Here is a 72,089-nt window from a genome sequence, read left to right as displayed (position 1 = left end):
GGGCCGAGGGATGTGCTGGCTGTGGCTTCCCACTGCCCCCATTGGCCTGGAGTGGCGAACCGTGGCCAGTAGGAGCCGCGATCAGCCAAACCTGCAGACACAGCAGGTAAACAAACTGGCCCGGCTCACCAGAGTGCTTACCTGGCAAGCTGTGTGCCAGAGATTGCCGACCTCTGTGATAGTGAATTAGCTCATTGTTCCCTATTCTTATGGCTTGTGTCATCTGGGATTAACAGTTTGCATAGTTTCAACCATTGATGTTGGTGCATTAGTAGGGATGCGATCCAACTCTCTCGCTCCCTCTCTTTCAGCTGTGTTCTCTGCAGTTTTAACAGTTTTCATTTGACAGTAAAGTGAGCATATAAAGACTGAATAGACTCAGGGAGCAGATCTATTGAGTAAGCAGGTGTCCATTTTCACATATTTTCCCAAACCTAAACTATAAGGAATTATTTAGATGCTTTTTGTAAGCATCTTAGTCTGGCCCAGAAATGTATGAAGTCATTCTAGAGCACTGATGGGTAACCTGCGGCCTGCAGGCCGCACGTGGCCCGTCAGGGTAATCTGCTGTTGGGCTGCAAGACAGTTTGTTTACATTGACTGTCTGCAGCTCCCAGTGGCCACGGTTCACCGTTCACGGCCAATGGGAGTTGCGGGAAGTGGCGGCCAGCGTGACCCTGCAGCCCATGCCGCTTCCCGCAGCTCCCATTTGCCATTCATGGGCAACCGTGGTTACTGGGAGCTGTGGGCAGCCAAGCCTGCAGACAGTCAATGTAAACAAATTGTCTCAGGACCTGCCAGCGGATTACCCTGATGGGCCTCAGGTTGCCCACCTCTGTTCTAGAGAGTGCACAGTAACTTACTGTACATGTGATACGTGTCCAGGCATAGATGTTACCTTATTCATGCATCCAGACATTCAGGTCTCAACTTCCCTGAAATGTGTGTCCTGCATTCAAGGTTCTGCATGAATCTATCTCTGATTTTAATACTACAAAGTTGTCTATCTTTAGGGTGACCGTACATCCTGTTTTTGGCTGTGACCGTCCCCTTTTTAAGCCTTGTCCTGTCCATCCTGACTTTTTTTTTTGGCAAAAATGAGTAGTTGTCCCATTTGCTCTTGCAAACTTGATCAGGGCAACAAGACAAATGCCCATTTTTTTGACAAAAAAGTGGGGTGCAGTGAGGAGGAATGTGCGGGGCAGGGGGGACGAGTGGTGATGCCAGCCCCTTGCAAGGGGGGGAGTCAGGTTTCAAGAGACCAGTGACAGTCTCGCATGGGGGAGCAAGCCGAGGTCAGACCAGCTCCCTAGTCAGGGCGTGGCGGGAGGTAGAGGAAGTCTTGGACGAGCCCCAAGAGTTGTCCCATTTTCTCTTTGGGAAATATGGTCACCCTACCTATCTTGTTTGCTCTATGACAGCTGTATGTACCCTAATCCTGAATATGTTGCATTCTATGTCTTTGAAAATGCAATTATCTGGTTGCCTTTCAATTCTATTCTGCTGGTGTTAGGCCTGGATTCAAAGAAAGAGGTGGGGATGTCTTGGCATTTGTTTCATACTTTGTAATGCCACCTGGTGTCCAGAGAGGGAATAGCAGCAGCCTTCTTTTGTTTTCTGTTGTGGAATGTAGGTACTTGCAGTCTTTTTCCATTAAGGAAAACCAAAGAAAAACAAAACTTCATATGAGAAAACAGTCTACATTTTTAAAAATTCTCTCTTCAAAGCAATGCATCCTAGCACATAGTGGACTTCTTTAGTTCTAAAGATGAAGTGCATATATAAGAATCATAGCTTCACACCATACATGGACTCTTGTTCTTCAGTGAATGCTGATGAAAGAGGATTGCTGGTCCCATTTGGTACCAGTGTGGGGTGGTACAATGCTCTGGTGGTTTGGAAGAAATTGAGCTCTAATTGTCGTTCTGCCAATGACATACTATGTGGTGCTAAGCACCTTGCTGCTTTTTTCTTGCCATCCTCAAAATAAGAGAGCTTCTGACCATAATGGAACATTATGAAAGTTATTGTTTCTAAAGGACTAATTAAAGTTTTTATTATGTTAATAAAATCTCAATATAAGCAGCATTGACATCCAAACGCCCTATAAGATAGAATTATTCTTGGCTGATCACACTGTATATGCTACCAGCTACTGTTTTGTTGGGCAAGGGTTTGAGTGCTGTGGCATAAGTTAGAGTAATTCTTATTGCTGCAAGTATCTAAATAGGCAGTTGGCTCATTATTGATGCAATTTGTTGTGCAGATTATAAACAAAAGTCTTTGTAGCTGCATATCTAATGTTACCAGACTTTTCCCTTGGATACGTACACAGGTCTCTCTTAATTTTGATGGGAGTCCAGTGTGCACATTCCAGGGTTATGCAGGCTGTTGTCACAAATTGGTTGATTATCCTCTCCACTTTGTGAGGCACTTAATAAATGTTTTCAGCCATGAAACTAAGAGGCAGATTGGGTTACTATTGCTCACCTTGGGTAGTACTTTAAGTCCTAGTCCTCGAAACACAAGTGCCTAAATTTAAGCATGTGACAAATCCTATTAATTAATAGGATAGTCATGTGTTTAAAATTCATCATGGGCTTAAATGTTTTTAAAATGAGGCCTTAATTTGCCAATACTCTTCCCTCCCATCCCCCATATACACTACTACCATTGGGGTTATTTATGCAGAAATTTACTAATCAAGATGAACAATGATTGCAGAACCTGGCACTAATTCTTTTAGCCCCATGTGATAGTAAATTTATCACAAGCATGAGCTTCCATGAGAGGGAATTACTTTGGTCTCTTAGAAATTTTTTCTTAGATGCTAACTTGGGACTAAATCAAAAGGGAGGGTGATGATATATTTGTCTGGTGAAATTGGTTCCATAAAAGATTAAATTTTGATACAAAGCAGACATAAATGTATTCCTTTCTAGCCATTTTTCCTGTTTTGTGTGGTTGGAGTATGGGAAACAATTGACTGATAATTTTGTATTGAAATTCATCCCAACTTGGACCAGCTATGTATTTATGAACCTCAATACAAATCTCATTTGTGATTTCCACCTGGAGCTCCTGTTCCTGTTTTCTTGTTATCTCAGAGGAATTTGTCCTCTTGAATTTAATAAAAACTAAACCAAAATATGCAGTTTCTTAACTCCCCCTCTCCCCTTCAAGTCTAGTAGATTGTTTTCTAGGGGACAAAGGTGATTGCTACCTATGCAAAGGCTTGATCTCAGTATTAGTGTATTTTCAGCTTATTGTCTTGGTTGCTTAGTCTATCTATAAGTAGCCCAGAGATGGAGACTAACTGACCTGCACTGGTAAAATAAGCCCCTTTCCCCACTCCCATCCCTCTCTCCACTGACCCTTAACATAGCCATGAGGGGGAGGGGGAGGGGGCGGGGAACCAATGCTTTCCCTACCCCTTCCCTGCCATTGTATTCCTTCATCCAAACTCACCTTCGCTAATTGTTTTAGATCTTTGGGACACTTTCATCTCCCTCCAAGTGAACCAGTGACCTCATTAAAATAAGTCAGCCTTCCTTATCCCTAGTCAGCAAACCTGCTCCCAACACAGCACATCCTCTTTGCCCACACAGCAATCCCCATGGCAATCCAGGCTCCATTTTGCAGCACTGTGAACTGGAAAAGCTCTAGTGGGTCCTGCAGCAGCTGAAGTGTGAGCCTCAGATGTCAGCCTTGTTCAGTGAAGGAATTACCTTGGTTCCTGACAATTTTAGGATATTGATGTTGATCACCGAAAATACTGTCAAACTATAGAAAATGCTGTGAGAACTCAACACAAAAAGCAGCCAAGTTGGACTGAAAATTAACTGCTCCAAAATTAAATTTATGCAAGTCTGATACCTTGCCAAAAGCCCAAATAACAATCAATGGAGAACAAATAGAAGAAGTTGAGCAATATGTCTATTTGGGCCAAGAAATTAACATGTGCCACAATCAGGAAAGTGATCTCTTGCAAACAAATAAAGCAGGTTGGTGTGCATTCAATTCTATCAAGGATGTCCTCCAAGGGAAAATCAACAAGGCAACATGTGCCAACCTCTTCATCTCAACAGTACTGCCGCCAATGTTGTATGGCAGTGCAACATGAGCGCTGATGAAGACAGAAGAGCAGTAATTGTCTGTCATGGAGAGGGCGATGGACAGAAGAATTCTGGGAATTTCAATCTGCGACCAAGTCCCCAATGAAGCAACCAGACAGCAGAGTGGAGTGAAGGACGTCCTTGTTGAGAGCAGGCATAGTAAAATTCGATGGGCCGGGCATATAGCGAGGCTCACTGACAATCGATGGACTGCATCTGTCCCACGGGAACTGAAACGACCACTCGGCTGACCTCCAAAGAGATGGTTACATTTTATTATGAAAAGACATGGTCGCACATGGAGAAGGAAGGCCAGGATTCGAGAAAAATGGAAGACATGTTGTGATTGGTGCAATCTATACGAGGGCTGAAAGACCGATCGTTCAAAGTCATCAAGGTTTGTTTGAATGTTGTCACTCCCTTTGATAGGGAAGGAAGTGTCTTACTATTTGGTAGAATGAAAAATGTGAGTAAGGGGAAAGTCAGTTTTCCAACTGAGAAGCACTGAGTCACTGCATTAGCTGTTTCAGCAAGCTCTTTGTTGCAGCTCTGAGTTCATCTCCAGACTTCATGATTCCTGAATGACTAATGGGAGCACTGTCAACTTCAAGAAATCAGAAATCAAAAGAACAAACTGAAACAAAGCCAGCGGCTTATTTCCAGCCTGACATATGCACCTAATGTGTTTTACCCCATTGCTAGTTATTTCATGTGCTGAAAGAACTGGGAAATAATTGGCGCGAGGGTGACTTACCCAATGAAACCAGCTTTCTGTTCAGTATGAGCTACTTTAGATTCACTTGCATCACTCCCTCTGTTAGCAACTGACTCCTCTTTCGAGGCATCTTAGAATATTTTTTTCTTATAGGCACGGTCTGCAACTGTGTAGTTCAATCTGTTTTAAGCTTTGGTACTAGGGCCTGTACATTTAGGGCTGGCACAGAGCTCAGGAATCATGATTCTTAGTTTCAATCCCTTGCAAGTGAGGTATGGGATATTGAAATCACCTTTGTGTTACTCTCAAGCCTAGCACACAAAAAGACCCTGCCATTACCCTTTATTTACCAACAGATGGCAGCAAAAGATTATGAACTAAATTTGGCTTACTCTGAACAAATAATTATCCACCCAGAAGCAATTAAATATCACTGTAGGCATGTTCTTTTCATCTTGGCAGTATGAGATGAATTTTTAAAGACACTTTTTTAGTGATCAGACAAAAATAAGATATTGTTTTCCAAGGCTTTTAAGCTCATCTTTCTGTTCACACTTACACTTAAGTTAGTGTTTATGATAGCACGATCAGACTGAGATTCTGCCATGCAGTACATTAAGGAACACTAAAATTGTATCGCCAGTGTGTACGAGTGAATCATGTTCATGTATTTCCACAGAGTTAAGTATGTCGAATAACCGTATGGTAGTATGAGTTACTGTGGTATTTCCTAACACTAAGACATAATAGCTACAAAGCAGAATAATATACAAAGCAGAATATTAAAATATATCAATAACTCTGTGAGCTCATAGCCAGAAGCCCCTATACCATGGGTGAAGTTTCAGAAGTTAATTTTGTCTGACATACATGATCTAGTTCAGGCCTGGAATGCAGGAACTTCTGAGTTCTAATCCCAGCTTTGACACTGACATACAGCTGTTTTGGGGAAGTCAGCTGGTCCCAAAGTTTCAGTAATAGTCTCTGATTTTAGGAACCTCGTTTTTTCGAGCCTTACTTTCAGCATGCTGAACATCAACTGCTCCCATTCCCTTCAGCTGCAGTTGTGAGTTTTCACCACTTCTGTAACTTGGGCCAAGGGTGTCTCAAACTGGGCACTCAAAACTGATGGCAACTATTGAAAATTTCACCCTAAGCTTATCTATTTTTCTCCATCTGTCCAACTTCGGTTTGGATGAGGTTCAGAGCGATAGATTAAGCCATTCTATTTAGTGATAAAAGTATCATGGAGTGTGACCAAAGATCCATTCTATCACAAGAATTCCTTGTTTATTACCATCCAGGGCCCAACAAAAGGATAACACAATTGGAGGTAGGAGACAATAACTGGAAAATTGATAAAGTGACTTAAGCCATGTTTAATTTGCTTGTTGGATTTTCAGATTCTGTTCTTATGTCACCAGTCTTTCACAGAGTGCAAAATAATTCTACATAGTTCCACTTCAGTAGGTGGTCAACTTGCTGGAACTCTGTATGCCCTTTTCATCTTCAGGGATCATACAGGATATTAATTAGCAAGAATAGAGGTAGACATTGTCACTATTCTCATGGAAAGCCTGGTATGTTTCTATAGCATGAGAATTCATTATTGAATTGCATTATGCAGTTGGACACATTAAGCTAGCAGAAAGCTTACACGAGATCTTATCTCTTTATTTTGCTTTTTCCCCTACTGCAGAAAATGGAGAAGCCTTGAAGACCATGTTGGGCTTTTTTTGTGTGTGTGTTTATTCACAAGTGTGATCTTCATTTGACCCAAACTACTGCCAGTAGAGAAAACAACAAACTATACTGTACCTGTTCTGAAACCTATGCTCAGCGGTGGCTCCAGGCACCAGCGCTCCAAGCGCATGCCTGGGGCGGCAAGCCGCAGGTGGCGCCCTGCCGGTCCCTGTGAGGGCGGCAGTCAGGCCACCTTTAGTGGCATGCCTGCGGGAGGTCCACTGGTCCCATGATTTCGGCGGCAATTCGGTGGCGAGTACGCCGAAGCCGCAGGACCGGCGGACCTCCCGCAAGCATGCAGCTGAATCCACGGGACTGGGGACCTCCCGTACTTGGGGCGGCAAAAAAGCTAGAGCCACCCCTGCCTATGCTGTTGTTTTTTTGTTCAAGGCCTCCCATAACAATCTTAAAGAATGTTTTTCTTTTCAGCTGTGCTGCAGTGAGCAGAGTCTGTCTGGAGCTGATCTGTCTCTAACATAATTCACAGGTACTAATTAGTATCAGAGTGCCTGGTAGTATTAAACAAGTGACATGGCCTATTCAAGTAAATCTTGAATACAATAGACTAAATAATCTTTTTGATCCCGGTGTGTGTAAAGGGCTTTTTGTGGGAATGGAAAATCCAATTTGCTTTTGCATTTAGATTTGAAGGTGCTGTTAATGGCTAGGCTTCTCATTCTTGTCTCCCTAACTTTGCTGGGCTGGAAGAGGCATGTAAAGGCATGCTCTTTAGGAATTATACATCTGGAATTGGTCTGTAGGACATTAGGATGTCTAGAGAGAAAGAGATCTAAAATGCATCACTCAGCTCTTTTACCACAATAGTTGTGATATACTTTTTTGGAAGCTAACAGTGCTATGATAATTTTCTAATGAGAGATAAAAATTATCATAGGCAGTGACTTCCATATGCAAAGTGCTCTACAAAACACTAACTAATCACACATACCATGAGGCAGGAAGGGGTTAAAGTAAATGGAAAGAGGAGGATGAGCTCTTTCAGCAGAAGCAGGGTGAGCTATACTTCCCCACAATTTCCCTTCCCCTAACCTTTGACACATGTAAGTATTATCCCCATTTTACAGGTAGGGAAACAGAACCAAGGTAAAAAGCAACAGAGAGTCCTGTGGCACCTTTAAGACTAACAGATGTATTGGAGCATAAGCTTTTGTGCATGCATCCGACGAAGTGGGCATTCACCCACGAAAGCTTATGCTCCAATACATCTGGTAGTCTTAAAGGTGCCACAGGACTCCGTTGCTTTTTACAGATCCAGACTAACATGGCTACCCCTCTGATACTTGAGAACCAAGATAGTTGCTTTGTTGCTTTTTAAGAACCAAGATAGTTAACTGACTTGTCTGAGGCCCTAATGCAAATCAAAGATAAAAATTAAAATGGTTAACTGCTGGTCCCATGCTCAGTCCATCAGACAATGCTGTCTCTCAGATTATTTTCTTTTTAATTGCTATTTGTTCAGTTCTCTGAATGCAATAAGGAATGGAGATGCCTCTTTAGCTAAAATAATCAGCTTGAAACATCAGCCAAACCCCAAAGTGATAAGACCTTTTTTGATGTATAAAAACTTTGCTGAATACTCTCCCTTATTCATATCCCCTCCTGCTTACTTCATATAGAGCATGGTTTAGAAATATCAAATACTGCCTGAGGTCTGTTCTGGCTTTCGTGTAGTTGAGTCCAAGATGCACATTGTCACACCAAAGTTGTGAGTTTCAGAGACAGAGGTTCGTCTAGAATTAATATCTTTACCTCTGAGGTTTGCCTATCACTTGTGAAAGCTCCTTTGTCATCTTCTTGAGAATTCATTTTGCTTTGTATTGTCCAATTGTTTGCTACAACAAACAATAACCTAGTGTTGGCTTAACACTTGGGGAAGGGCAGGTCTGAGATGTTACTTGCCTGGATGTAGCAATTATAATAATATTGTAATTCTCTAACAGATAGCAGATAAGCTGGAAGGAGCTCCACATTTTAAGGACAAAGAAGAAGGATGCTACAGACAAAGCTGAGGCGTATGAATGCTATGAGAAGGTAAGTTGAAATGCCATGGAGAAGTGCTTGTTCCAAGGTCCCTCTCAAATGAACTTTGAAAAAACCTCAATTTATTTGAAATGCCACAAGTTTGGAAAAGCCTGTGCTTATTTGGTCATCCATATAGGGAACAGACTAACCAAAGGAGGGAAATAATCAGCAGTATTGTGTTAACCTTCACAAGAGAGTTTATATTATTGTCATTAAGGTCCCAATCAAGAGCCCACTGAAGTCAAGCGGAGCCTTTCCAATGACTTCAATGGTTCTAATATTGTATCATAGTATTAAAATCAACAATAAAATAACAATTCTGTGACTAATAAATCTCTCTATTAGAATACTACAACAAATAGTGAAAGTGCCTGAACCGCTTCGATGCTTAACTATGGCAAAGCAGAGTGATCGTACCTGAATTATGCCATTCATGTGCACTTAAAATCCTGCTACACTGAACCTTTCACACAGTGGGCATGCCACACAAAGCTTGAAAATTCACTACCATTAACTTGCTAGGATTCTAATGGAAACACAAGCATGAGTGCTGCAAATAGTTCTATATTTAAATATGGAGATTATGATAGTGTGTGTGTGTGGGAACTAGTTAGTAAGACTTTTCCGAACCAGACCCAAAATAGCACATTTAAAAGCTCTTTTCTTCCTGGTAGATTACTTAAGGGTTAAATTATTCTCCCCCTTACCCCACAAGCTTGGAGAAATTTGTAAAGAAAGAGGTTTTTTGTCAAGGGATTTTTTTTTTCTTCCAAGATTTCAAATATCATTTTACTTAGGACAAAATGTCAGACGATTTGTTACAAGTTCATTAGTAAAAATGCAGCTAGTAAAGATTTGTATGGGCAAGTTTTTGTTATACACAATATAGTAGCATTTCTATTTTCAAAGTATCTTCCTTTTGCTGACAGTCAAAAAAAAAATGACAAAGACTACATCAGATTAAAAATAGAGTCTGAATACAAGGTAGCGGCATCTGGGCAAATGCAATTGAAAGATTGGGGCCTAAATATAAGATACAGTTCTAAGTACATTGTAGACTTTTTACTAGGCTCTAGGCTTTTGTTAATTTTTCATTTAAATCACATTGTGTGTTAAGCTCACTGAGGTCAATGACAGTCTATTTCAGTGGGATTTGGATCTGGCCTTCCGTGACTGAGAAATGTGTTCTTTTTCACACTGAAGAAATGATAAGAAGATTCTCTAAACAAATGCACCCTAACAGTAACCGCTAGCCTTAAATCGTAGTTCCATATGTTAGATATTCTTTTTCATCCTTCATGGCTTTAACAAAGGAGTACATGCTTTTAAAGCTAAATAGACTTTCTCTTTAACACTACTTTTATTCATTATTTCATTATTTTTGTTCAAGGCTCATACAGCTTCCTTTTTCTAGTACAAAGGATCTTGATTAGGGAAGGTGTTATATAATTCTGTTACCCCTTTTTGATCCAAGCGGTTGCCAAAGTTGGGGGTCCTGTGGAGGAGTCAGGTGTCTTTGATGCATTCCTGTTTGTTTACAGTGAATGTACAAAGTCCTGTTTCCTTGAATTCAGGAGGAATCAAACAGGAGACAGTTTCTTTGTTCATAGCTCCTAAGCTCCTTTCAGCCAGCATTGTGCCCCCAAAATGTTATCTCCCCACTTCTCTCATACCCACATTCAAAGAGCTTGTTCGGATTGTGTCTGGTGCTTCCTTGCTGCCTTCTTTCTTATCTCCTCTAGTCTTTCACCTCTTCCACAGTCACACAAACCTTCACAAAATAATAGCCAATGTAACCCTCCACCCACATGTGCTTTGCATGTGCGTTCAGGTATGTCTACACAGCAGTTAGGACATGTGATTCCCAGCACAGGTAGACATACATGCAGTATCTCTGCTCAAGCTAGCATGCTAAAAATAGCAGTCTGGTTGTTGCAGTTTGGCTCCTCTCCAAGTACGTACCCTGGATGTTGGGAGCCCAAGCTGCCACCTCTACCACCGTGGCCACACTGCTATTTTTAGGCACTAGGTCAAGCAGAGCTACCACGTGCTGGTACACCCGCACTGGAAATCACACCATCCGACTGCAGTACAGACATACTCCTTGCCTTAGACAGTGACATGTGCCAGTGTTTGGGGTGGAGGCCACTATGGTTTCAGCTACCTGGTTACATAAAAAAGCTTAATGGCTTCTTACAGCTCTCTTAAAGGAAGGGCAGCCTCGGAGATGTGTAACCTAACACGTAACAGTGTTATTCCAATATAGCCATCAGAAAGTTAGTTATGAACTTTTCACTAAGCTCCTGAATTTGGTATTATCGTACAGGTGTACAGTTTGGAATTATCTGATTCCCACACGTTGTATTTCAGTTATGTTGCTTGCTTTAGTTTTTTTTGGTCCCTGTTTCGGACCAGCTGTCTGACCTGAAAATGATTCATGTTTAAAATGAAGGAAACTTGGAAAATAGTTTTCTGGTGCATCTTAAATTTGAGGTTGGAGTTAATTTTCCAGTAAGCCAGTTAGGAACTTCCCATTGAATATAGCATGAGAATGAAGAACTGAGGGTTCATATAATCTGATACAAGGCAATCATTAAAATATTCCGTCCAATATGCAGGGATTTTTATGGCTCTCTTGTTTTTGAAAGACAAATATGCAGTAATTTACTGTTATGGCACTGAATTGCCTGAGCTAAGGAAAATGCTGTGCTCCACCACTGAGATCCTGATGTTACCAGCCAATTGAAAATAAGTTAAACTGACTTAATTGTCATTGTAAATCATATGCAGAGCTGGTTAGTATGCTCACAAAAACAGGACTACCATATTTTCTCCACTTAATGCATTTCTCCTATCAATAAAACATAGTTTTTCCACATGAGATTGTATAACATCTCTCTCTTTTCATAGAGAGGGTGGCACACACCTATGTAAGAAGTAGATTCTGATTGTGCTACACTAATGCTAATAAATGTTACTGTGCAATTTCAAAGACACTTGTAAGTATTTTTCCAAATCAGATAATGTAGCTTCACTACACAGGTGACTCCACGAAGTCAGAGATTTCCCGTCTTCCCTACTTCTATTATAGCATATGAAAAAGCTTTTGGGTTGACATCTTGAAATGAATTGTCATTATCTTTTTGGATCTGTCAGACTTTTAAGTCACAAGGTTTTTTTTTCTAATTTGTGCCTGAAATTAAAAGTCTTCACTGAAGTTAAAATTAGATGAAGTGACTAGGCAGAAAATCTTTTATATAAGACTCCACAGGTTAATAGTGTGTTATCTTAAATGAACACTTGAGCCTCAATCATTTTCACCTGAGAATAGTATGTCAAGCAAGAATGTGAGCAGAGATCAGGTCTGATGGAACACCAGTTTTTTTGCAGCTATGTGTATGTAGGACCAGTTAGTGCAGATAATAGTGAGGTATATGTTGTTTTATGTGTGTTTTTTGTTTTTGTTTTTCTTAAGGCTGTAATATGTTGAAAAGCTAAACCAAATGTACAGGAAGACAGAACCATGTAAGGTGGGAGTGTGGGGGAGCAGGTGGCAAGAAGAACTTTAGTCTACTTACATAATTTTACATGGATGCGTGATGCAGGTCATGGGGTAAGACACATTTGAATGTCAAACACTTCTACTCATCAGACATGATCTCCATTCCTTCAGTGTATGCAATGGCTCAGCAGAACTTGGAACAAATCCCTGATCTGCTGCTGACTTGAGTATTTAACAGAAAATGAGTTGCTACATTAGAGATTTGATTAGTTGGGCAGGATCTTCTCTTGGGAGTCAAAATAAGTACTGTAGAGGCATGACAGTTGTGCTGTCAAGTTTAGGTAAATTACCTTCCCACACACCTGCTTACAAGCTTGCCAACAAACACCTGGGGATCTCTCCTCATGCAGCTCTTAATCCAATTATGTGGAGGGCAGCAAAGAGCCCAGTCTGCTGCTTGTTAAGGAGTGAAAAAGGAAGGCTAGGATAAAGCACACCTTTTTAAAACAATACCTGGGGAGGAACGAACCTGGGAAGGATTGGAAGTAGAATATTAAAACATTTGTAACTGTCTTTATTAAGTAATGAAGAGGTCGAGGGGACTTATGGTAAGAATTTATTCTCTCATACTTCCTAAGGACCCAGAAAACCTGACCTTGAACCTTGAAAGTCAATAAGAGCTTTGCCATTGATTTAAGTGGTGTAAAATCAAGCCCTCTAAGAAAAAAGAAGGCCCACCAAAAACCAACAAGTCTCTGTTCCCCTCCTGTCTCCCTTCCCCATAACCTGTCACAACCTGAGCAGCCTTCACTCAGTCATGAAAGGGGGCAAGGCATGGGGTCATGCTGCCCTGTGTGGCCAACTATGGGCGGCGACACTCCCCTCTGCAATGGGTGGATGCGTATTTTTGAGGTGGCACTCAAGGCTCACCTTGTAAAAATGGTTGCTAAATGTCTCTAGCAAATTACCTGGAGAAACAGAATTTCAGAGCAATCAGTAGCTCACTGCAAATAGACTGTAAAGCTTCATGACAAGTTAAGTGTGCTTCCATGGCAGCTCGGCAGCTTACGCTGCTGAATTACTGCATAGAAAGAGCCGCTCTTTCATTCTTGCACTGCTCAGGCATCACAAACACACAAATCCACCCCTTTTAAAATATATTTTAATGGCCTTACCTTTATTATATCAAATTCTTATTTAACTCTAAGTGCTCAAAGTGTTCCCTACCCCATAGACCATTGTTAGTGCCTTGTGTGAGGTGTGAAAGGAAAAGGTTCTGTTAATAATAATATAAAGAAACTACAATCTCTGACACTTATACACATATTATAGTTGTAAGTTGTTAGTATAAGTGCAATAACTATTCGCATCAATGGTGGGAGATCTGGAGAGTGGAAATGATGGAACTTTTCACTCCTATATTACCAGGTCAGACCTGTTTACGTTAGTTTTTATCTAAAAGGTATTGTGGCCCTTGCAAAATGAGTTCCTGATTGGTATGTTTCAGCATCATTCAAAAGGATCTAATTAACGTTGTTGATGGCATAAAGTCAAGGTTTGTATAGGCATAGATAATATATTATCTTCCTGACTCTTGTGATTATCCTTTCAGAACAGGGATGAGGTACATAGGTATAGGATGTGTCATGGGGTCTATACAGCCCATGTTGGTGCAGCAGCCAAAGGGTTAATGAAGCATCTGCCTTCTCAGCCGGAGCTGATTGTCAGGCTCACAGTTGCTGTAAGGATAAAAGAGCTACAAGGCAGGAGGGTGGGGTGGATGCCAGAGAGGCAGAGGGATTGCAGCTAGTGAGGAGCTGCCAGACAAATCCAAAGAGGGAGAAGTAGGGCAAGAGGCTGGTGAAGTCTACAAAGGAGGGAAGGTAGAAAGCAGCCCAAGGAGCAGTAAGGGACTGAGAAGTCCTGGCTCTGACTGTTCAAAACAAGGGCCCTGAGCGGGAACCCTGGGGAGAGGGCAGGCCTGGGTTCCCTTACCTACTCTAGCCACAGGTTTTTGTGAAGAAGGTCCTAAACCCAGGAGACCTAGGCTGAGTAGCCCCCTGCTAGAACCATGGAACTTGGGACTCCCCCTCACCCTGAAGGGAACAGAGACTATTGAATATCCAGCCAAAAAGGGTCAGGTTATAACAAAGACTTGTGTAGAATTGTGTGTGGCAGCATGAGGAAGACTGAACCATATATATATAGATGTAAGCAGAGTCACGATGAGCTCTACCCTGACATCTGGTGGTGAATTATGGTGAGTGTGGAAAAGAACTCCAGGGGCTGATCTTGTTTGCATAGGCACACCCACTCGCCTGGCATGAAACAACAGCAACTAAAGTGGTTACTTTGGCTGGTGTGGGATCCCCAGTTTTCTCTGTTATTGGGGCAGGAAGAATAAAGTTTTGTTACCCTGATTCTATGAATCAAGGCCAGTGGAACTGTTGTATGACAGAAGGACTGAGTGAGTCCTTCACCATTACCTAAGTAGCACTTGCTTGACAAGGGGCATGGGTTACAAAACCCAGTGAATTGAGAGAGGTTGGGGGCAGGTATTTGTACCTGGTGGTGTGGGCTCCTTTTCAGAGCCTGAAACACCAATTGCACTGCCTCCTCTCTCCACTGTTGAATATCAGAGCTAACTTTGATTCCATTAGAAGTCTAGTTACAGGCTGCTGAGCTGAGTTCGCTTCGGGCCAATAGTGCACCAGCACTGGGGCTCCCCTACTACTAGCTGAAATCACAAAAGAGCTAAAGTGATTAAGAGCTGAGATCACTGAGGCTGTGTTAAATAGTGGGGGAGGCTGAAGCTATATTGCTAGGCGGCTAGCGGAGCAGCTAGCAGAGTGGAGCCTCGCGGGGACGAGTGGAGCTGAGCGGCTCACAGGTTGGTGAGCGGAGCGGCTGGAGGAGCAGCGAGCAGAGCAGCGCAGCGCAGAGCGGAGCCTTGTGGGAGCGGCCCAAGGGACGGCTGAAGTGGAGTGGAGCGGAGCCGAGTGGCTCACAGGTGGGTGAGCGGAGTGGAGCAGAGCGGAGCAGCTGCCAGAGCAGTTCGTGGGACGGCAGGAGTGGCTCACGGGACTGCGGATGGAGTGGAGCGGCTCGTGGTGAAGGCTGCGGTGGAACCCCACGGAGAAGCAGCCGGTTGGCCTCGGATCACGTAAGGTGCCCCTTAACACCCTGCTCGCCCCCCCCCTTGAACTCTGGGGCTGCACTTACCAGGGACAGAGACTTTGGGGGGTTGTTGGACTTTTGGGACTTTGGTGATTCTTGGGTTGCTGGACCCAAGAGACTTTGGGGTTGTTGGACTTTTGGGACTTTGGTGATTCTTGGGTCGCTGGTTTCAAGAACCAATGGGAAAGGACACGGCCCAATCTGCTGGGGTGGGTCTTCGCTCATGGTTTGGTTTATGAACTCTAGTTGTGGTGTTTTCCCAATTTAATGCTATCTCATTTACCTCATGTTATTAAACATTTTCTGCTACACCGAGGCTCTGTGCTTGCGAGAGGGGAAGTATTGCCTCTTCGAGGCGCCTAGGGGTGTGTGTAAGATTTTCCCAGGTCACTGGGTGGGGGCTCGAGCTGGTTCTGTGTCACGCTGTTGGGAAGGGACCCCTATGTACTGAACCCGGCCCTTGCTGCTATCAACTGGCCTGGCAGAAGGGTTACATTTATATATATATATATATAAAGGTTTAATGGCAATGCAATCTTTTTAGTTTTATTTCTCTTTATTTAGCCTACCGTTAAAAAATGCACTACTATGTAACTTGACCCCAGTGTTCATCTAGGCTTTAACATTGCCTACCCTTTGTTGTGAAAACCTTGTAATCAGAACTAAAGCAATACCTAAGTCATAGTGGAATCCACTAAGGACTTTGTAGCAGCTTTAAGGCTGACATTAATTATTCATAGTATTTGTTACAAAACACGCATGCAATGATGAATTCATGCATTCCCCCCTTCCTACTCAGAGCTGGGTGTACTTCAATAACAACCTTCTGTGGCTGTGAAAAGCCATGTTTAGCTCACATTAAAAATGAACTTTATATTCTTTAAAGGAGGCACAGAGAGAAGTTTAATGATATCCCTGTTTTCTAACGGTGTGTAGAAGGCCCTCAAGGAGGCAGGTAAGAAACAGTTCTGCACAATACACACTTTTTTGTTCTGAAAAAGAACTGGTGATGAAATCTATTACCTGGGCTTCAGTGCAACATTTATAATGAATACTGAAACACTATAATAAAGCCCTCTTGATAACTTGTGCCACCAACCTATACTATACAGTTGACACAGATTTTTCCCTTGCCTCTAAAACAGTGTGCACATCAACATACTTTCAGGAACATCGTCTCAATTCAATGCATTGTTTTTGCTGTGGTGCTGCCAGTACCGATAGGAGGCGTTCTCTGCCTGCCGACTGGAATGGCAAATATAAAAAACACCTTGCCTGCCACAACTATCTTCCACCCTAAATAAGACAGCTGAATGCAAGAGAGAATCTAGGTCAACACTCCAGGAGAAGGAAGATGAGAGGGTTCAGTGCAGATTGCTTGAAGAGTTGTTGTTTGTAGGAGGACAGACATTTGGTGGATGAAGATGAGGAGATTGCTGTGGATATTGGGGCAGCATGATAAAGCATAAAGTTGAGAGTGGGGCAGTGAGGTAGAATTAGGGAGATGACTGGTCGAGTCTAAAAGCCTACCAGGGAGTATCACACTGGAGAAAAAGGTATTTTGTGTACAAAATCCTCATGTAACTTGGTCGTACATGCTTTCTGAGATTAAACACATTTTAGGCATCCATTAATCAATTGTAAAAATTGCCCATTTATATGATTAATCTTTATTTCTAAGCATTAACTGATTAAATATTAAGATTCTCTTATACCATAAAGCTATTTTGATATTTTGTTACAGGCTTTTTAATTACTTGGGCTCCAATCCTAGCATCCTTGAAGTCTGGCACCTTTTGCTCTCACATTCCAACTTTTGAGTTGGTCCAAATTTCTGGACAACTTAAAAACTGGCAACATGTTGTCTTTGCTTTCTTCCCACGTTCCCTACCCCAATCTCCCAGTAGCAGGCATGGCTAGAAAAAAAAGGATTTTGGAGCTGGATAAACCTCCAAAGTGGAATCTCTCTAGGAAGTAATTACTCAATTGGAAATCATATTTCATCTTGAAAAGATTGCCTGTTAAACTCGTGTACTCCAGAGCAATTAGCTTTTTTTAATTGGCATTACAGGTACAATTTGGCAGTGGGGAGCACTTCTGAAACTATGGCAGAGTTCATACATGGATTTTAATTGATCAATATGTAGATTAGGATGCATTCTAGAATCTGTTAGTAGCCATGGGGACATAAAGCAGAGAGAGAGGACATGGTTACCATAGACACATTTTCTCATACCCTTCTCTCGTCAGTGCATTGACAGTGCATTTTCTAAAAAGTTCTTAGGAAACTGTGGACAGTCTGAAGACTGCCAGATATCATTGCTAGCATAATTTAAACTAGTCTCAGAACCCTTAAACTGCTAATTACTAAAAATACATTGTTCCACAAAGCTCCAGTCTAATATTTGTGTGTGCAAGAATAAGCTTAAGATCATTTTAAATTCTGTTACGCGTGGAGAAGTTTCATAACCAGGTTTGACAAAATAGGCTGATTTTGTCCCAACAGAGGATTGGTGGGGGAAAAGATTAAGTTCTAAAAAAGAGAAGGGAGCTACAGAAGTTCTATGAGAATGAAAGAACCTTCATTTTTAAAAATGTAGACTACTTTTAAACATCTGATGGCAAGGCCATGAGCCAGAATTCTAATTATTTTAAAGCCTGTTCTCCCCTTCGAGATGCCAACATTGCTGCAAGGTGGCAGAGAGCAAAAATTGCTTTGTCAAACTATTGCACAGTAAACCTAGAAACCTCTCCACATACCAGTTGAGTCATTGAAAGAGAACCTCTTTCTTGATGCCATTTAGTCCTACTGAGGATCCCATGGGCCTTTCAAAATGCTCTTGATTTCAAAGTTACAAGAAGTAGGGAAATCTCAAGGGGAAGATTCCATTGTGGTTAATGTACAGAGGAAAAACAAGCAGGCTATGCAATACAGTAACTGTAATTTACACAGCGTACTGTGACTTTAAAAACTTTGGTAACTAGAAGCTTGCAGGAATGTTATTGCTGTCAACTCAATGTGTAGGGAGTTAGCACATAACTCAGTTAACTCTAATGGGAGCAGTTCAGCTAATCTCTGTGCATTGAAACTAGCTTTTTGACATGCTTATTTGTTCTTATGGGTAGAGTGATCAGATAGCAAATGTGAAAAATTAGAACACCTATTTTCAGGGGGTGAGGGAGAGAAAGAGGGTATACTTGCCTGTAGAAGACAAATCCCCTAATATCAAGACAGTCCCAATAATATCGGCATGTCTGTCTGGTCACACTATTTATGGCTGAGGGGATTATTGCAACTAAAAAGGTTGCCTTATAGTGAAAGATGGTGTCTCAAGAACAGTAGGCAGAGATTTAATCCAATATTTTTGTCTTAGAGAGTATTCTCATTAGAAATGTTGTTCTCAAGCCCATGTAATAGATTTCACCCTCACTACCTTTTCAGAAGAAATTCATCTGTTCTACAGAATTATTTCTTGGCTGCTTCCTTGAAGATCTTCAGCACATAAGCAGAAAGACAGGGGATCATTAAATATATCTCTTTGTGCTCTCTTTAAAGAATACCAATTTCATTTTTAACCTGAATTGAAAACAAGGTTTTCCACAGACACTGCTTTTTATCATCATTTAGGAAGAATACCCTGCTCTGAGCAGCAGTTGGTGATGGCATTACCACTGGGTCTCAGCAAGGACAGATTGTTTTTCTATTCCCAGATGAGATTTTATTGTGTTGGCAACACACGCTTGATGCTCATTTTGTATATTGTGTTTTGCCTAGTCCTACACGTTCCCATGTATTAAGTTGATGTGTTCATCTATAAAATGCTTCCTTTTCCATTAAGAGCAGAGGTGTCACCCAGATATAGGTTTCTCTAGAACCATCGGAGATGGGCAAACTATCGCCCGAGGCCACATCCGGCCCGCGGGACCCTCCTGCCCGGCCCCTGAGCTCCTGGCCCAGGAGGCTCACACCCAGCCCCTTCCCTGCTATTCCCCCTCCCCCCCAGCCTCAGCTCACCCCGCCGCTGGCGCAATGCTCTGGGCAGCCGGGCAGCACAGCTGCAGAGCCTCTGCCTGACCCGGTGCTCTGGGAGGTGCGGCAGGGGAGTTCAGGGTGGTGGTCAGGGGGCGGGGGTGTGGCTAGGGGACAGAGCGGTCAGAGGGCAGGGAACAGGGGTGGTTGAATGGGGGCAGAGGTCCCTGGGGTGCAGTCAGGAAGGAAGAAAGGGTTGTATGGGGTGGCGGGGGGCAGTCAGGGGCAGGGGATCTGGGGGCGGTCAGGGGACAGGGAGCAGGGGTTGGTGGATGGGGCAGGAGTCCCGGGGGGGACCGTCAGGGGACAGTCAGGGGACAGGGAATGGGGGGGTTGGATGGAGCAGGAGTCCTGGGGGGGGGTTGTCAGGGGGCAAGAAGCAGTGGGGGTCGGATAGGGGTCCGGGGCCGGGCCACATGTGGCTGTTTGCGGGGGGGGGGGCACAGCCTCAGCTAACTGGCCCTCCATTCAATTTTGGAAACCCGATGTGGCCCTCAGTCCAGAAAGTTTGCCCATCCTTGCTCTAGTCCATGGCCTGTCAAATCATTTCATACAGTTAACCAAATCTTGATAGAGCATGTTAGTGGGGTAGCCCATTGGGCCATTGCATCCTACCTTCTCTCATGATTGCATAGCATCATTATACCATCTACAGCAACTGCCTATGTAAAGCAGTAATATTATAGAGGCAACTAATATAATTTTAGCTTCCTTTTTATGACTTACCAGCTGGAAATATGTGACTAGCCAGCTCTCCGCAGATCATCAATAGCTCACAGGCCACTGTTTGGGAACTGCTGTTGTATCATATACACAACCACCACATTAGTCAAAAGTCTGTCATTTGTAGGGTGACCAGATAGCAAGGGTGAAAAATCGGGATGGGGGTGGGGGATAATTGGCACCTATAGAAGACAAAGCCCCATATATTGGTATTGTCCCTATAAAATCGGGACATCTGGTCACCCTAGTTGTGATGGACATGCAATTCTGGCATCACCCACCATTTCATTTTGTCACCCATTCTGGTAATCATGTGCCAAAATAGAATTTCTGATTAGTGGAAAAAAGAAATCCAAGGTTTATGGCACTGAAAACTGACACACTAGCTGTAAAGCTTTTGAGAAACTTGGTAAATCCATCATGGCCTCGTGGGATGTCAAAATGTACATTCCCTTACATCAAGGTACTGCCCTTAAGCACTCTCTGGGTGACTGAAAGCTCACTGCAGACCAGTTTATGCACAAAGGAATCAAGGTGTTGGAAAGAATGTGTGATCTATGCTGTCACCCTGAGAATGCAAAAAAGCAAAAGCCATTGCTAACTAGCCTCACTATTGTGCAGCTTCTTCCCTCCTAGAACAAAAGCAAAGTTACACTTCACATGAGCTCAGTAACAGACTCTGCTCTGTTACACGGAACTGAGTTATGCAGGGAAGAGAGTGAGAGCAGAAAACAGTTTCTTTTGCTAGCTAGTGGATGCAGCTAGATTGGCAATGTGTAGGGGATGACACAAGCAGTGTAGCTGAAAGAAATGCAGGAGGTTCAGAGGTTTGGGTATTTATCTGGTGCTTTTTCTCTGTCAAGAGCAGTCTCTTATGTGACTTCTATTACATTCCTGTTCTCAGTATGTCTGAAGTACTGTAAGAATAGGTTTTTTTTTTTTTTTTTGTGGTAATTCATTTACATTCTGTCCCATCTGACACCAGGATATTCCAAAATTCAGTTTAATTCCAAAGGTAAATGAATATTTCAGGTGATTTTTTTTTCTGAATTAGATTCTGCTTCTAGATGTGATTATCCTGCTCCAAATTCTATTCATATCTATTAGAAGAACCCTGAGAGTCATGAACTGAAAACATTTTCTTTATGATCTGCATCTTGTTTTTGTGGCAATACTAGTGAGTTTATGAGCACACACCTGGCTGCAAGCAAGCACAGTCTCTTTAAATACTCCTTTCAGTCAACTTTTTAACTGGTAGGAGGTGACTTGTCTTGTTTTAGTCGTGCATGTGTATGCACTTTGGACAATCGGACCTGCTGAGCAACCTTCTGACCAGATTCCTCCTGCTATCTGCCTTTCAGGGATGACTTCTTAAAGCATGATGGTACAAAACAAAGGTTGGTGTGATCTTGGCAAGGAGAAATGAAAACTGAAGATTTTGAAGTTGTTTATAGAAATCCTCTCAAAACAGTTTTGTCCTGGAAGGTGCGGTTAAATGGGGGTGGGATTTTGTCGTGGTTGTGGTGGTGCTAGTGAGGAGTGTGTGCATGGTTTGTTTTTTGTGTGTTTGGTTTGAAAGTGGCTTATACAACGACAGGGCTACATGAATAGTTAATAGTGAAGCCCTGGGCCCTGTCAAATGCTCCCCAAACTTAGAGATGAAATAGCAAATGTCAAGTAGAGGAGCAGACCTCAAATCTGTGAATTACAATGCGGTTTTAATCTATTTTGTTTCAGATATTAATTTAGAAGTGGTGTTCGAAGGTTTGTCTATTTTAATGGAAGGATATGGTGTCATGGGTGTTGAAAGAGTGCTCTCTATCTGTTAATACAGTAGTTATTTAATAGATAAGGTGCAGTATATGGAACTCAAGAATATGTAGTATGGTTCCTTAGATTTGTAGGACAAATTAAACTTGTTCCTGCATATGGTTCCTCTGTACAATCTGTTCTTTACACTGGAGGTAATAAACATAGGCTTTCAAGTTCAAGCTACCTAAACATAGGATTATAAATGATTGCAATTTAAAATTCAGAACCATATGAATATATGAATATCTAGAAAAAATCATCTGTGGAGTTACTCCACTGACATTACCAGGGACAAACTTGGCCTTCATTGTTACCCATTTTTAATGCCTTAATTTTAATTTTGATCTTGTAGAGGCCTTACCTCTCTGTAGTTAAATGTGTAACTGTGCTGTGCTATCCTATATATTTTGTCAACTTGCTTTATTTGATATTGGGTGGGAGATAATCAATACTATTGGTTGCTCTCAGTATATGCCTGAAAAAAGAGGGATATTAAATGGATTTTTCTTTTTTATTTCAAACTAGTGCATGTGTATTTGACAGTGTTTATTATTGACAACAGGGTTATTTACAGAAGTTCAGTCAAAATGTAACAATCAGGATATTTAGTTAATAACACTTAATAGACGTATTAGAAAATAAATGGATGACAGCTCATGGCCGGCTATCAAGATGAAGGATTCAGAGGAGCAGGAGAGTTGCAGAAATAACATGTAGCATCTGTATAAAATGTCTGTAGTGAAAGGAGGAATATGGGTGCTTACATACCATGGTGATGAATGAAATATAAAAATGAAGATAGATTTCCCCTCCATACAAGGCCACTGCCACAAGTCGCCCTAAGACAAATTGCAGGTCAACAGTTTGTTTCCACTAGTGTTTCAATGTTTCCAGGAGATCAAAGGAGAAGAGCAAGTACGTACTGAAGATGAGAGCATTGTCCCATAGGCACTGTTGGAAGAAGATGGAAAAAAGCATATGAGAATAGACTGAATGGAGCTCATAGGAGGATTAGGACATTAGTGAAGGCAGAGTGAATACCCCTCCACATTGTATCTCAAGTGTCTGTCTGATCCCAGAAGATTCAGGTGCTCAAGTACCTCAATTGCCCTTTCCCCAGAGATGAATGTTTCACCCAGGCAGGTTGTTAATAGGATATTTGTGTCATGTAAGAGTCATTTTTCAAGATTTTTAAAGACAATCCTTGAAACATAGAAGTATTCAGCCTTCCTGCCTCTGGATGTCCTGCCCTGCTCAATGGGTAAAGTTTTCAGTTTCAGTAACTGGCCTTTTCCCTCTGTATAGTAAAAGTTAATAAAATCTAGGGCCCAGCTGTGCATCTGCTGTTCCCATGGGTGAGTACTGTAAGTGGTTCCATTAAAGCCAACTGAACTAGTTGTGAGAATAACGGCTCATCACTGGGAGCAACAGGGACATAATCCTGCCCTTGATAAAAGGTAATGAAGTGCCATAATGATCCTATGCCTATCTTCAGAGCTTTTCCTTGACATCCGAGCAGGGTCAGATTAACCAGTGTGCACTTGAACATGGACGTTGATTTTAGTAGAGCCCCTAAGCAGATTTGGGTTTAAGATTGCCACTTGACCAATCTTTAACTGGCCTGGCAGATTTTTTCCCCGTGTTCCCAATGTGCCAGTTCCCCCCCACCCTGCCATTTGTAGCTTACTCATAAGTTACAAGTGAAAAAATTTGAAACATTGCAACTGGCAACCGTTGCTGTACGCATGCCCGGGGGCAACAGTGGCTGCTTCAGCTACAATGTGCGCAGATTACATGGCTGCTGGGAATACTGCCAACTGTTCCTCGTGCCAGGCCCTCAACATGCTGATGTGGCATCTGATGCTCCTAATCCCATTTGTGCCAGAAAGCAGGACCTACCTGAGGCTTGTCAGCAGGAGCAGAGACCAGGGAGGGGGAAGCAGGCGCTCCTGTGAGGGGTTAGTGTGGGTGTGGGTGTAGGTGTAGGAGCTCTGGGGCAAAGGGGCTAGGCTGGTGACAGGGATGCCTGGGAGGAGAAGTGCAGTTTTTCTGCCTCTCTGGGGTGGCAACCCTATTTGGTCCTCAACTAGGTTTGGCCCATATCTCCCCATTCCCATCATGACTCATGACAATGGGGTGGACGGGCTAAATGTCAGTCAGTGGCATTGCAACCTGGCACATGGGGTAGCAGTGCTGCTGAGGTTCAGCGCCTTAGGCAGCTGGGCCTCTTCTTGGCACCCTCGTGGATGGCCAAGCCATGTAAGAGTAGGGGTTTCTGTGAGTGGTCCAGTTTCTCTGGTCCCTTAAGGAAGGTGGGAGGGGCAATTTTTCATACTGATCAGGGGCCAAAACTTCTTTAACCTGGTCCTGCAGCAGTGATAAACCATGTGCTAATCATCCACACGACTTGTGTCCCCTAGATATGAAGATCTTCCTACTTCCTCCTACGATAGTTTCCTAACGACATTCTCTCCTTATACCTGGGACAGTGCGGGAAAGAGCGCATTGTCTTACAGCCAGATTTTGCCATTAAGTCACTGAGCTGGAGGCAGCATGGAGTCAAGCAATCCAGGAGAAATGCTTCATGCTCTGCTGGTGGTACAGATACTTGTGCTGGCCTTTCCTCCCTTTGGGATACTTAACGCCTCCAATGCTGGTAGCAGGAAGTAGTCCCTGCATGGGGGCCACAAGGTGGCTAAGGCTTCTTATTCCTTTTATCCTTGCAGGAACCCATGCTCACCCAACAACCAGATAGACTTGGGCCCATATATTGAATTGCACATATAATAGTGATGGGTTGCTCTTGTGTCTTTCACAACTGCTGTATTTCCACCATTTATCTCCACGATAAAGCATTAGTAAAGTAAATAGCTTTTAAATTCCATTAATCTAGAAAGAGATCAGTGCTGGAGAGCTTCCTCTCTCTCCCCCTGGCCACAAAAGATCTACAATTCTGGGCTTGCAACATACCTTCTGGTTGTGATAAGAATTGGGTTGCATCAGTCTAATGCATTACTCTTTGTGATAGAGATGTAGTGCATTTCATTGGAATAAGTTTAATTTGAATAACACTGTTGGAATCATTAGTAGCTCTCTTATCCATACAAAGATAATTGATCTTTTTGAAGCTCTTTAAGTGCATTATGAAACTTTGATTGTGTTACATTCCATTGTGCTGCTTTCAGTGTTAACATAGCAAAGCATTAAGTGGTGCTGTATGTGACATTGACATGTAATAGTTTCATTTTTACAATCGCTTTCCTAGGCTCTGGTAGCCTAATATTTCAAAATGCAAATAAGAGAAGCTGTCCTGAAAAGACAACTATATTTATTGTACACATTTCTGCACAGTACCAGGAAAAACTGCCAGTAAGGTACCGAAACCGCTGCTGCTGTCCCTATTTCCACTGCCTTCTTGGGGTGGCCCACTGCCCACTCTGGTACTAGTTCCTGTGCATAGCAACACAGGAGCTAAGTGCCATGTTAGCCAGTACTCCTTCTGGTGGGCATCTCTGACCTGACTCTTGTACTCTGGCATTGAAGATGCAGAGTGCCTTTCAATTTTACTGGGGATTATTTAGGGGAAAAAAGCCTCAGCCATCCTCTGGCCCTGAAGAGGAAGATGGCCTTCGAGGAGTGAGAAAGCAAAGAATCTCCCCCCTTGAAGGAATGGCAGAGGTGCAGCGAGGACTGCTAAGTTCCATTTCCCGCTTGTCGGTTAGTGTGCGGCAGCCTCCTGGCTAGAGCTGGGCAAATCACTGATTTTTTTTTTTTTTTTTTGGTACAGTGGCAATTAAAAAAAAAATCAAAAACAATGTTTTTATATATCTTGACTTTAGTAAAGCTTTTGATACTGTCTTGCATGACCTTCTCATAAACAAACTAGGGAAATGCAACCTAGATGGAGCTAGTATAAGGTGGGTGCAAAACTGGTTGGAAAACCATTCCCAGAGAGTAGTTATCAGTGTTTCAGTCATGCTGGAAGGGCATAATGAGTGGGGTCCACGGGGATCAGTTCTGGGTCCGTTTCTATTCAATATCTTCTTCAATGATTTAGATGATGGTATAGAGAGTGCACTTGTAAAGTTTGTGGACAACACCAAGCTGGGAGGGGATGCAAGTGCTTTGGAGAATAGGATTAAAATTCAAAATGATCTGGACAAACTGGAGAAATGGTCTGAAGTAAATAGAATGAAATTCAACATGGACAAATGCAAAGTACTCCACTTATGAAGGAATAATCTGTTGCACACATACAAAATGGGAAATGACTTTCTAGGAAAGAATATTGCAGAAGGGATCTGGGGGTCATAGTGGACCATAAGCTAAAAATTAGTCAATAGTGTAACATTGTTGCAAAAAAAGCAAACATAATTCTGGGATGTATTAGCAGGAGTGTTGTAACCAAGACACGAGAAATAATTCTTCCACTCTTCTCCGCACTGATTAGACCTAAACTAGAGTACTGTGTCCAGTTCTGGGTGCCACATTTCAGGAAAGATGTGGACAAATTGGAGAAAGTCCAGAGAAGAGCAACAAAAATGATTAAAGATCTAGAAAACATGACCTCTGAGGGAAGATTGAAAAAAGTGGATTTATTTAGTCAGGAAAAGAGAAGACTGAGAATGGATATGATAACAGTTTTCAAGTACATGAAAGGTTGTTACAAGGAGGAGAGAGAAAAAATGTTCTTAACTTTTGAGTATAGGAGAAGAAGAAATGGGCTTAAATTGCAGCAAGGGCACTTTAGGTTGGACATAAGGAAAAACTTCTAGTCAGGGTTGTTAAGCACTGGAATAAATTGCCTAGGGAGGTTGTGGAATCTCCATCATTGGAGATTTTTAAGAGCAGGTTAGATAAACACCTGTCAGGAATGGTCTAGATAATACTTACTCCTGCCATGAGTGCAGGGGACTGGACTAGATGACTTCTCGAGGTCCCTTTCAGTACTATGATTCTATGTTCAGCTCAAATTTTTTGGTGAATTGAAAAAATCCATTGCAGGGATTCACACCTGGGTGTCTCATGACCTAATCACTGGGCTAAAAGTTATAAGAGTAGGCAGCAGCAACATGAGCAACACCTCCCCCTCCTCTTCTGGCCACTTTTGTGAATGGCTGAAACCATTCATGTCAAATTTGTGAATAGTTTTGGGTCAATCACTTTTAGGTGTGATGGTAACTGTCAAGATTATCTAATTAACCTGTGTTTGAAAATACTGGGCCATTTTCTGCCTTGTCACATTGGTGTAAATCCTAATTCTTTTCATTAATGAAGCTACTATGGAGTTAGATCAGTGTAGCAGAGGGAACAATTTAATCCACTGGATTTTGGGTCTGTCAATGTCTACAGATGCCAGAAGTGGACATCTGTTTTAGCATGAGGGAATAGTAGCATAGAGTTTGGCCTTTTTAGAAACTATTTTATATTTAATGAGGGTTTTAAGCAAATACTAAATACAGAAAGGTGCATGCTATAGATTCATAGATTCTAGGACTGGAAGGGACCTCGAGAGGTCATCGAGTCCAGTCCCCTGCCCGCATGGCAGGACCAAATACTGTCTAGACCATCCCTGATAGACATTTATCTAACCTACTTTCATTGTAAATGTAATTCTCTATCCGAAATGTTTTTTTATATACCAATATAGCATAAATATGCAAATTAAAGAGAAAATAGTTCCCAGGATTATAAAATATTATTTTTATTTCAGGTATACATATAATATTAATTCTGCCCTCAGATGTCACCATGCAGCTTTTCAGTGGCTATTGTGCATATTTATACAGGGACAGAATTTGGCTCTGTAATTTGACAACAGATTGTACTAAAAACCTATGCCATGGATTGTATTGTAAACTGCTCAGTAAGGTATTATATTTACAATAGCTTTCTTTAGTGGTGTGGACTCTGTGGCCACCAAAAGTAACTTGAAATCAGACAATCTTGTTAAAGCTTATTTTGGGTTAGATTGTATACCCAGCTTTACCTATACAGGCCAGTGTGCAGTATCATGCTGTTGGGTTTTGTTATAAACAGAGAAGGTGGTAGTTATGGGGTGAGGTTTTGTTAAATGTTTATCAGTAGGAAAGCAGAAGTGCCAATTGCTTTTAATTGCACAGTAATTTTATTATTCAAAAGATGGAATTTACAGGGAGCAGCTGCATTTATAACATAACCAGCTCTTTTAATGTGCTTCTGATTTTTCCTGTATTATGTTTTTTAACAGTGATAAGCTGCCTGTTCCATTCAATTTCTCAGATACAGTAAGAATAGAATATAGGGAGATCTGAGTATGTTTGTTGAAAGAGGCATTTGTGTATTTGGTGGCCCTGATCTGCATTTAGAAACCCAATTTTTTACATTAAATCAAGTTTAATTCTTTGCACTTTCTCAGTAAAAAAGAATTTGAAGGCTTAGCATGTGTTTTTAGTAGGATTTTCACCTGTTGTTTGTAATGTCTCACCTCCTCCCCTCCCCCCCACAATTTTGCTATTCTGTATGCATGGGACTGCAGCCCTGCAATGAAGACACTTTCTGAATTAATTAGCTATTTTCTATAAACTATGCAAATAAGTGATAGTGAGGACAAAATGGTAAGCAATAAGGACTCATAGATTCATAGACTCCACGGCCAGAAGAGACCATTGCGATCATCTAGTCTGACCTTCTGTATAACACAGGCCAGATAACACAAGGCACTGAAATGTACCAAGGGCCTAATCCCATGAGGTGCTTATAGAGATTACCGATGCACCACACCATAGTTGGGATGAACGCCAGACTGTCTTTATTTCCTGTTTATGCACTCTTTCCTCCATGCTCTCTTCTCCTAGTGGCCACTCTAAATATTCACAGCAAACACTACATGCCTTTTTCTGAAAAGATAAGGGTGATGAAATCTTTATCCAAACTTTATATTAAATAGCAACATATAATAAGGGTGAAATATCAACTCAAAACTAGAATAAACAGCTCTATGAAGGACAGGGTAGACTGGGGTTCTCAAACTTTTTTGCTGCCCTCCCTTTGGAAATATTTCAGGCTGTGATGACCCTCCACCTCCCAAAAAATTATAGCAAATTACTCTACATACTTATAGGAGCATACTCATGGTATTGTCACTCTTACTTCTGCACTACTGCTGAAATAGTAGCAGCAGGACTGCCTTCAGAGCTCGGCGGCCACACTGCAGCTGCTGCTATACTGCCATTCCCCCTTGAATTCCCCCCCAACCCAGCAATATTTTTTGTGACTTCACAACCGCCGCAAAGTTTGAGAAATGCTGGGGTAGACTGCCTGAACACTCAGCCTTGTGTCAGGGATTTAGTCTTCTCTTTTATCATTTGGCTACTAGTCCTCTGACTTTGTTGAATTCTCAAGATCTCATGCAATCCTCCAGGAATGCAGGAGGACCAAATTGCAACAGAAGTGCAGGGAGTTGTTTACTGGGAAATGCCATGTAGACAGGGAACACCCTCTGCATGGAGCTTCCAGTGTGCTCAAGCTTTCTTCACAGCAGGTTATAGGGCTAAGCCTCAGTGGCTTGCTTGAAGTGACATCAGTGAAGCTAAGTTACCTTCATGCACCAGACCCAAGGCTTTAGTGTGTATTTATTCTGAAGTAAAGTGTTCAGGCTAAACTGAGAAATGTTGCAAGTTCCTTCTTTTCAGTGGGGCATTGATGCATGCTGTATGCTAGCTTGGAAATGATAGTGATTAGACTTTGCTCAGTTTAAGAACACTACAACGGTGATTTATTTGAATGATTTCCCTGGTATATTTGAGAAAGGTACATGACAGTTTAGCATAAAATATGGTTCCAAAGAGAAATGTCTGCTTTTGTTAATTCATGCCAGACAGTTATAATATGTTGTTGTCATTAAGTTACTCTTTTAATTTGAATCATCTAATGAAACAAATATTTTTCCTTTGGAGAAAAAGTAAACAATTCGATGTTAATTGCTTCTATTTATTTATCAGTGGTGGCATATACCTAGTGTAAAAGCAGCTTAACACTTCCAGTACAGTACGGTACATACATAACTAACTTTCTTTGCTAGTTATGTTATTTGACGGTTAAATGGTAATTGGTATAAAGGAGAAAAGGAGCACTTGTGGGCAAGAGACTACTCAGGGGATTGAGAATCTAAAAGAGAACAATGATGTCAAATTTTTTCTTGAGTTGGGCTTTTTCTTTTCATAGGTGAAGTGCTTGTGAGTGACAGAGATAATAGGAAGGGAAGTAGCGGGGGATTCAGATCAAACTCCCGATGCTTAATAGGCAAACTGCAAATCTCTGAACTGTCTAATTCCTTTACAAGTATCAGAGGGGTAGCCATGTTAGTCTGAATCTGTAAAAAGCAACAGAGGGTCCTGTGGCACCTTTAAGACTAACAGAAGTATTGGGAGCATAAGCTTTCATGGGTAAGAACCTCACTTCTTCAGATGCAAGTAATGGAAATCTTCGGAGGCAGGTATAAATCAGTATGGAGATAACAAGGTTAGTTCAATCAGGGAGGGTGAGGTGCTCTGCTAGCAGTTGAGGTGTGAACACCAAGGGAGGAGAAACTGCTTCTGTAGTTGGATAGCCATTCACAGTCTTTGTTTAATCCTGATCTGATGGTGTCAAATTTGCAAATGNTAGGTAGAGAAGGGGCATGAGTGGACGAGAGCTGAGGAAGCGTTGTTCCAGGTCAGCCATAAAAATGTTGGCATATTGTGGGGCCATGCGGGTGCCCATAGCGGTGCCACTGGTCTGGAGGTATATATTGTCACCAAATTTGAAATAATTGTGCGTGAGGATAAAGTCACAGAGCTCAGCAATAAGTTGCGCTGTGTCATCATCAGGGATACTGTTCCTGACAGCTTGTATTCCATCTGTGTGTGAGATGTTTGTGTAGAGAGCCTCTACATCCATGGTGGCTAGGATGATGTTTTCTGGGAGGTCACCAATGCATTGTAGTTTTCTCAGGAAATCTGTGGTGTCACGGAGATAGTTGGGAGTGCTGGTGGCGTAAGGTCTGAGTAGGGAGTCCACATATCCAGACAGTCCTTCAGTGAGAGTGCCAATGCTCAGATGGTGCAGAGTTTAGTTTACAAGGATATTAATTAATAGAGGTGGACTAATAGACAGGAAACGGACCCATTTAAAAAAAAATAGGCTGAAAATTTGTGTTTCAGTGAACACGACTGACTTGATTCCAGTCATGGTGTCAGGGACAATCAGAAGAACTAGGCAGAAAAGGAAGGAAGGTGCTTTTACAACAGGACTGTATGTGGTGAAAAGTTTGCTTGGATTGTTACTTGATTATCTTGGATTTTGCCGCTGCAGGTCATATAAGGGGCACATGCTCCCGCAAACGCCTATTTCAAATAGCCAAGTTATTGGCCTCTGAGTAATATCTAAATATGGATGGATAGCTATCTTCCCAATAGGTTAATATCAGCAGTGCATCTTTGGGCAATTACTTAATTGCCTGTGATGACAGATAAGGGATAGCTCAGTGGTTTGAGCATTGGCCTGCTAAACCCAGGGTGGTGAGCTCAATCCTTGAGGGGGCCACTTAGGGATCTGGAGCAAAATCAGTACTTGGTCCTGCTAGTGAAGGCAGGGGGCTGGACTCGATGACCTTTCAGGGTCCCTTCCAGTTCTAGGAGATAGGTATATCTCCATAAGGTGCATAGTGCTATTTTGCAAGAGGCAATGGCCCATGTATCTTGGGTGGTTTATTCACTAGTTTGTGTGTGGGGGGGGGTGATTTTGCAGGCACTCCAAAGAACTCTGAGGTCAGGCACAATATTGTGTCACTCTAGTTGAATAATATTAGCAATCATTTTGCTGATTTAAGAGGAGCAACTAATCTATCAAGTGAAGGTCGCTTTAGATGTGGTGCTACTGTTATAGAACAAGTACTTAACTGTCCATGGTGCCCTGCAGAATGTAATACTAATTCTTATATAAACTATACATGGATATTGCATTTGAAATTGATTTTTTCTGTTTTAGCTAAGCAGTTTTTTAGATCAAATTATCAAATACTTGTGGCTGACATGCATGCACAAAAACTGCAAACATCATGTGCTCTTGCAAAACCCAAAGCAAAAAAACAAAAACACAAGCACCTGTGCACTCAATTTTTTTGCAAATATTGTCATCCTCCAACTTTTCAAGTTTCATCTAGTATAACTAGTATTTCTCCTCGTCCAAATTGCGTTGTACATGCTCAAGCAAAACTTCCAGTGACTTAATCTGATGCAGAAAAGAGGACTGATTTAGGATTTTGGTGCCCACCTATATGCAAGCATTTCAATATACATATTTCTGTTTCAGATGAGTAAAATCTTTGACTAAGGAGTAAGCAAACACAGTAAGAAATGTCTGTGTTCTGAAATTCTTTAAGAAAACTTCAGTACTCAAAATTTCCCCAGTCTAATAACACCCACCACTATTAAGCTAATGTGCACACACTCACACACACACCCTCCTCCCCAGTTGGCTTCTGAGGGCAAGTCTACACTACAAAATTAAGGCGAACTAAGTTATGTTGATGTACAGGCCATCACTGTAATTGAGTCAGTTTTATATGCCCAAAGTAAGCTCCTTGTATCAGCAGTGCACATCCTCAGCAGAAGCACTTGCACCAATTTGACTGCCAGTGCAGGGCATTATGGGACAGTTTCTGAAAGGCTGCAAAGGTCGACGTAAGCAATGCAGCATCTACACTGACACTGTGTTGACCTAACTACATTTATTTAACTCCACCTCTGTGAGAGGCATAGTGCTTAAATCCAGCGTAGTGGGTGAGTTGCATCTATGGGAGCATCATTTTAGTGTAGATGCTTACAGAATTACATCAACATAAGCTGTCTTAAGTTGATCTAACTCTGTAGTGTAGACCAGGCCTGAGTAGAGAGTCATTCAAAGTCAATGGTCATGCCAGTAGAAAACTCATTGTTCCAGTAGGGGAGAGCCATTCGATGTTGATGGCCCTTGATGGCTCTGTCTCAACTTCTCAGATATTTTTCCACTAAGTGTCAAACCTCTGCTACAGAATGAATGCTGTAATCAACAAAGGAAGTTACAGTATAACATAAGGGTCACGCTCCAAAATAGTTCCAAAACAAATCACAGCCTCTGAACCAAAATGGGATTCACCAAAAAACATGGAGGCTACAAGTTAACAGACACATCCCCAATATATCACACATAGCTCATTTTTTAAAAGTCTTTATTATAAAATTGCATTTATCTTAAATATTGACACTTACCTATCCCCCCAAAAAACAGTATCTGAGAATCCATGCCCCCTAAGCTGAGGTATTATTTCCATAACATACCATGTTCAGGTCTTTCAGTCATTCATACTTCATAATTTTTGTGAACACTGGGTAGACTCATAAAATATTAGAAAACCTTTCCTAATTACAGGTTTCAGAGTAACAGCCGTGTTAGTCTGTATCCGCAAAAAGAAGAACAGGAGTACTTGTGGCACCTTAGAGACTAACAAATTTATTAGAGCATAAGCTTTCGTGGACTACAGCCCACTTCTTCGGAAGCTTATGCTCTAATAAATTTGTTAGTCTCTAAGGTGCCACAAGTACTCCTGTTCTTCTTTCCTAATTAATTATTTTTAAAAATATTGTTCAAATACCTTCAAAGGTTTGACTAAAAGGACATTCAGAGTTAAAGCTAAAACTGTACTCTTCCTCTCAAGGTAATTGTGTAATACAAACACTTGCTTTTTTTTTTTTTAAACTAGACCACAGTTCAATAATATTAAAGTTGAAAGTATTTTATCATCACCAACCCACTTCATTTAACAGCCCCTTGTTAAGTGAGTCCATTTGGTCTTTTAAACACTCATCTGGTTGACAATTTTCTAGTTTCCTAGTCACATAAGTAAATACCTAGCAGATGTGCAAGTGAACCTTATGGTAAATATATTATGTATACAGAGCCAGCAACATAACCCTCCCCATCCAATTTTTCACTTGCTCATGTAGCTTGTTATTGCATGCTCACAATTTCAAAGCCTTATAGCTCTGTTCTTTCAGCTAAGATTGTTTTATTTCAAATCTTTACATGGCTTCTGTGTGCTTTTTAACAATCGCCTTATCTTTTGGCTGTTGAACCCCTTATGAATATAAATACTGAACTCTAAAAATATACGCTAGCAATTAAAGAATCACAGGTGTACCTTGCAGGCAGTTCTCTTTAAGTCCTTTTACCAGTATGCCTGAAAGCTTTTTTGTACTTCAGCCAAATTTGGAACAGCTAAATCACCCCACTACAGGTAAGAAATGAAACATTGTGAAAATGCATGAACAAGAAATATTTGCAGTAGATCAGCACAGTTTTATTTAGAGTGAGTGTCTAGGTAACTGCATAGCTACAACTTCCACAGCCTCAACTTCCTACCATGCAAGTGGTGTGAAAAAAGAGGACAGAGACAAAATTGTATTATTAAACACAATGCTATTTTATGTTAGCAGACACACAATAGAATCCAGTGCCCCAAAGGTACTTAGATATAAATCGCTATTGTCTTTCCCAATGGCTTCTCCTTAATAATTAGTAGGGTGGTGTATTTATTTCTGCATCGTTTGTTCTAAAACACTGACTTGCATGTCTCCAACAGATGACATCTTGTGTCCTTGGTGCAGCATTTCCTTCCTGGGTGCTGTTTTGTCTATCAATGACTAAAAGCAGAAGAGCCTGTATTAACTAAGGCTTCAGACTGCTCCTCCATTCAGCATGCCCCGCTAAAGGAAATTAGTAGCCGGGCCTTGCTTTCTTCATCCTCTTTTGTGATAGGAGCCTATTCAGCACTACTCCTGAGTATTTTCCGTCGACTAAAGAGGCATCCAAGCTAATTGCTGGTCCTGCTTGTGGTGAATTTCCAGTGCAGATATGCCATAGGGCAGGGGTCGGCAACCTCTGGCACGCGGCTCGCCAGGGTAAGGACCCTGGCAGGCCAGGCCAGCCGCATAGGCGGGTTGAGCCGATCGCGGCTCCCACTGGCCACAGTTCACCGTTCTAGGCCAATGGGGGCTGTGGGAAGCGGCACGGGCCGAGGGATGTGCTGGCCGCAGCTTCCCGCCACCCCCATTGGCCTGGAGCAGTGAACTGCGGCCAGTGGGAGCCGCGATCGGCCCAACCTGCCGATGCGGCAGGTAAACAAACTGGCCCGGCCCGCCAGGGTGCTTACACTGGCAAGTCGCGTGCCAGAGGTTGCCGACCACTGCCATAGGGAATGGACATGGTGATCAAATAAAAAGGATTTATAAAGGACTTAAAGGAGGCATTCTTTAAAGGAGCAGAGAATGGTATTTTGGGGCTCCCATGACAGGTAAGTTAGGGAATCAACCCACCCTTCTTTATAGCTCCCACCCCTTAACTGTCATATGGGGGCAGGGTCCCAGGAACGGGTTGGCTGGGCCCTGAATGGGAAAGTGGGAGGGTTGATGTCAGTCTCTGGGTATATATTGAAATAATTATGGAATTACCTGCACTGTACAATGTTATCTGCTGGGTACTCCTAGAAATTTAAGAATAAAGTTGCGGCCTAATTAAACCACATCCAGTGCTTACTGTCCTTCTTCCAGCATTGCCAGATAACATCTCAGTGTTTAGTGTCCCTCAAGTATATGTTTCAATATGGATAATTTTTTGGTAGGCTATAGGAACAGTAGTTGGTTTGGGAATTGTTTGCTCTTTTTCACTTTGATATTTTATTTGCAGTTGTATTGTGGTGTTGTTTTTGAGGTTTATGAATGATTCATTTATAAACAGACAACACACAACTGTGAAGTTGGAAGATTCATGCACAAGAAAAAAACATATTGCCCTGAAGCCATTAATAAACTCAATATAAATAGTTTTGAATGTGATGGAGAAGCAAACGTAGAAATACATTCATCCCTATGTATACATCCACTTGTATTGCATAAGCTAAAAACTGTACTATCTAGATTAAGACATTATTTCTATAATAAGTGTTTTTATATATAAAATATGAATGTATACTCTTCTCACTGTTTTAGATTCTTCTGTTAGTCTGGGAAATTCCACTGCAATAGGCATGAGATTAGGTTATAGAAACTAGACATTGAAAAGACTTAATAGCTTATTCACAGTTGTTTCCTCCTCTTTCATTACTTCCTGTAGTCGTTTCATGCTGTACATTATTGAAGCTAATAACATGTAACTTGAGCTGCCAGGGATAAGCGGTATTATATGATTACTGTAGTGGGAAACCTGTACATTGCAATGAGGACTTTATTCTGTAAAAGAAATGCATTAGCAGTTGCGTGCACTTGAATCAATAGGAAAATAGCAAACATTGAAAGTGATGGTCGTGTCTTAAAGGATGTAAGATTAGTCCAGAGATTATTCCCTAGTGGTCAGAACAGAGGGAATGTGAGTCAGGACTCCTGGGTGCTATTTAAGACTCTGCCACTCACTTACTGTAGAACCTTGGAATAGATTCTGCCTTTGGCTTTGAGGGCATGGTTCCCATTGTAAATTAAAGGAAGCAGCACGTCTTTATGTGTGCAGAATTAGTATCTTCTTTTTAATATTAATAAAAGCTCAAATTGTAAGTCTCTTCTTGGGTTGGCTAGCCTTGTCTTGTGTGGAAAACAGGTTGAGTATGTCCGTCTTCTTTCTCGACCTACACTGTCTACTTTGAGGTGGCTAACACTAGTGAGTAGCTACCTTTGTTTTTTGGGGAGCATTAGGACCTTCTTTATAGCTCCCACCCCTTAACTGTCATATGGGGGCAGTTGTGCCCTTCCCCTGCATGGTTATATGGGGAAGGAGTCTCTTTATGCCTTCCATCATCTTTTGAACCCACACAGGAGCCTGGCGCCGCCTGGCCTTGCAGTACGTACTGAGACCCGCTGATTCAACTAGCTACTTAAGAATGAATGAATGAAAGAATGAATTTAAAGCACATAAGTAGTTCCATGAAGTCTCTGGGACCACGCATGTGCTTAGACATGTCAGCTGTACTGAGGTTGAGATATTTTTTCTGCTTTGTTTTAAAAAAGCGCTCTGTAATCTGGAGTTTAAATTAAAGGTTTCAAATGATCATTGCAAAGTCTCATAAATGTTCCATATGTCATTTCCCCTGAAAGTATAATCTATTCTCTCATTCAAGTGGAATAATAAAGCTTCGAAAAACTAAATTTATCCCAGGTGCCCCAACAGGTTGTTTCTTCATTATCAGTTAATCATTAATGGCAGCTTTCCATGGAGTGACTGCCAGTTCCGGTTAGCACAGCTTTCAGAAATGATGTTTTAATCTTAAACATAGACACTGATTAACAACAAGAACAAGAGTGTCATGGGGTTGGGTGGGTATTTGTTCTACACTAACCTAAATTATGTATATGTAAACTAGCTGGGTATATGGTGTATTTCTCATGCTAGAGATGATTGCCAAATATTGATACATTTCAGCCTATAAACTTTATACTACAAAATAATTTTCTTTACACATAAGCATGAGTTGTTGGCCTAATGGAGTGGTTCTTGCTTTGGATTTAAAATGTCTTAGGTTCAAATCCCACACTGTTGTTGAAATGGCAAAAATTATTGCCTGAGTTACTGTAATAGTCATATAAATGCCTAGATAGTTGTTAGTTGTATCATTTATGATGTAAAATGTTGAATAAGTTTCTAAGTCTGTGTTTCAGCAAATCATGTCAAGTTAATAGGACTTAAACATGTGGTTAAGAACTTTGCAGAATAGGGCTAGACTTGAACATGTGCTTAAGTGCTTTGTGTATTGAGTTTAAATTAAACAATTGATTTTTAAAGGCTATTGAATGCTGCATTTTAAACCAACAGGAATCACTAAAATTGTGTAATAATGTTTTATTGTTAATTTGAGGTTCTCTGAATTATGCTCCTCTGACATTTTTTTTGATTGCCAACTTATATCAGCTTCTTTAAGGTGGGCGACTATCCCTAACTCTTGGCTTTATTTTGCTGGTTAAGATAGACCATTAGCAGGATAAATTTCACAAAATGCATGGATGGATCTTCCAGTCCTAACCCACAGTAATTCTTGACGAGTATAATAATAGTGATAGTGTCCTCACCTTTTGGACCCTAAATATCTCAACTCACCCTTTACTGAAAATTTAAGCTTTGCAGATGAAAAAAAAAAGTCAATAATTATAATGTTAAATGGTCATCACTATATTTTCAGAGTACAAATGCAACTTGTAGCCTACATCCTGAAGTGTGTTAACATAAAAAAAAGCTTTATTTCAATGTTATTTTGTTAGAATATTTGTACAAAATAATGAAATTGTTGCTACAAAGAATTCTAAAAATTCCACTATACACATCAAAAATATCTTTGAGATGAGCTTGAGCCAAACCTCTGGATCCTGAATGTAGGGAATGTTGGACTCTGGATCAAGATCCAAACATTGTGGTAGTCACACTGTAAACACATAATATAAGGTAATCCCTTCCTCTCAGTGTTTACAATCGAAATTGGCAAGATAAAGGATAGGAGACCAGTGTGTTATCAGTTTGCATATGACCCCTTACATGACATCTTTTAGATAGGATGGGATGCCCTCTCACAGTTGGCATTGAGGGGCTCCCGGGGTCACAATATATTATATTTAGGAGACACTTCTCTATATCTTGAACTTATTGGTCAAGCTCCTGGCAGGCTGGATCATGACCCTCAGAGTGTGAATATAGAAATCACCCATCCAAACAGACAACAGAAATTTGGTATCTGATAAGGGAATGACCAATTCACATTTGTACTCTATGTACTTAGGAATCAGTGTGTTAATCTCTCATACACTGAAGGTTGATTCTAATTTGGATATCCATAAATGGCTGAAAGAATTTCTAGTATGAGAATGGGGTGTGGTGAATGTTCATGTGTGCTTCTGAGGTTCCTGTACCAGTAAGCCCATATAGGTAAACTATCAGAGTCTTGTAGATTATTTGTAGTGGAATCTTGAATGTAAGATTGCGATAAGTGGTGGTGCAGAATGGTAAGAGTTGTTTTGGTTTTTTTCTTTCAAATAATCCAATTCATGCCTTTTTCAGGTTCTCAAAGTAAGTGCCATTTTTCCTCTTGGTCTGTAATTAAACTGCTTGCTCACTGAAAAATCTCAATTGAACAATAGTAAAACTTTATTGTGAAATCTTGATTCAGGCTCATCTACTTTATGGGAGACAGTAGCTGTATGGAGAGACTTGCATGTGATACAAACAATGAGTTTTGATGCTTTGTTTCTTGTAACAGTGGGTTTTTATTTTATTTTCTTCTTTCTGGGAAAATCACATATCCTCAGTTAAAGAAAGGGGTTTTGATTAGTAGAAAAGACAATATCAATCAACTTCTGTGTTTGAGTCAGCCCCTGAGCTGATTCATGTGTAAAGCAGTTAGAGTTTGCGATATTTCTACAGGTGTTGCAATGGTGGAAAGGCCATAGGCAGATGCAAACAGGAGCAGTGGTGTTGCTGAATTATTGGATAGGCATTTGGAGTACTCTGAATGTTCAGTAAAAGACACTAGCACAGAATGATGTTCTAGATATTCTGGGGTATCACAGTAATGGATACAGTCTGTTGCTGTAAGATTTTGCTAAACTGCCAGTTAAGTGTTGTGTTTGCACTATAAACTGGAAACGGAGTTTAGCCTCACAAATAGTAATTTGAAAAACAATAGCTTGTTTGCACAGCACATTTAATACCTTCACACAAAGTTGTCACTCGGCAGGTGGTGCAATGGGAAAATGGATTGATGTGTTCCCCTCAAAACTATATTGCTGCCGCACTTGTAGAGCACTGCGAGCATCTCTTCTTTCTTGCCACTTCTCTATTCAGCATCAGTGACATTGATAGCCTTTTCCCAAACCTCATGATCGTATGCGAGGCTGTCATACAGATTGCTCTCTCTGAGCTCTGCTGATATCCAATCTGTGTACCAAATCTTTTGTCTATGCTTTGGTCATCTTCCATTCACCATCACTGCAAGAGCCATCCTTCCAATATAACTCTCAGGTGTTTGATAGGTATGTTCATGCCAATGTAGCCTAGCCACCCTCAGCTTGTCTGTTTGACCATCTCAACATCTTCATTTCCGTGGTGGAGAGCATATTGTTTTTCTTTCTTGTGGCTGGCCAAGTCTCTGTACGTGCATGAAGTTGGGTCGAATTACAGTTTTATACACTCTGCTGCTTAACTTTATTGGCATCTTTTTGTCACAGAGAACTGGAGTCTTCTCCTGCCGTTTGCACCAAGCAGCTTTAGTATGATGCCCAGCATCACTCAGGAGGGCAGCCATTGTCAGCAATCATTGATCCTAGATATTTAAATGCTTTCACTCTTCTAAGCTCTCCACCTGTGATGTCCTTTATGCTAAGTTCTCCTCCCTCAGTTATCATAGTCTTGGTCTTACCAATGTTCACTCTAAGTCCAGCCCACTCAAAATTACATTTCCACTGTTCAAAATTGTCAGGAGTACTAAAATAGTTATAGCACTGTAATAGTATTAGAAACAGAAATGTGACACTGACCAAGTTGCTTTACTTAGTTCTGCTGAGCCTGGATTTGTAACTCTTTTTTCTCTTTGGTTGTAGAATAATGAAGGTGAAGAATAGAAAGGCGAAGTTGTTGTCATCTGAATTAGTGACTCTAGACTCTGCCCAGAGAACTTTATTAGTTTTACTACAGTCTCCAATTGTCTGTGATGTGATCTGGGCACTTCTATTTCAATTTGAACTTGGAATGTACTTATTTCTGATTTGTCGTGTCAATCCTTGGCAATGAATATTAGTTTCATAATGCTTCTTTTGCAGTCAAGTTCATGTGTAGAATGTGTATCTTTAGCGAATACTACACAAAAAACTTTACTAAAATGTGGTATTTGGTTTAGAACTCAAGCAATTAGTGTCATTTCATGCACTAGAACAATGTATTTTTAAAAGTGTACATTGTGTGTAAGCAGTAATGGCATCTGTGTCCCTGAGATGACAAATTGTGTAGATTTAAGGCAGGCAGAGCGTCTGAACAGTGGGAAAGGCTTCTTGGAAACAGTGTCGTGATTAGTAGCAGGAACCCTGCCCTGCCTATGAAGATTTTAGCTCTCTTAGACTGAGTTGTACTGATATTTAAGTATCTGTTACTTCAGGATTTTGTGTACTGATGAAGTTAGTTTTGTTTGAGGTGATGTAATTTGGGGGGTGGTTCCTGTTATTGTGGATGAGCACTGTCTGATAACTTAGTGAGAACAATCAGACTTCTGACCTCAAAGGAGGCAGAACTAGACCAGAATTAATAGGTTGATCTCTTGGTCTAAGACCAATAGAACTGCAGGATCCTTTCTCTAATCGTTCTGCAAGAAAGCTGACATAGGTTAATGCTGACTGTGATGCATGGCCAGAAAGGGTTAAGCATCCTGCAGGATAAATGACCCATATTCAACCTTTAGAGACATATGAGTAGATATTGTTTGTGTTTTTGTGGAAACAGATATATTGTTAGAGATGAACAGTTCCTGTCTATGCTGTACTCTGTTAATTCAGAAATCAAAAGGAGATCTTAACATTTAAATGAACTGTAAATATAGTGATATAGAGATCACCTGCAAATGGTGGAAAACAGACAACCGACTTATGTTAATCCATGTAGCTAATTACCGGTGATGCTTAGGAAATAGAATCATAGAACTGGAAGGGACCTTGAGAGGTCATCTAGTCCAGTCCCCTGCACTTAACTCAGAACTATTAAGTATTATTTAGACCATTCCTGACAGGTGTTTGTCCAACCTGCACTTAAAAATCTCCAATGATGGTGATTCCACCACCTCCCTAGGCAATTTATTTCAATGCTTAACCACTCTGACAGTTAGGAAGTTTTTCCTAATATCCAACGTAAACGCCCTTGCTGTAATTTAAGTCCATTGCTTCTTGTCCTATCCTCAGAGGTTAAGACGAACAATGTTTCTCCCTCCTCCTTGTAACAACCTTTTACGTACTTGAAAACTGTTATCATGTCCCCTTTTTGTCTTTTCTTCTCCAGACTAAATAAACCCAATTTTTTCAATCTTCTCTCATAGGTCATGTTTTCTAGTCCTTTAACAACTTTTGTTGCTCTTCTCTGGACTTTCTCCAATTTATCCACACCTTTCCTGAAATGTGGCTCCCAGAACTGGACACAATACTCCAGATGAGGCCTAATCAGCATTGAGTAGAGCAGAAGAATTACTTATTGTGTCTTGCTTACAACACTCCTGCATCCCAGAATGATGTTTCCTTTTTTGGCAACAGTGTTATACTGTTCACTCATATTTAGCTTGTGATCCACTATGACCCCCAGATCCCTTTCTGCAGTATTCTTTCCTAGAAAGTCATTTCCCATTTTGTATGTGTGCAACAGATTGCTCCTTCATAAGTGGAGTACTTTGCATTTGTCCTTATTGAATTTCATCCTATTTACTTCAGACCATTTCTCCAGTTTGTCCAGATCATTTTGAATTTTAATCCTACCCTCCAAAGCACTTGCAATCCCTCCCAGCTTGGTTTCATCCACAAACTTTATTAGTGTACTCTCTATGCCATTATCTAAATTATTGATTAAGATATTGAACAGAGCCGGATCCAGAACCGATCCCTGTGGGATCCCACTTGTTATGCCCTTCCAGCATGACTGTGAACCACTGATAACTACTCTCTGGGAACGATTTTCCAACCAGTTATGGTCTACTTAAGTCTACTTCAATGTTAGGATGATTTCCTATTGCTTGCCTAAGGACTCCAAACTGTCAAGAGAAGGCCTAGAACTGTATAAAAAACCTTGGGTCCTCATCCTTTTAAATCTCAGATCTGCTTGATGCTTTATGCAGGGGAAGCTTGTGTCATAAGACTGAGATCTCCAGTCCCACCTTGATCACCCTGGATATGAACATTGGACTATAAACTATGGACTAATTCTGAAAGAACTCTTTGCAACTACAAAGCTCACCATCTCTACTATGAAAATGATCTGTACTTTTCTTTTTTAAATACATTTTAATTTAGTTAATAAGAATTGGCTGTAAGTGTGTAGTTGGGTAAGATTTGGAATATTCATTAACTTGGGAGGTAATGTGTCCGATCCTTTGGGATTGGTAGAACTTTCATATTTGACTTGGCTGTCTGGGAGGGAGACCAAGGTAGGGTTGCTATAAGGGAACTGTTTCTGGCTTCTGTGTAATCAGGTATTGTAGAAGCTGTTTTGTGCTGGCTTGGTAAATCTAAATACTGGAATATTCACCAGCCTTGGGGATTGCCTGCCCTATTCTTTTGCAGTTTGCCCTAACTGCCCTAACCCCGTCCTCCCGGGACCCTGTGACCAGGGTCACACTGGTCACACTGACATATGGAGGGGGGAAGACTTCAGGGCATGGAGGGTGCTAATATGAAAGACTGAGGTAATCAGCCCTGTAAATTTATTTCTCATTCATTTTGCAGTATCTTAATGTTCCCCTGTCTTATATCTTTTAAGATACAAGATGACCCTTATTGGCTTATTTTTGAATACACTATATTGCTACTACATAGCAATTAGTCTCTTCAGTTTTTTACTTTTCTATCAGTATGGCTTGCTTGTTCCCGTTTGTTATTCTGGACCGTTATTTACCCTTTGTAAATGTCATTTAATATGATGGCAATAGTACATTCTGAAAAGAAATAAGTGGTTACAATCCATTTTGGAAGATTTCTGCACCATGGGGGATGATCTGCACTGATCATGGAGGGCCACATTTCAAATAATCTTGTTCTCTGTGGGTGACTATTTATTTTCAGCCTCGTAATAGGTGGGGGTATTTATCATTTTTAAAATGTTTCCATCATAGCAGTGTTCTCCTGCTGTTACTCTGACAGCCCAAGTTGAAGCTAGTCCTGCATCTAAAGGAAACTATGCATAGTAAGGAGGCAGATAAGATTCAATAGTCCTCTATGAGAAACTAAGCATAGTATAGCAATATCCCTGATATTTTAATTAAAAAAAAAAAGAATTTTCAAAACTTGGAAGACTCGATTGAAGTTGTCAAGCCTGTAACCCTGTCAAAAATAGATTGGGTAATTCATAGAACCAATTTTTAATATACTTGAAATCTCTGTATGGAGTCTTTTAACTTACACTATCTATCCATTTGAATGGAGGTTGTTATATAGTGAAAATCAATGCATTTTACACATTGTTAGTTCTCTCTGCAATCAATGCATAGAGATTTATGAGGGTAACTATTATCAATGCTAATGGGAATTGACTTAAATCCCAAATAGGGAGACTAGTTCCTAATATGCATGTGTTTTTTCCATGACACAAATATAATTATCCTTCCTGCATCGTGGAAGAAATTCATCAGAGTTCCTTATGTAGTCAGCAAGACATAATCCTTTTCAAACCAATTTAGTCAAATATATTTGTCACTATGTACCTAGCCCAGGGGTATTTATTCAGTCCTTACTTTGCGGAGGAAAACTTCTATTGCCTTTGAATAAAAGTAGAAAAAAACACTTTTTGAAAATCTGTATACATTCAAATTACCCTATGCTGGATTTTACTAACAGCACAATTTCATAAAACTAAAAGACTAGTTAAGATGTGGGTAGTAAATAAATATCAGACTATGAAAGGGAAATGCAACACTTAATTAAAACACTTGATGCTTACAAAAAAAGAGACCTTTTTAATACCTCTCCCTAAATGTACAGGGCCAGCCCACAACGTTTTGGCACCTGAGGCAGGGAGCTCAAATGACGCCCCCATACCCTCTCGCTTGGGCCAAAACTTTGAAAGGTTTCAATTCTGCCTACTTCCTGTTCTACTCCTCTCATTGTACTGCTCTGCTACCTACCCCAATAATGGAGAACTAACAACTTAAAATGCCTTGTTCAAAAATTTTAAGTAACACTTAACTTTCAAACGCCCGAACAGCAAATGTAACTTTTCTTGTCTGCATAGTAAACACTGGCATTTTTATCTGTTTTGAATAATCAAAGTGGTGCTGTCCATGCCTTCTTGGTTACAAAGATTTGAACTGCTTCCTGAAGGTTCACAGTCTGGGCCAGCTCATGCTCTATTGAGATGGTTGCAAGGCCAACCAGCCTCTCCTGTGTCATTGTGGAGTGTAGATGTGTTTTTATTAACTGCGTTCTCCACTGGCAACTGTTACAGGAAGTGTTAGAAGTATGCGCAGAGCAACAAAAGCATTTGGAAAGAGGATGGTCATCTTATTTGTGCATATATATTCCAGAATAACCTTTGAAGTTGATCCTGCTGAAACATATCTGGAAAGGGCTTTCAGTTCATCATCCAAATCACTCTCATCAATATCGCGCATGTCATTATGTGTCAATTCTGTCTCTAGTGCCCTGAATTGCTGGTGTAGGTATTCTTCAGGTATGGTGAGGAGTTTTGGAATATCATACAACATCCCAAATATACTGCTGTGTTCCTTGAGCTGCATGAAACTTTCTTCAACTGACTGTATTCCACAATCTAGCACCTGGTTAAATAATTCAACTTTGAATTGTTGTTTGGGGTCTCTTATGGGATTATCCTGTGCCTCATAATCAAAATGTCGTCTTCTTTGGTGACTCTTGTGTATTCTTGAATGGGTGGGAAAATAGCTTCAGTATGAAATTCCTCTGCCAACTTCTGTGCATTCCTCAGAATGTTTTGAAATCCCTCATCTGACCGGTAAAACTGTAGGTATGACTTTGCTTTGTCCAGTTGTTCCATTCCTCCAGATATATCAAGGTCAATACCTTGGAGTCTCTTGCTTACAATATTTATTTCAAACAGTATGTCATGCCACAACACGAAGCCACATAGAAATTTGAAGTTATGTATGTTTCTGGTGATTCCATTTCCCTCTGCCACTGTTCTCCCACGAACAGTTCCTGTCATAGCATTATCCTCCATAATGGCAACTATGGCATCATCTATCTTCCCAATTTGGTTTTTAAAAGGCTTTATCGCCTCCACTGGACTTTCCCATCGTGTGGCACTCAGTGGTTTCAGTGTCAGAGAGGATGTTCCCAGATGTTGCTTCAAAATTTGCCATCGATGAGTTGATGCAGAGAAAAATACATAGATGCTTTGAATTACATTAAAAAATTCAGCAGCCTCACTAGAAGCTGATGCTGCATCTCTGACCACCAAGTTCAATGAATGAGAATTGCATGGGACAAAAAAAGCTTGAGGGTTTAACTCTCGGATCCCTGTCTTCACTACTCTGTTCTCTCCTCTCATGTTGGCACCATTATAGTAGCCCTGACCTCTCATGTCAGCTATCACAATTCCCGTATCTTCCAGCTTTTTAAGAAGCACATTTGTCATACCAGCTCCTGTAGTATCATCAATGTCAATACATTCTAGAAAATGCTCTCTGACAGTCACCACTGCAGGGACATTTTCACTAGATTCTGTTGTTGTTACAAAACGCACCATTAAAGTCATTTGTTCCGTATGGCTGATGTCAGGTATGCAGTCCAGAATAACAGAGTAATACCTTGCCGACTTCAGATCTGCCACAACCTTCTGTTTGACTTTTGTTGACAGTAACTGTATGATCTCATTTTGAATTGTTTTTCCAAGGTAGTGGTGTGTGTACATTTCTTGGGTGGTGACTCTTCTTAGATGCTCCTGGAGTACAGCATCAAACTCCGCCATCAGCTCCACAATTTTAAGGAAGTTTCCATTGTTTGGCACATACAGCTGATCTGAAGTGCCATGCAGTGCTAGGTTTTGGGTAGCAAGCATTCTCACAATGGCAATGAGCCTTTTCAGAACATTTTGCCAGTAAAGAGACTCTGATGCAATCTTCTCTTGATGCTGATCATCTATGGCAGCCTTTAATCTTACTCTCATCTCAAGCTCTTTCCACCTATGGAATGCTCTCTGGTGATTTGCTGCCTTCTCATGGCATGCCAGATTTCTAGCCAGATTTTTCCAGTCCTTTGTTCCTGTAGAACCCTATGTGACTGGAATGTTAGACTGGAAGAGTGCAACAAAAACAGTATGCAGCATTCTGGGTTTTTGAGTACATAAGCCATGGCCTCTCCACTTTGTCACCATTGGGGATTTCACACCAGTAATGTGTTGGATGGAAACTTCTATTTTCTTTATCTTTGGGGAACATTAAATTTTACACTTGCTGTGGCCCATGCAGTACAAGGAAGTCCCTCAGGCTACTGCTCAAGTGGGTCCACAGTCCTGGATCACTGACTTAAGGAACTGAATTCAGCAGCAACTGTTTCTTGCACCTCCACCACACTCTTCTCTGATCTACACTTTTCTTCAGGAATGTGCATGGTTACATCCATTTGAGATGGAGATATGGATGCTGCAGTAGCTGTCAGGTCACCTGCACTCTGACTAACTGAAAGATCAGGCATCTCCTCACCACTCACATCCTTGCTGGGGCCGGAAGGCTCATCATGAACATTTATGTATCTCAGAACTCCTTTCTGCTTAGATAGAAAAGCTTCCTTTGCTTGCTTGCTTTTTCTGAATGCTGCCCCAGAGGGGTGGTTTCTTCTTTCACTCATGGCCACTGTTCTATGCCAGCTATAGTGGCTCTCAACACTCAATTGAAGGGGACAAATAAGCAGGCTGGTAGCAAGGCCTGAGTGAGGGAAGATATCAGTGTCTTAAGGGTCTAACTGGCTCCTATTACTTCAGTTGACTGCCTGTACTCCTCATGTGGGTTCAGGGAAGCAGCAGGAAACAGGAAGCTCCCTGAGAAACTGGTGATAATCAGTCCAGGCTCCTGGGGGTGCTAGAGAGGTACATAAGAGGCTCCACCTCCTCTCTCTCCTTGCAGCTCCTGCTACTTTCTGTTATTCCCTCTCACGTTTTCTCCTGCCTGCCTGTTATGTCTCTTGTGCCCTCCTTCCTCAAGCACAGCACTCCACAATCTCTGTGCGTCTAGAGCAGAGAGAATACATATGCACCAGCAGCAGACACAATTTTCTACACTCTGGGTCCTAGTGGCGCGCCATCCCTCTCCCCCCCTCCCCCACGCACAGTCTGGCACCTGAGGCAGCCGCCTCAGTTTGCCTCATGGTAAGGCCAGCCCTGTAAATGTATTAACGCATCAATGTTAATGACAACAGTGCTGTCCTGCACTAAGCAATACACTGAGCATCAGTTTTCAATGGATCATGCATTTCTCTACATCTTCTGAAATACTTCCTAAAAGTGGATTATATATTTTTTTTCGTACCACCCCATTTTATAATCCCATCTTTTGTTTGATATATTGTATGTTCTTTCAGTGGGCAAACAGATAAATTGTTCCTCTGACTAACAGTTTTATCTTCTTCTTCTCCATAGTTCTTTTCATTTTACTTATTCCTGCTCTTATGATGAGTATCATTGCTCCTTTTTCCAATACCAGTGTCCTTTTTCTAACACAAGCATTGCTCCTCTGCTGAGCTGTAGCAGAATTCAAGGACCTGGCAAGTCTTCTTCTCCATGGAGTTAAAATCGGTGACGTAGAGTCTGGGTATATTCCAAATGTAACTTGTTTTATTTACACACATACATCAGTCCTGGAACAGAGGCAGTCATAAACTGCAATCTCAGCCCAACACCAGTGTCTGGTTCCTATCAAGCTACTCTGCCATAAGAATTGACTCCAATTAAAGAGATGAAGGGAGAAAGCAAACTGTCTGGCTACTCACCATAGCTCTCCCAAAGGACCCTTCCATAACCAGATTAACTACCATACAAGCATCTTTTTTCAAATCCTAAAAACCTACGTATTGGCCCTCTTAAATGAATATTCTAATTTTCACCTTCACCCACTCTGCAGAAATAGGTAGCTCTCTTGGTATACGGTTCCCATTGGATTGGTTTTGTGTTTTGTTTAATTTACATTGTACATTTTAAAATCACATTTTGTATTTCTCTAGGTCCATATCATCACATCCTAGATCCACAGGATATTTTGCTGAGGTAGGAGGCAGAAGCAGACAGCAGTCTGCTAGTCAGCAGTTTAGCATTTCACTGCAGCTTTCCCATCTGTCTGTTCAACCAAAGAACAGAAACCAGTACACTATACCTCACTGAACAAAACCCACAATAGTCCAAACCTGTGAAGTAAAACCACAATGGACAGTTTTAAACAAAGAGCCCTAAATCTGAACTAGTGGAATAAACATTTAGAGATTTTCTGCCTTTAGATCTGAATTCATGACTCCCACTGAGAATAGGAGTTTGGTAGTGAATACATTGCGGATATGTGATAAAGGATCAAAACATCCAGCAGACACAAGAATTTTACAGCATTGAAGCCAAGAGAAATTCACAGGCTCTACATGATGTATACAGCACAACACTCCTTTCTGTACACAGGGAGAAAAATAGTAAATTGTAGAACTAGAATCTTAAATCTTTCTTTCAACCAAAATCATTAGCTGAACAAATATAAGTCGTCTTTGCCCAATAAATATAAACGTTAACCTCACAACATAACAAAAGAGTGATAATAGACTGTTACAAATTAGCTGAAGTGGTAAGTGATGATCAAATAGGAGTGAACACTTTGTCATTGTAGGCTAGAGGCAAACCCAAAAGCTTTATTTCTTTACTGGATTAACTTTTATATATTAATGAACTAGAACATAATATCTGAGATAGTAACGTCTAAAACACAGTTCCCATTCATTAGATCCCTTGTCTCTGACCTTCTTAACTAAAAAGAAAAGCACTGTTAACCCTCAGGGTCTCTGCAACTTATAGAAACCTTTTATATTGCATCTGGAAAGAGCAGGATTTGGAAAGTGGGTCAACTAGGAAATTTAATGCAGATATTTTAAGAGTCTCTTCTCACTCCCAACCCCTGCCACTTCTATAGTTGGTTAATGTGTGTTATGGGACAAGGGAGTCAAGCTGCTTTTATGAAGAGGGCTGAATTCCGTTTTTAATTCTGGTCTGTGGGCCAGGTATACACTTAGACTCCATACTCCTTTTAATCCACAATGCATTTGCCCCACAGACATCAGTGGGAAGTTAGCACAAAGATCAAAGGCGAAGTATGACCCTTTCACAATAGCTATCTAGTTACTATCACTATTTGTTGTTTGTTCAGTGGCTCAGCCACTAGGAGAGATGTGGCCCCAGTGAGAGCAAGTTTATGATCTCAGGAAAGCCCAGGATTCTAATTCTCAAAGAGTAGATGAGGCAAAGCTCCTGCCTCTGTCTCACCCAGCCGTAAGGGATGTGCTCTCTGAGAGTAGCTGGAATTTGTAGGCTTTCCCACATGATCAGGTTATGAACAGCCTTTTTCCAACAAGGGAGGGAACTGTAGCTATTGCCAGAGACAGGGAGAACTTTAACTTGTTTGGGCTTTGCCACATGACTTCTCTGCAAAGCATTCTCTAAAGGGGAAAAAAAAACAACCTAATGAGTGGCCGTATTGTTTGTTTTTAAATAACTTAATGGATGTGCCCTTTGGCTACTTTCATCAATGAAGCAGTAAATGCTATCACTGTTGAAGTCTTTTAAGTTCCAATAACTATCAAATGGTTCTTGATCTAGGTTTTTTTGTTTGCTTGCTTTTTGCCCAACTCTCGACCATTTAAAACACTGGAATGTCTTTATGTTGAACATTTCAGTAACAACAGAGGTGTCTGCAACTGCAAACCTTAAAGCTGCATTTTTTGATTCAACCATGCTGAAAAGGTTAGTATGTGAGATGGACTTGGATAAGAGTATCATCCTCCTCAAGGTGCTCTGGCAGTGTAATTATATACTCTAAACTAGAGGCAGGCAAACTATGGCCTGCAGGCCACATTCGGCCCGCAGGACCCTCCTACCCGGCCCCTGAGTTCCTAGCCCGGGAGGCTAGCCCCCAGCCCCTCCCTTGCTAATCCCCCTCCCCCGCAGTCTCAGCTCACTCTGCCACCAGCGCAATGCTCTGGGTGGCTGGGCAGCGCAGCTGCAGAGCCTGTCCTGACCTGATGCTCTGTGCTGCGCGGTGGTGATGGCGTGGCTGGCTCCAGGTGGGGAGAGTGGCTGGAGCGCCGCCAGCCACTGGTGCTCCAGGCAGCATGGTAAGGGGGCAGGGAGTGCGGGGGTTGGAGAGAGGGCAGGGGAGTTCAGGGAGGGTGGTCAGGAAGGAGGAGGGGTTGGATGGGGCAGTGGGGGGCAGTCAGGTGCAGGGGTTCCGGGGTAGTCAGGGGACAGGGAGAAGGGGTGGTTGGATGGGGCAGGAGTCCCGGGGGGACGGTCAGGAAGGGCGGGGGGTTGAATGGGATGGCAGGGGGCAGTCAGGGGCAGGGGTTCCAAGGCAGTCAGGAAATAGGGAGTGAGGGGGTGGATGGGACAGAGGTCGTGGGGGGGGGTCCGTCAGGGAACAGGGGGGTTGGATGGTGCAGGAGTCCCAGGAGGGTGGATAGGGGGTGAGGGCTGGGCCACGCCCCCCTCCTCTAACCGGCCCTCCATACAATTTCCGAAACCTGATGCGGCCCTCAGGCCAAAAAGTTTGCCCACCCCTGCTCTAAACAGTGCTAGTCCTTATGAGATGCTCCCTTCTGCTGAGACTTCTTATCGAACTGACTGGTGGGAAAGGAATGGATTCCCTATCCCATATGGAAGTGGGCTGCTTTCTGGACATCCTTCAGTAGGCTTTTTATTTTGAGGAAGGTAGTAGTCCCATCTAATTGCTTCCTCAGCCACAGATACTGAAGCAGCCAGCTGACACCTTCTTGAGAGTCAGGAGGCATTGAATAGGGTGGTGGTAACTCTTTCCCCTCCAAAAATGACTCTGATATGGGGCATCATGAGAGCAAGTGGCATATGTCCTTCGGGATCTCAATTCTTGAAATTAAAATCATCAAATGAAGGGGAAGAGTTCATCTCACAATCATTCATGTACTAAACTGCATTCTGTTGTGTTTGCATGACTCTGACTTTTAGGGGCAACTTTTGAGCAGGCCTCTTACAAATGCACTCATTTGTACCTGCAAACCTCCCCCCACCCCATTTGTGACTTCAGCAAGTCTGCATTTATGCATCCACTCACCGATTTTGTATATGCAAGTCTACATGGATACTCTTAAACTTTGCAGCCACTTAAAATGTGAGGCCCACTTAAAATGTTTAGAAGTAACCATGACAGGGAATAAGACACGTCTCATCTTGTGAAAAAAATGTTTGTCCATCAGGTGATTGTCCATAGCTATTCCATTCTTCATGTGTATGTGTCCCATGCACTCAGATTGGAATCTTTTGGCCAGAAGTGGTCACCCATTTGACCTGAATGTCCTTGTGCCCCATACGAATGGCATTAAGGATGGAGCAGGCCCAACCACCTCTCAGTTCCTCATTAGCACCTGTCTAAAATTCCTAAAAAAAAAATTTGTATATAGTGTGTATATAAATAGTATTAGGATTAGTGTTAATATAACTAGAGTAGGCTTTCCTGCCAACTGGTAGTTTAAAATAATTTTATAGTCTTTGCTTTATTTTGGAAAATTCAGGCTCTTATGGAAAAACTTCATTATACAATTTACAATGAGAATAAGGTCATGCTTAGACCCCATCCATAAGGTAGTCTCTGATTTTCATTTGAATCAAGTGCTACACTAAGCAGTTTTCTTTCTCAAGGCATGTACAAGTCAGGGAGAAGCTAGACTGCATGCCTTAGATGTCCTTAGTACACTCCTGTTGTATTTACATAGAGTGAGAGAGTCTTGAGAAGACAGGTTAAAGGGGCAAGCTATTTCAACCCAAAGGATTTCAAAATGGGTTCCCAGTTGCATTACAGTGTTATGAGCTAGCCATTTAGATCCTCCAGCTCAGATTAGGACTCATTCTTCTAGAACTCAGGCATCATCTTCTGCTTCCTTGAGACACATACCCATTTTGAGACACATACCAAGATTCTGATCTTAGGCATACAAGGCATGTGTGCACCAGGAGTGGAATCCACATGGACAACGCACCTCGAAAGAACCATAGTTACTATAAAGTAAGTCGCCATTTCATGTAGTGTCTGTCAAATCATGCTGTTATTGAACATGATTGTGTATGTGAAGTGTCACCACTGGTATGCTACTGTTAGCCATGCAAATGGACATTTGAAACTTAGCAGAACCTGTTTATGATGTTTCAAGCATGCAAGTAATTGTCTAAAGCATGAAAAGCAGTGACCGGTTGCAATATGCATATTGCTAGGGGTTGCCTAGCAATAATTCATTGCCATCAATGGCTTTTAAGAAAGTGAAGTGGGCATATAATAATAAAGCTCTCTTATATAGTGCTTTGTGGTAGCTGATCTCAAAGAGCTTTACAAAAGAGATGAGCATCATTATCCCATCTGTCAAATGGGGATAATCTGAGGGGCAAATCACTTCAGCTTTGTGTGTATGGTATAAAGGTAGAGTAAAACATGGGATTATTAGAGAAATCCAATAAGTGTATCAAAGGAGACAAGAGTAAGCAGGGGAAGGTCCATGTGTTTTATGGACCTGGTGGCTGGGCTACAATAAGGACAGAATAGTCCAAAGAGTTGGATGCCCTTATGGCAACTACCAGTCAATAGAGTTGGATGAGCATAAGTGAGGGCAAAATTTAACCAAAGCCTACATTGCAAAGTAAAAATGTTTTCATATTCATATTGGTTTTAGTAAAATGTTCAATGGAATAATAGAATAATGTTCATCTGTATTATGAGCGTTAGTGCCTCATTTACAGGCATGAGAGAAGTTCATAATGTGTGAACATCTGTCTATTTGTGTACCTTGCATATTATTTGGGTAGAATTAAGGTTATATGTGCCCTTTTATAATATAGATTGAAGAATTAAGCATATGCATAGAGTTGCACCACTCCCATTACATCACTTTGTCACTGTTTCTTTCCTACCTAAATTCCCCCCCATAGATTCAACTGTATACAATATAGTGTTCACTTGTGGGGCTAAACTGTTGTTCTCTGTTAAACAGCTGCTACTTTCCACCCCAGAGAGAGTTGCTTTTCCATGGTAGGGGAAGTGATACTTGTAAATGTAGCCTGTAAAGTGCATTGGGATCCTTCCAAATAAACTATGTCATATAAATATAAGACAATAATTAATAATTACTTCTAACTTAAGTAATAATCACCTTGTATTCATACATAGCCCCATGACACTATCTTCCTTTGCTATATTTTGCAGCATGAGAGTAGGAAAACAAGGCTTTATTATGGAAACTTTTTAGCAACTGTAACTGTAGCAGTAGCTGCCAGTCCCACTGTAATGAAAAAGCACACAAAGGATAGTATTTTCAAGTTTTGAGAAACCTTACATGTAAAACTAGGAGATACAATGTGAATTTGCCTCCAAACAGCTCATTGTAGGACTTTGGCTTTAATTTGTAACCCTGGGGATATTTTAGCCAGGCAAATGATGTGACAAAATAAAACTCAGTAAGTGTCGTGTTTAAATAAAACCAATAGAGAGAAGCAGTAAAATAAACCTCTGTCCCACTATCCAGTTTTGCACTATTTCTGCCTCTTTCCATAGCTCTTTGTTCTTCCCAATGCCTTGTTTCACTCTGTAGTGCCCTACTTCAAACATGTATAAGTCCCATAACCTTTTAGGAGGATTGAGTGCATGTCACTTGACCCACATATGGGCTGCTTGACAGTAGCATTTTGATTGATTCTCTGCTACAAGTCCATTTGCTGAGCTGCAGCAATCCATTGGAGTCAATGGAATTTTAGGATGTTTGTGGTACTTGGCACTTGGGACTGCCCAAAAGCCAGATCTTGTCATTACTTCCATGTTGGCACAACAACCAAGTTGTTCTGTTACTTGTCACTGAACTTTTAGGTATAGACTATCTGTGAAGAATAGTATTGCCTGTATTTGGGAATCATCCCCATATATCCATGTCCTAGCACTGGTCCACTCATGCATAGACTCCCATATACACTAATTCCAAAGATTAACTTAAACTGATGCTAAAACTCTCAATCAGAATGTGTTAAATTTCTACCTATCTGTTGCAGATTACAGAAAGGGAGGGGTTGATATTCTCTGCTGTTTAAGATAGATGGTTGACTTGTTCTTCACAGGAGGAGAAAAAATTTCCAATCATTCTGCACCACTGGAGTCTGGTTTAAGCTGCTGAGAGAGTGGAAGATAAATGCCATTGGAAGAAAGCAGATATGAGGGTACTTTTCAGTGTAGACAGACATCCCTGCTAAAACAGGTGACTACAATGTGCATAACACAAATCTAAAAATGGCATATCTGGTAAGTTTACCTACCTCTAAATTACTGTCACTGTTAAATTAGCAGGTGCACTGCTTTGCACATCTGATGAATTTTTTTCCCCATTCTCTTTACACAGTGAAATCACTGCGTCACAAGAGCTTTGAAGTATATAATTACTTACTTATTTTCTTCCCACTGAGTTTTAGCATACCTCTCTCTTATCCAGCAAAGTTCCCACTCATGATTTTATTTTAATAGCTCCATGAAGCTTTTGGGGTCAGAGCAGAACAATTGCCACCATGAAAGTAAAACAGAGAACCCATCTCCAGAACTGTATAGTTTCTCCAGGATTCCTATTGTAGCGAGAAACCTGTACATATTGGGAGGCAGAGGATAGTGCACTGGTCTGCGGCTCAGGAAACAGTACTGCCCTCGCCTTCTGTGTGACCTTGGACAAGTCACTTCATCCACCTCTCTGAGCTTGTATCCCCTCTGTCAAATGGGGACCTTCACTTCTTTTGTAAAGTGCTTTTGAGAGTTACTGTGCAATGTAAGAGTTTGGTATTATTATTATACCAGTTACTAAGGACAATCATTGTATTATTGTGACCGAATGCAGCCCCGTATTCATACCATACAAACTATTGTAATAACCTTAGTACAAAATATGCTTTGTGAGAAATCATTTGAAAACTGATCACTCAGTTTACATATAAGTTGTAAACAGGGTCTTTAGACAGTGAGAAGGGGAAGATGGGTGACAAGGAAAATCTTCATTTTTCAGCAAGCAGAGGTGAAAAGAAACAGTATGGAACTTCTTTCACCACCAGACACCATGCCATCTTCTTTTACTGTCTGAACAAACTTGGGTTTGAGTGGTAACTTTCAGGAAAATTCATCTCCAAGAAAGACTGGACTATAAAAGTGAGAGGCAAACACCCCAAGATCTCTCTCCCCATCCAGCTCTCTCTTTTTACGTAAAAAGATAAAAACAGCTGTTGGACTTTGGGAGCTGACCCTGGCCTGAGAGTTTGATCAGCAATGTTACTGGAAACATGTGGTAAAGGTCTTCCCCTTGAACCAAGTCTAGTTGGTTAAGCTTAGAAATTGTGTTATCTTTATTTCTCCTGTAACTATTTCTGACTTTGTCTTATGCTTGTACTCACTTACAATCTCTCTCTTTTGTAGTTAAATTCACTTGTTTTAGTCTTTAATTAAAACTATTGTGGCATTGTAAGTTGTTCGGATAACTTTATTTCAGGCTTCAGAGTAACAGCCGTGTTAGTCTGTATCCGCAAAAAGAAGAACAGGAGTACTTGTGGCACCTTAGAGACTAACAAATTTATTAGAGCATAAGCTTTCGTGGACTACAGCCCACTTCTTCGGATGCATATTTCAGGCAACAGACTGTTGTACACTGATCCGCTTAGTGAGGCAATGGGCCTCTCCAGGAGAGGACTGGACAGGGCAATAGGGTGACCAGATGTCCTGATTTTATAGGGACAGTCCCAATATTTGGGGCTTTTTTTTCATATGGGTTCCTATTACGCCCCCCACCCCATCCCGATTTTTCACACTTGCTATCTGGTCACCCTACAGGGCAAAATGGGGGAAATCTGGGACTGGGAGTGTGTTGGGGTCACCCTGCAAGTAGTGCTAAGGCTGCTGGAAGCCAGAGTGTGACTGATGTCTGTCAACATGCTGTTTGGCTGTGTGTGAGCAGCCCAGGTGGGAGATACAGTAGCAAACCATTGTGAGGCACCCCAGAGTTGTAGGACAAGGGTGATACAGCCCCTCACTGATATAGATTGTACCCCAGATGTCATAATTACAGATAGGAGAAAATTGTGGACTATTGGGATAGTTGTCTAGAAACTTCAAAGATGTCTCTTTGGGTCAGCATTTTCTTTGTGCTCCTCTTCATCATCATCATCCTTCCCTCCAGCCACTTATAGTTACACTTTGGCAAGGTGCAATGACACCGCATACACAGTATTCTCCGACTCCTAAATGGGAGGATATGTTTAGCTCTGAGATCAAGGCCTCTCCACGTAGTGCTTTCTGGCATGCTACAGAAAGACACAAACTAGATCTACTTCTGTGTGACCCTTTTTCAGTCTTCACAGTTCTAATGAATCTAGGTCTTATGGCTTCTTTTAAATCCAAGTCTTCCACCGTGCACTGTTGCTTAGATACAGAGAACAGTTATAAGTATTCTGACTAAAATAAAATGGTGTGTCTTTTTCCAGCTAGGTTCTCTGACCAAAAAAAAAAAAAAAAAGAAGAAGAAATCAGTATGAAATTAAGCTTGTTGTTTCTTTAGAAACATGCACATTCAGTCTGCCTAACTTTGCAACCTGGCTTTCAATTTAATAAGTTTCTTTCTCTGACAGCAGATGAAGTCCTTAGTATGAGTGCATGGACAAAGATACCAATGATTACAAAATTGTCTGAGAGATTTTCTCTGTTGAAAAGCATGGAATATTCTTTAGAAAGCATATAACTGAATGCAAGGAAGATTTTTAAGAAGCTCATGCTCTTCAATTTACTGAAGAGAGGGCTATCTATAAGGGCCCAATTCTAAGAGGTCTTTAGAATCCATAAGGTCATGCAGGGTATGGCCCTGTCATGGCAAATGAATCTGACCAATATTCCAGCCATGTTCCTGTGAGTCACTTTTTAAACAGAGAATTAAAGCTGTTTCCAAAAGTGCCTAACCAACAGTTCTGTGTAACAATTTGTAACGTAGAGTACAAACATTTCAGTATTTATGTATTGAAATTAATGTAACATATTGATGTGTAGGGTATTTGAAAGCTTCCGTGATTTTGATTATTTTGGTTTGTTTACTTTGGAAAGAGCTTGACCTTTCTACAGAGAAATGTACCAGAGCAAATACAGAAGGCACTGTGGCACTGATTAAAAACTAAATGTCCACCTTAATTTGAATCACTGGATTTTTTTCTAGTTTATGTCAACTTTAATGATAAAAAATACATATATGGCTGGTTCTCACTTACCCTATGTTACTTGCAGATGTCTTTTCCTATTTGTTAATTGGGTGTCAAGATTTCAGTCATTAATGTAAATCATTAATACGTTATGAATAAAATCTGTACATGTGTACAGGGCCACTTAACTGAATAATTAAAGCACTAAAAAGCACCAAGCATCTTAGAGTGGGTAGGCCGGCGCTTCATTTGTTTACAAAACTATTGATTGACATTGAGGACTATAATATCAATGACAATTTTACAACAGTAATAATGACTTGTGACAATAGAATGAAAAATGGCCACTTGTTTTAATCATTATTCAACAATTCAATGGATTTGATCTGTGTTTCAGTTGTGTATCTGTCTCTCTGTTAGCTCATCACTCAGCTGGATGAGATTGATGTAACAGAGGTGATTTGATGGCCTTGGCAACCTCTGTGGCTAAATGATGACCAAGGCAAATCCTTGCAACCTAATTTTTATTCTCTTCAGTGGGAGTGAAATTGCACCTAAACATGGTTAAGGATGGAGGTATGGGGTGGAAAGAAAAACATTACAAGTGTGCATACAACACTGAGAGAGTAAATGTTTAGGGTTTACTTGGTCCTGCCACAGTGCAGGGAACTGGACTTGATGACTTCTCAAGATCCCTTCCAAGCCTACATTTCTATGATCCTATCATTCTATGAGGAGCTATCCCCAATATTCAAACAAACTATGTTTCCCTGTTTTCTCAGCAGGTTATTGTGTTTTGGATCCTAATGGAAGAAAAGTGTCTGTGGCTGAAACCTGGACAAAATGGAGATAACTGTGCATCAAGGGGTCCATGCAGAGGGACAGAGGAAGATTATGACCGCATATTTCACTGGGCGTGTAATTCTGCTTTTTTCCCAAAAGGTAAGCACTACCAATGTCTTACTGTTTACTTCCCTCTTCTAGAGCCCTGGGCCACAGTGGTGGTTTGAGTTTGTTTGTTTTTCCCCACCCTAACATGACTGATAAAAAGTTTTATTGTTTCTTGTGGCTCATGAACTTCACCATAGTCATCATACTTTTTCACCTCTGGTTTATATTACTTTAATGAGACGTCCCTGGGGATGCTATGGATCAGCTTCCAGAAGCTCCCGCTAGCAGAATGTGGTGTTCCACTCCTTGAATGGGAAGGATGGCCATGAGTCCATATGGAACATTGCACTAGTGACATATCCAGTTCCAGTTGCACATTAAGGTCTTATCTTCAAAACCCTATATATTGTAGGACCCATTCAGTTAAGAGATTGCTGTCCTCTTTGTGCCTCATTTTGAAATAATCTGCTGGGGAGTCTCAGCTCTCCGTGTGTGATAAAATACTTGATTTTGTGAGCTCTCAATGGGGCATAGTTGTTCCAAGAGATCTGGGATTTTCAAGCCTCAGATCATTCAGCAAAGCTATAGAAGGCAATAAAAAAGTTTTCATTATGAACCAGTCTCGAAGTTCCAAAGTCAGTGATGAATAGAATTTAATTAGTTTGTGACACTTTTCTGTTTTCCTGTAACTCAAACTTGACAACATGGAGGCCCTTTGCCCACAGTTTGAATTGGGTCCTCTTTATTTTACAATATTTAAACGAGGCATGTATCCTGATCTTTGTTACTCGGTAAAATCTGACAACTTGTCATTGTGAGTCTACCTGCTTTCTTTTCATACTTGTAAATTAGACATGGAATTATTTCATTATAATTCTACGAGTCTATTTATTTTACAGTCAGTCATGAAAAAGCTCAGAGAACCACTTTTACAACAAGCTGTGACAATACATTATAATGTTTTAGGTCAATAGAATGGAGACTAAGTTTATGGCTTATCTTAAAGGCCAGATACTATTATTGGTGGAAGTACAGCATGGATGAGCAGGGATGCAGGAATCTTACTGACTCAGGGCAGGATTCATGGTGGGCAGCGGAGAGCTAATTCCTAAGGTCTATTGACTGTGTTAAGGGCCTGTTTGATATATTTAAATTATTTCTGCAGTTTATTCTGTTTTAATTTCTACAACAGCTCTTGAATGACCACACAGAACAATTTTTGGTGCCAAACCACTGTATTCTCATCATGCAAGAGGCTGTGATTTCTCAGGATGTTTGGTTTGTAAAAGGTTGTTAAGAACAAGAAACAATGTTCAAACAAATTGATGGGTCAGATCATCAGATGTTGTAAATTGGCATAGTTCTATTGACTTCTGTGGTAAATATTTCATAGGCCTTGTTTACAGTGAGGATTTGCCCCAATTTCAGCCATTGGTGAACAGCTGTGACAGAGTAGCTACTCTGATGTAAACCCTTAGTATAATTGTGCATCATGGTAAACTGCAATCTGTATTCAAGCAGCTTATCCTTGTTTCAAGCTGGGGTAAGGTGTACTGGCAGAAGTAGCAGTTTTCCCTTCTCCATATTAAGGCCACACAAATAGCTGGACTCTGATGGTTGAAATCAGGTCAAACTCCCATTGTGGACAAAGCCTAAGGCTATTCTGCATACGTAGCCCCTCTAACGGCAGAGTTTGGTGACTACTGCTACTAGCTTCATCTAATTCACAAGGAGTCTTGTGATAGACAGTCATGAGCAGCTAATCTTCAAATGCAGGGATAGTAGTGTAGATACATTGTTGTGTTATTGCAGAGCAGCATTCCAAGCCTCTAGATGTGCTATGGCTGCCTCTTCATTACAAATAATCCCAATAACTGCAAAGATACTTTTTTGAGTTTGTTTCCATCTGGCAAAACTCTATCCCCACCTGACATTAACGCTTGAACAACAGTTTGAAATACCGAAACCAATGCACAGATTTGGAGATGTAAAATACCTTAATAGTTCTAGTTCAAGTATATAAAACAAGCTTCCCTAGGGAGTATTTTTCCATGTTAATTCATTTATTTATAAGCTAACTGAAGCCATAGGTGTTCTGCTTTAATGAGGCATTAGTTAACAATTATATAAAACAGTAAAAATAAGATGTTGCTGAGGCAAAACATGGAGAAGATGCACACAGAGTGGAAAATATTTAACTACAAAACTTTGCAGATTTAAAACAAAGAAAGGGAAATTTTAAAATAAAAGTGCAATTGACTTATTACACATTTTAAAAGATCATGTTAAGAGAGACAAAACTATGTATTCTAGTATATGAAATGGGTAAAGAGACCAGGAGTACTCATGTGAAAGATGGCACTAGGGATCATGCTGCTGGCTCCATTGATAAACAAGAACATTTTTGGTTTTGATTAAAATGTGCTTTAAAATAGTGTGGAACGAGTCTTCCCCCCACTATGTAATTTTGCATTCCCTGTGATTTATGAAATCTCATTTTAATTGCAAACCAGTGGTTCTTTTCATGTATGTGCCTGAGCACTGTATAATTCCACAGACAGCTAAACTAGCACAGTCTCTAAAAGGAACAGAAGTGTTCAGAAAACAAGATGTATTAAACCTGAAGAATTGGTGACATGCAAAAAAGCATTCCAGCGCTCATGTTACGTTGAAAATGTCACTCATTTGTTGGAATGAATTTTCCAATTAAAAATACTACCACACCCTAGCTAGCCTTGGAAACAATATTATGTTTTATAAACGTTAGATCTAAAACTTAGGGTAGAGATTCTCACACTTCCTCATAAGATGTTGTTTTGTGGACACCTCTGCTCCCACTCATGAGCATATGGAACAACTTCCCTCCACTTCATCATTTGAGAGCATCCTGTGACAATTACAGCAATTACTTTAACAAGTAATAGGAAAAGGAAGGATGACCTTGTCATTAAGGCACTGAACTGGGACTCTGAAGTCCTTGGTTCAATTCCCATTGACTTTCAGTGGGACTAGTGCTTCTATATCACTGAAGTGCTTTTGAAAATCCCACCCTAAGTGACTAGCCCAAGGCCACACAATAAGTTTGTGGCAGAGCTGGGAACTGACTCCAAAATTCTTGAATCCTAGACCAATGCCCTATCCACAAAACCATTGATCACTTAAGGAAATAAGTTTTAAGCTAGCTAGCAAGGAACTGTTCGGTTCTCTCAGATTATATGTACACTGAAAGACTATCTCATGTCTTTTTCCTATAAAGACATCACATATAAATAAATAAACTTGTGAAATTAATGTTTCAATCCATCTTGGATACTTATCATGTTGTGAAATGGATGTGGCCAATATTTCAATTTCACTTGTTACTTCAAATAGGCACAACTTCAAATGTCACAATAAATAGATTTTTCCTCTGTAAACTATTAACTTCTATATTACTAGTCAAGCACATACTGTTTCCATTATAAACAGATTTTTTTCCATGCCCATCCTTGCAAACAAATCACTTTTGGGGCTAGTGTGTGTGTGTGTGTGTGTGTGCGCGCACACAGACATGCATGCTTGGTCTCTGCCTAAAACAGAGTGTGTGTGTGTGTGTGTCTTTTGGTTTGTCTGTTTATTTATTTATTTAAGCATATTCAGTGCCATCAGACATTTCTTTGCAATTGGAGAATGGACCAAAACACACATTTCCCATTGTAAAAGCAAAGTTTTAACCACAGTAGGTTGATTTAGGCAGGAACATAGACCTCACTAAGGACTAATACTCTGACCCATGTATTACTTTTTTGTTCCTGTTTTTCTTTAACTATGTATTTAACTGGATTACGTGTATTGCAAAGTTTACACTAGTAAATATATCAATTTTCAGTATGGCTGGGTTACTATTGCTATTGGAACCTTAAATTTTGCGATTTCAGACTTTCAGTAACCGTACATGCTGCAATTAGAGTTTTCTGTAGCTAATAATACATATGATTTGTTTATTATGCCTCAGGACTTGGATACCTTGCCTCTGCCAATTAATTTGCTGGTGAATATTGCAGAAACATACAAAACCCACAAGCACAGCAAATGGAATCAGAAATTTACACACAGTGGATTGTGGTGTGAAATATGACTGAAGAGTACTTAGGGATCTGGGATACTTGAGGAATCTAGTTGTTCAAGGAGTTAGCTGACTCCTGACCTATTCAATGCAGATGAAAATATTTTTGTATTAGTCCTTCAGATGTTGCTACCGTGGTTGTGTAATGGTGGGTAAATTGAAGAAAAAAGTTTGTGCAGACCACAATTTAGTGATTACTGCAGCTGATTAACTTGAGCAACATTATAAGGAATTATCTTAACAATTAGGTAACAAGGCTCTGGTGAAATACCTGTTTCTTTGTTGTACCTAGTGCTTCATTTACAAATTAAAAAAAAATAAAAAACAGCCTCTGTGTACTACTTTGTGAAATAGAAAACACGTGCATTTTACACATAAGCACATTCGTATTTGTCCCAGACACGTGGGAAGAAAGGCTAAATGTGAGGAATGTGCTTTAATTTGCCCACAACTTCATTATGTAATTAATCTGGTAACAACTCATATAGCGCAGATTATGAGTCCTTCCTTAACTTTTTTCACCTGGTGGAGGACTGACATCAACTCCCCACCCCTCCATAGGTACTCCCAGTCCTATTGCCTTCTCCCCATATAAAGGTTAAGGGGCTGTGAGAAGGGGGCTGTCCCCTTGCTGTTCCAGACACTAGCAGATCTTACCCCATTTTCCAGCTTCTTTAGAGGATGCCTTCCCCTAAATCCACTTCCAATTCCAGTTTATTAGGGAACCAGATCCTTTCTGAAGTGATTGCATTAGACACCTGCCATGCAGAGGTGCCAGCAATTAGCTTGGCTGCTTCCCCACACCCCAGCCAGCTTCTCAGAAAGTTAACAATTCCCTCCAGGACATCAGCCAAAAATCCATCTGCTCCCCAGCTGGAAATGTGTACCTCACCGTCCCTGAAAACTCAGGTACTAAATATGATCTCTTTGGTGGATAGTTACCAATCCTCCACAGTCCAGATGCATCACATGTCTCCTGGCCTTATGAATCTGTGGAGAAACTCAGGCTTCCTACCATATCCTCCACTGTGGCATTCAAGATCAATTTATTGTCACCCCCCAGGAAAAGGTCCTGGATCTGCCCCAGATCTCTCTGTGTCCTGCTGATTAAGTCAACCTACACACAATCACAATTTGTTTTCAACCTGGTGCAGAATAATCATTTCAGGTGGCTGCTTCCTGGCTGCCAAAAAGTTCTAAAAGGGGCATGAGAGTTTGCCCCCCTTGCCATGTCAGATCAGATTTGTCTCACTATTGAGGCCCAGATGTGAACTTCCATGAAAACTGCCTGCATGCCTGTGGGCCCAATATCTGCAGACCCAAATGTGACTCATTCCCTTGTTCTCCATACAGTGCCCCTCCATATCTTTCATTGACATTTTCATACAGGTTAGTTCAACAAGTGGAACTTAATTGAACCCTATGGACTGCTCTGTCAAGGTGGCAGAATTCCTTCCTGCCTAACTCCATCTGTTCGCTCTTCCACTGGTGTTGCATCAATAGCAGTCCCTCCAGGGAATACGGGCCTTCCGATTCCAGTCCACTGTTGTCATACATCTTCCCTATTTTACAAACATTTTATTATGAACATTAGCAAATGGACAACTAGATCCCCACCCCATGTCCTGTCAGTCAAAAGTTACTCGCACATAGCTGAGCTGGAATCTGATCTGTACCACATACTCAGATATAGTTGTATAGTCTGTGGGATAGTTTAATCCAGGGGTCGGCAACCTTTCAAAAGTGGTGTGCCGAATCTTCATTTATTCACTCTAATTTAAGGTTTTGCGTGCCAGTAATACATTTTAACATTTTTAGAAGGTCTCTTTCTATACATCTATAATATATAACTAAACTATTGTAGTATGTAAAATAAATAAGGTTTTTAAAATGTTTAAGAAGCTTCATTTAAAATTAAATTAAAATGCAGAGCCCCTAGACCGGTGGCCAGGATCTGGATAGTGTGAGTGCCACTGAAAATCAGCTCTCATGCCGACTTCGGCGTGCATGCCATAGGTTGCCTACCCCTGGTTTAATCTCTTCAACAGGTAACACCTCTGGGAGTGACTATCTCTGTCGCCTCGCTCCAAGTCTAGTAAACTTTCTCTTTCTGTGGGGTCTCCTCCCTCCCTGTGGCTTCTGGATCGTTCTGTCTTTCCATTCTATGATGATCTCTGTTGGCTCTGTGAGTGTTGTGTTTGCTGACTCATCAGTGTCCCTGTTCCATTGGCTCACTTGTCCCTCTTGTGTACTAGTCTCATATGGCCTGGTGCTACTACACCATTCACAACTCTTTAGGGATGGAGCCTCACAGGAGTGCCTGTCAAAGTAGTCTTTGACTAACCTGTTGTACTCTAGTGCCTGATTTCTCTGATTGTTATCCATCTCATCATAGCAGTGTCCCCATCCTTCCAGTAGCAGCTCTCCCCCATTGATAACAGGGTTTTGGTCCCTCGTCCCCTCAGTGCCTGCATTACATTGTTTTGGAACCTGGTGATGGAGTATTCATGTGTGCTAAAAATGCTAACAAGGGATCTGAACCAGAAGAAACAGCCTTGTGTAACAATCTCTTAGTGTTTTCACAGCTGATTCCACCTTACCACTACTCTTTGGGTAAACTGGGGAGGATGTGTGGTAGTCAAACTCCTTTTTGCATGCAAATTCCTTGAATTCTTCCATGGCTAATTGGAGTACATTTTTGGTGACTGCAGTGTCCAGAATGCCATATCACACAAAGTGGGCCCTCAATTTCCCAATCACTGACTTATTTCTTGTATCAGGCATAGCATCTACCTCACAAAAGATATTAGTGGAATCAAGATATTGTAATCAAGTACTACTTTTCCTTGAATGTAATTAAGTCCTCACCCACCTTTTTCCAATGGTTAAGTGGGCTGCTCCTGTGGTAACAGAGTCTTTCTGCTGGTGGTTATCACCTGACTGGCAGGGGTCATGCCCTTATATTAAGGAGCAAAGCTGTGTATTTGTTCCTGGCCAATAAACTCATTCTCACGCCCATCTAGACAGCAGTCTATGCCCAGAAATGAGGCATGTATTTTTGTGTGACATCCTTATGTATTGGGGGAGGGGGACAACAGCTCTCTGTCCTCAAAAGATGATGATTCAATCATCTTTCAGTCTTGTATACTCAGCTCATCTTTGATTTGAAAATATAGTTTTAGTCCTACTGATACCTGGCTTTTGTCACTGTGTCAGTATCACTCTCTTGTCTTCCTATAGTTGATGTCCCTTTCTGTAGCCTGTTTAAACTGGAAGATCGTGCAACATGCTAATGAATTCAATATCCCAATCCCCTGTCCCCTAGCTCACTAATATTGGACATATATGCCCTGATCAGGGTTTCAGCTAGGACCAGTAATCATCCTGGACAATATCTGATGTCTACCTGGAAGCACATCAAACTGCTCTGCAATCTCTTTGGAGCACTGAACAAGGAGCTTTGCTATGATTGTCTTTAGGGGGTTGTGGTCTTATTACACTATTACTGAATGCCCATAGAAGTACCGACGGGACCGCTCCACTCCAAATAGCAGAGCTAGGAGCTCTTTTTCTATTTGGGCATACCCTTGTTCACTCTCTGACAGAGCTCTGCTGGCATAAATGACTGTCTGCCCCTGCCCAAGAGCTGCACCCAATCCTTTCTCCAATCCATCACACTGGAATGTCCATGGCTCTCCTGGCTGGTAGTACTTTGGGACAGGGACATCTGTTATCATTTCTTCCTGCAAATCAAATGTTTTATGTTGGGGACCTGCCCAGCCTCACTCAACATTCTGCCTTGCGAGGTGGCTTATTGGTTCTGTTACTGCAGACAGGTGCGGGCAGAACTTTGTCAGGAAATTTATAATTCCTACGCAGTGCTGTACCCCTTTCACATCCACTGGAGCTGGCAGGTCTCTGATTGTGTTGGGGTCTGTTTTCAGTCCCTCTGCTGTGAGCAGATGTCCAATGTATGTCATCTCATGCTCTTTGTGTCAGATTTTGGGGGAAGGGGGTTCAGTTTTATGTTCTTGTCCCTTCATCACTATAGAAAAGCTTGTAGTTTTATGACCTGGTCTCATTCAGTTTCTGTATCATTGCTCCCTTCACCTACAATGAAAATATCATCTGCAATTATTTTCACCCCAGGCAGACCTTCCAGTGCTTGGATGAGACTTCTCTGGAACACCTCTGGTTGACGGTCCATCAATGTGCACAGCCAACTGTAATGACCAAATGATATTGCAAACGTTGTCAGCATGCTGGACTCCTTACCCAAGGTATGTACCAAAACCTGGTCCTCACACCACAGACCATAAAGTTTCTGGCTTTGGAAAGTTCTGGCAAGATGTCATCAACTATGGGCAGTTGATAATGACATCTTTTCAATGATTGGTTCAGTGGCAATGGGGCTATGCAGATGAGTAAATTATCTGATGTTTACTTTATCTCCACCATGCTGCTAGGCTGTACTAGCCTCTTCAAGTCATACGATACCCCTGCTCTGCAGACATATTAGTTCCTTGCGTACTGGATTATGTAGTGCCACTGGAATTTTCTGCCATGGTAAGCACACAGGTTCCACTGTGGTGTCTATTTTCAGGCACAGTTTTGCTTCAAGGTAACAGTCACCTTTGAAAACACCATCCATATGATTTTAAATTGGGGAACCCTTTGCACTACAGCTATAAAATTCTGACGTTGCCCCCGATCAGAGCTGTGGCTTGCATAGTTGTATTCCCAAAGAGGAGTCTCTGGTCCTTACTCACCACAACCAAAAACTTCAGTTTGTACCATTTATTATTTTTTTAGGTTAGTTACTACGAGGTCACATATTCCTAGAAACTGCATTATTAGAGTGTGCCTGCTTTTTGTAATGGGTCTGTTAGGCAGGGGCGGAGCATGCAACAACCCCCTGCCACACTCACCCCTCCTGTCCACGCTGAAAGGTTTGTACACCCCGTAGTTGTGCCGGCAGAACCGGTTCACATCAGCCCGCAAGGCCGCCAGGAACACCTTGTCCTTGTTCCAGTGCTCGGCCCAGCGCCGCCCCACCTCAGAGTCCAATTCATCCCGAGGAATCACACTGGAGGCCTTGCTATCTGGCTGAAATCACACATAGCATTTGCCTATTAACATTGTTGCATACACATAGATAGGTATTGTTCCTTGTTGCTTCTCTGTTCCATTAGCCTGAACCTGATATGTTTCAGAGTCAAGGAGAGAGTCATGATCTGCCATCCCCTTACTGTTACAAGTCTGACTGAATCTTGCTGGGACTTTCGTCTCCTCTTACGCATATTGGTAAAATGATTCAACTTGCTATATTCCTTGCAATGCTGTCCTTGTCGGGGCACTTTTTTACCTGCTCATATTGTGTCTCACAATAAATGCATCTCACTATAGGTATGGGATCTGGCCACATCTTCCCCTTTGCTGTTGGACTGTACTTCTGGGGGTGTTGAAAACCCTTGGAGGCACCTCCTTTCTCTTGAGGCTTCTGGTACAAGGCTCGCCCCCCCTAATGAATCTGCTTATTATGAGTTCACCTTCCCAGACCAGCCACTCCTGCAGGTGGTGATCACAAAGCCACAGACTATCATGTTCCAAATCAGGGAGTCTTGCAAATCCCCAAAATTGCATGTAGCAGTCAGTGTGTGTAAGGCAGGAACGTTTCAGGCTGTCTCATACTCCTGTATGGCCAGATCTATGTACAGTCTAAATTCATCCTTCCACCACGTCCATTGATGGGATTAGGTTTGTGTCTGCAAAATCCAGAGCTCTGGAGGCTTCAGACCAAATTGCATGGCTCATGCTGCCAACTGCTGCACTTCACCAGTCACCAACTGCTGTATCCCTGAAGGAACAGATAAGCAAGAAGCATTTTAGCACATAAACTACTGAATTGTGTCGCCCCAGCAAGGGTCTCCATACCCAACTATGCAGTCGGATGCCACTGTTGATAGGCCTAATCTGTTGGGCTCCTATTGCAAGCCATGCTGTGGATGTAAACAATCCAACCCTGAACAAATAGGATCCCATGTCTTCAGAGGAACCTCAACAATACGTGCTCTTTGACATTGTCATGAACTGAAATTTCCTTTTTTTGAGGTAACTCCCTTCCCCAGGAAGTAAGAGTAGAGCCAGGGCCGGTGCTACCATTAAGGCAAACTAGGCGGTTGCCTAGGGCGCCAAGATTTGGGGGTGCCAAAAAGCGGTGCCTCCAATTTTTTTTTACAGCGTTCCTGGGCTGCGCTGCTGGCAGCACACTGACACGTGCAGTTCAGACTCCCTCTCCCAGCACAGTGGCCGCTCCATGCAATTATTGTCATTGCCGGCGGGGGTGGCGTGCTCGGGGAAGGGGCGTAGCAGAGGTGAACTGGGGTGGAGAGCCCTGGAACAGCTCCTCCCCCACCGCCCTGAGGCGCCCCCCATGCAGCAGCTTCCCTCCCCCGTTTGGTGCCGCAAGCCTGGGAGGAGAGGAGAATTAGAGTGGGGGCGGTGTGCTCGGTGAGGAAGCGGAGCAGAGGTGAGCTGGGGTGGGGAGCTGCCGCATGGCTGGGGGCGGGATGCAAGGTGGAAGTTTCGCCTAGGGCGCAAAACTTCCTTTCACCGGCCCTGAGTAGAGCCTACCCTAGGCAAATTGGTATTGCTTTGACTGGGCAAATCCTAGCCTCTTCACATTTTGGTAGTATTATAATTCACTTTACTACCATCCATCCCCGGTTTTTATTGCACTGAGTCTGGGTTTAAGATCCCTCTCCGCTTTCTGCCATTGCAGAGCCCCAGATTGGAAATACCTTATTTTCTGAGCCTCTGATTAGTCCGGATAGAGACATCCCATTCAACAGCCAAGGCACCACAGATTTTAGTGTCAAATTCTCACTGAGCTCATCTCTGCCCTTGAGTTCAGTAATTTCCCAACTCCCAACATGCATCTGACTGTACAAGATGCTTATTGCTTTACACTATGGCAAAACTGATCAGTCCAGAACCAACCTTCCAGAGGTCTAACTGCACTGAATGGCGATCTCACGGGATCCCGGAACCAACTCTCAAATTCCACCCCTCGATATGCTGAGTGTCTTGAAGAACTGGCAGTTACCATTGTGGATCCCTGCCTATCTTGCCTCTGACTTCATTCTTGTACATAGACACTACCATGATGATGGGAAAGAGCTTTTATAGGGTTATGTTTCCATCCCCTCCCAGCTCCAAGGAGCACCACTTGCCCTGGTGGAAACCCGAGACTCAATGCTTCCAGTCCCTCTTCACTGGATTCAGATAAACTTTCAGGTCCAACTCTGGCAATCTTCCCTTCAAGGAAGCCCTGCTGCACTGATTGAGGGATTGTCCAGTGCTCAATAAATCCTCCATCTCTTAATTTTCTCTTCATAAATTAGCTCTGGCCATGAGTGAGGTAGTACCCATCCCAAAGGCACCACCTGGGGTGTGAAATTGAAGATGTCTAAGCTTGTAGTTTATGACAAGTAATTTTCTTGGATGATGCAGCCCTCCTAGCCAACTCCTGCAATCCTATTAAGAGCATGTGGAGATACTCACCTGTTTCTTATTCAGTCTCCAGTCAAGCCAGCCTGTGCGGGTGTGGGGGAGGGCAGGGCAGGGTGGACTTGTCTGTTGAATCCACTCTTGCTGTAAATAGGGGTATCCAGCTGGCCCATCAACTATGCACTGGATTTTCACCAAGCTGTAACACTAGGTCTACAGCTACCTAGTGTCAGGTGGGGAAGGGATTCATGACATGTATTCTCTGGGGTCTGTCTCCACCTCTGGGCTGTGTGCGTATAGTAGGAACTATCTCCCCTTTATGGATTAACCTGGTTCTCCATTCCCCAAGACCGGTTCCTTTCTCTGTTCCATCTCCATGTAGGCTGTTAGTCAGGGTATCTATAGCCACCACTGTTGTAGGCAGTGTCCTCATGACAGCTACTCATGTATCTTGGACTCTTGCCACTCTCTGGTAGGAACTGAATATCATGCAGTACTCCTTAACTGACTCATCCGTCTCTTTCAGCTGAGATCCTAGTCATAGCATCACTGAACCATTCCCCAATATCAGCTGGGATCTTTGCTGCACCAACACTGAGCTGTGCTTCAGTTCCAGCTGGGATCTTAGCTGCAACAACATGGAGCTGTTGGCTGGCATCTTAGCCACAGCAATAATAAACTGTGTCTCAGTGTCCCCCAAAGCAAAAGCATTTGGTGCACATCTATTGGGATGTGGGTAGGGCTCCAAGCTTTCTCTGCAGAGTCATCTGCATGAAGCAGCCTCTCCTGTTTAAACTCACTGAAGACAGACTGTTACCTACAAAGGAGCTCCTCACACTCTATGTCCTCTCCCTGCAGGGGTAGCACTCCCAGGGCTAGTCTACACTACTATGCTACATCAGCGCAGCTGCACCGATGCTGCAGTGCCAATGTAGGGCATCTGGTGAAGATGCGCTATGCTGACGGGAGAGTGTGTCCTGCCAATGTAGTGCTAGTGTGGACAGCGCTTAGGTCGATGAAACTTGCGACACTCAGAGGGGTGGCTTTTTCACACCCCGGAGCAACGTAAATTATGTAGATTAAAGCGGAGTATAGACAAGCACTCAGTGGCTCCTACACGCTGTCCCTATATTCCCTCTGCGAGTTGGATCTGTAACATTCCACCTGCTGGGGAGAATTACACTTGATTGGCTGCTGCCACTACTCTCATCCTGTACCCATGCATGGCCTGCAGGGAGCCAGTGGGGTTGCTTGTCTACTCTTTAACATCTGGACTCTAGGAGCTGGAAGATCCTGAGTCAGAAATTCCAAGACACAAGATGGAACTTATGCTGGTGGCATCATGTTGACATACCTTCCCCGAGGCACACAGGGGCCAATGGCTTACCTGAACCCCACTGGCCTGGCCCACAGCTAGGGTGATGCCTTCCTCCTACCACTGAGAAAGTGTGTGTGGGTATCACTATTTATTTCCCACCAGTCCAGGTAAAGGCCCTGCCCCGCCGTCCCTCCCATCTTGAGTT

This window comes from Trachemys scripta, chromosome 9 (genome assembly GCF_013100865.1).
Source record: "Trachemys scripta elegans isolate TJP31775 chromosome 9, CAS_Tse_1.0, whole genome shotgun sequence".
In the NCBI taxonomy this organism is placed as follows: domain Eukaryota; kingdom Metazoa; phylum Chordata; order Testudines; family Emydidae; genus Trachemys; species Trachemys scripta.
Note: the sequence above shows the minus strand (reverse complement) of the source record.